We start from the raw sequence: 72,089 nt of genomic DNA on the forward strand, positions 1-72,089 counted from the left end.
ACTGTTAATTTTCTATTCGCACGTGTGTTGTGAAAGAGCCAACATGCAGCTACCAATATGCAGTGCAAGTGTAAAGTTTTCATGTGTTTCACGTAAGGCTGCTTTGTTCCTTAAAGGGCCCCTCACAGGCCCCATAGCAAATTTTGGTTATACGTGTCCTCTAGAGAGCGTTCTGCCGCAATAATTTTTCAGATCTGCTCATGGATAACCGAGATAGAAATAGTTCACTGCCGCGAACCCATGATTTCAGGAGGCAAGCTGCACTGCATAGCGAGACCCTCTCACCACTCGCCCCATCTAGCAAAATTCCTTCCCTGCATTCTCACATGCCGAACCTCGAGGATTGTGTGACACACACGTCACGGGCCCCGTCTTCATTTTTTTCTCCTCGTTTTTTTTTTGGCACTGTGCATTTCCGCTGGCGGCGTTGTGTGGGAGCTGTTATCGTTTTGTGCGCTGTGAATAACGACACATGACTAGCGGTATAATTCAGCGCTATACGAATACTGAGTCAGAACAAGCTGATAGCAGAGCATAATCATGCGCTGGAACACGATAGAAAATGGCATAGTTTTGGTACCTGCACATGTGACTGCACGATCATGGAAACAAGCAGACGAAGTCGAACTACATCTCTTGCTTTGGTGCGGAGTAAAACAAAAACACGCAGACATTCCGTTTGTGTGTTTTGTTATCTCTCAATTCACGCAAATCACACAGATAATAGATGTTGTCTTAATAATTCTCTAAATCGCGTAGTGACATGAGTGACGTCGTGCTGCCAACACCAGTACGTAGGTGCAGGCACACAGTACGTCACTGCCCGGGTTGGAGTGCAGTTGCCGCGAGGGAAAAGGAAAAAGGTGTTCGGATTGAAATTTCAGACCTTTGCGTGGCACATAGCGATGTAATTCTTTGTAAACACGATTCTTAACATGCATTTTATGCTCTGCTCTTAGCTCAATATGGCCAGACCTGGCGGGGCCCCTTTAAACTGAATCAGCAAGACAGCTGCCGCTATTTTCGCAAATCTTCGTCTATTTCCTAATCATTCCTTGATCAAAAGTTTATAAAATGAATCTGCGCCTGTTCTATTCTTTCACAGGTAGACATCGGGGATGGAGTTTGTGTGGTGGAAGGGCTGCTGAAGAGGCTGCGCCTAGATGCGAACAATTCAGGCTCGCGGTTCGCAAGGGGCCTCCTCAAAGCTATGTTTACAAAAGAAGAGCTCGAAGGGAGGTCCCTCTTTGGGCGGACCTCAAACGCACACAAGGAACTTCCTCAAAAGGAGCCATTGGACACCAAAAAAGTGAACGCGATACTGGGTACGTGTGTGAAAAAGAAGCATCTTAATATTTTTTGTGCAGTTTTCAACAAAACTCTTTTCATGACAATTTAAGCACTATGTTAGGGTAGTGATTCCTTTCATGGTAAAATAGCTATTAGCCTGATTATAACAGCATATATAATACAAGCTTTGCCAACATTACTAGAAAACTCATTTGTGATAGAGGCCTTGGTCATATGACTGCACTAAAGCTAAGCTGTTTAGTAGCAAGCTCATATTGACAATGTCTGCCTGCACAGCAAAAGCATTTTATAATCTTGCTGTAGAACATTCATAATGCCTGTTCAACTGCTCACATGTTGCTTGTATCATATCGTGGTCCTTAAGTGCTGTTCAATTAAGAGGAAGCTTTAGTTCGACCCCAACTCTGACACGGCCTATTCGAATACATGTAAAACTCCAAAACGTTTTTGTGAGATAACGCCTGTACCGATTCTGATGAAAGTTGTTGCTTTTGATAGAGAAAGTTCAATTCTAGTGATTGTGGGAAGTGGAACTTGGTTTAGGGCCAGAATTCTGTTCCAAAAATGTGAGTTTGAAAAAATTATAAGCACTAAGTTTGCAAATTTATAGCGTTGCATCAAGAACAGATATCGCAGTTTTGTAAACGGAATCCATTCTATTATTCAAAGCAGACAAATTTGATACATCAATATATACGTGAATTTCTTACATTGTGTACAAGGGTTCTACAAAAACTGTATTTCCACATTACTAAATTTTTGAGATTCATGTGTAACATCAATTTTGTCTGCTTTAGATGTACGAGTAGATGCAATTCACAGAATTGTGGTGTCATTTTTCATTGCTGAGTTAGAGTTGTGAACTTGAGTTTCGTTTTCTGAAAATTCGTGATTTTTTCCCATTTTGAATAAAATTTTGACAGCCTAAATTAAATATTCGAAACGAACAATCTCTAGATTTTAAGTTTTTCTTTTCAATGAAACAATGAAACAAACCTCGTCAAATTTGGTGTAGTGGATGCCGAGAAAAATGAATTCTCATTTTACATGTATTTAGATAAGGGCACCCGAGCTAAAGCTTTCTCTTAAGTCAACTCGTCTGTGTACCTGTGCCGAAGCAACGCTGCGACACAGTTGCGACTGGCACCTTGCCTTTCCTAAGATAATTCACACGCATGAAACTTCCATGTACTGGTCAGGATAATAATGTGGAAGTTCATTAAACTGAAGTTGATTTGCAGCTTTTGTTTGTATATGACAATTGGTATGATAGAACTTATGCGACTTGCATCTGTTAGTGTTGCGCACATATATCACGCTCCCAGTTCTAATGCACTAATTCAGCCATTTCGTGTACTTTCGAAGGACTTTGCACCAAACAGGTGGAGACGATTAGAGCTCACAGGGTTGAAAGCTTGCATCTTGTGCACTTACTTTCTCAGAAACAGATGTATGTATGGTCTGTTGCAATGTCACAGTAACAAAACCAATATACTGCCTTTTTTTCTCTTTTCTAGATTACACAACTCAACACTTCAGTGTGCTGCCAGGGCAGCTCAAGAATTCATTATCATCATTGTTAGCCAGGGGCTATTAAATGGCTGTGTTCAAGCACACATGTGAACATGTCTTCTTCTGTTGCATGCTACACCTAGCAATTATCAATGTGTGACACCTGCCTTTGTTTAGTGCCAGCTTCCATGAGGGAAATAATTCCTGTAAGTAGTCTAAGTCCCTATATACCTTGCAATGGCCAGCATTCTAAAGTTTCTTGGCAAATGTCAGGGTAAAGCATGCTGCATTATTAGGGACATTCAGTAGCTTGCATTAAAGCTTGGATGCTATATATATACTAAATAATTACTGCAGTCAGTTGAATGGTATGTATATATATTTAAAAAACGGCAACAAATGTGCGTTACTCAGAACATCATTACATGCTCATTGAAGTCTGGCAAGGAGCTCTTGGACAGTTGGAAACAGGTTTTTAGGAAGTACATAAAAATTTTATTTAGAGATAATAAAACGTTATTTTTGTAATATGTACTGCAAAAGTAATTATCTCTCAATAAAATTTTTATGAACTTCCTAAAAACTTTAAAGCGACTCTTTATTTACCACCTTTGTACATCCTAACAACTTGTTAGTAACATCCTGTTGACTATCTGTGGCGAATAGTCGACAGGATGTTACTAGCAAGTTGTTAGGATGTATAAAGACGGTTATTAAATAGTCGCTTCACAGTTGACATTCTACCGACATATGATAATAAGCAGTCGGTAAGAATTCTATCGACATTTTATATCTATACTTTCAATTCAATATCGGTGGCCAATAGTCGGTGGGATGTTAGTAGAAAGTTGTTACGGAGTCTAAAGACGGTTTATAGAATGTCGATAGGTTCTAGTAACATTTGTCTAAAGACGGTTTATAAAATGTTACTAAAAATTTTTGTATGGGTAGACCGTTCAAGCCATTCCATACTTCGGCCTCCTGCGTGTAAGAGTTTAGGCTTGAGATAAACCTCTCCCAGCTTGCCCTCTGTGTCTGTCTCCACACCCTAGTTTACTGTGACTTGACGTACTTAAAATCAGCAACATTTTCTGCAGTTAGAAATCGGCGCTATATGCTCGAAAGTTTGTTTTGTTTCTTTTGCGTCTCCTTGCAGTCATTGTTCAACCAGAGAACTCGTCTTTTAGAGGAGCTGCCCTTTGTTTGAGGGATGCATTTCTCTGCTGCTTCTACAACAAAAGCATTGAAATATGCTACGGCCTCGTCTATGTTAAATAACGTCTGCCGATACACATGTTGACTCTTTAGAACACCCAATCTGCTACTGGTAGCTTCCATCCAAGAGGATGTGGAGGACAGCTTTCTTGTTTTACGAAGTTTAGTGTCACACGGAAGTGGTCACTTGGCCAATTCTGGGTTGTCACAGTACAAAGTCTTCATAATGGTGTTTTCCTGATATGATCTTGCAAGTGAGTGTCTAGAAATGTGCTTCGTTTGTATGATGCATTGACGGACGACTGCAAAAAATATATGAAGCCTGGACGCTGCGCCAAATCCTGCAGCAAGCTCTTCAGTAGTATAATCTAGGCCTCTTGATTACAAGGCAGTTTCACCTCCTCAGCTGGGACATACAGTATATACCTTGAAAAGCATACAATGGATTTTTTTCTTGATTAGAAGGCAGTTTGATCTCCTCAGCTGGGACAGACAGTATATACCTTGAGAAGCATACAATGCATTTCTTACCTTGTTGCTGTCTATTGCAGACACATCCATTGGAGTGCCAGCTGTCACCAACCCCTGCAACAACCATGTCAACTGCTGCTTTCGCACACCCATGTTGTGCTTCAGGCTGTCTAAACAATAAAGTTTCGTAAGAAAGGACGTAGCTGACGAAACTTCAGTGGTTTCATTATCGTTATACATGTCGCAATACGGTGTATAGACAAAACTGCTTTCTAAATCACTACCATTTGCCACTGAGGATTAAAAGGATCTGTTCCACTACTGTTGCCAATTTCTGCGCTGTTAATGCTCTTAACTACAAGGCAAGTATACTCAACGTAGGACTTGTAGAGGTCCATCATGGGAAGGCATCTGTTGCACCTAGTACAATAACGGAATCTTTTTGTGTAAATTTAAAAAAATTAAATTATGGGGTTTTACGTGCCAAAACCACTTTCTGATTATGAGGCACGCCGTAGTGGAGGACTCCGGAAATTTCGACCACCTGGGGTTCTTTAACGTGCACGTAAATCTAAGTACACGGGTGTATTCGCATTTCGCCCCCATCGAAACGCGGCCGCCGTGGCCGGGATTCGATCCCGCGACCTCGTGTTTTTTTGTGTACATGTATACCATGCAACAGAAAGGCATATAAGTCTCTCCTTCTAAGTCTGCGTACTACGCAGGCGTTTATATTTATTTATTTATTTATTTATTTATTTATTTATTTATTTAAGATACTTTGAGGGCCCGAAGGCATTACAGAAAGGAGCGGGCGAACATAACAAAACATTTGTGCAATATACAAAGACAGATTCAACGTGTCGTTTCATGAATGTTGGTTTTGAAGGTGTCGGTATCCAGGATGGCTGCAACGGTGGCGGGAAGGTGGTTCCAATCTTTGCTTGTGCTAGGCATGAATGCATTACTGCAAAGTTTAGTACGTGAAGATGGCACACCAACTTTGAAACTATGGTCAGAGCGAGATATGTATGACGGTTGGGTGATGAGCTGTTCTTTCAACAAAGGGTTGTGGTGGTATATTTTATGGAATAGCGAAAGGCGGAAGCATCTACGACGGAAAGAAAGTTCTGGCAGGTTAAGTGTTGTCTTCATTGAGGCAACGCTAGCATGTCGGGAGTAGTTTGCTAAGATGAAACGCGCTGCACGATTTTGAATGGTTCTATGCTGTTTATGAGTGTAATGTTAGCTGGGTCCCAAATGGCGCATGCGTATTCTAGTTTGGAGTGAACTAATGTTTTGTACAGAGTTAGTTTCAGTGACGATGGTGCGGATGAGAAGTTTCGGCGCAAATAGCCCAACATGCGATTGGCATTGCTACATATAATGTCGACATGCATGTGCCAGGAAAGGTTGCTGGTGATGTTTAGTCCAAGGTATTTGTACGACGAGACAACTGAGAGAGGGCTATTATTCAGGAAATATGTATGCAGATTAGTAGTATTATTGATCTCCAATGGAGGGGGTCTTACAGAGACTTTACCTTCCGCTTCCATCTATACTCTTCTCTACTTATGACGGCGGGCACTATTTGAGAAAACCCTGCATATTTGCAAGATACTGGCGGTAGTCATGGATACATTGCAGATGTAATAAGTACAACATTATTTTTATAGTAAAATGTTTTAGACAAATTGAAATTCACCAGCCTCTTTCTTCGGCGCTCAAAGCTACTAAGAATGCCGGCTCTTGTATATGTCGCTGATGAGGCTGCACTCAAACTGGAGTAAATGCATTTCGTTTACCGCAAGATGAGCATTCAGCGTATTTGGAAATCGCTATTTAGACCCTACCCGAAAGTCTGCTTAAAAGCCCCGCTGCAGGAGGTCATTTACAGTTCATTAAGGTTGTCTCGAGCAAAAGTCACGTCGGTCAAGGTGCGGTAAGGAACACCTCCAGCCAACGTGATGTAGGACCACCGTAGTCGTCGGGCCATGGCGCACAGCACAGTCGCAGTGCATGCCGCGTACTCGAAGTCATAAATCGAGGCCCCGTGGAGTAAACGATCGCCGCTGTCCGTATCCCCCGCAGTGGTTCGCGCCCGCCGCATGAACGCACGAGGAGCTGACGGTGACGTTCCGGCCAAAACTGCTACGGGAGTTCGAGGGCGCGCTTCCGGAAACACCACGCCGTAGTAAGCTGTGGCTTGTGCCGGCCACGGCGTTGCGGCCGCAGCTCGGTTCCATTTAAAGAAGTCGCCAACATTAGGCCTCCACGCCACTGCATTCGCGTATTGTTATGTATAGGCGTCGCGTCGCACTGCCCGAGAAAGGAAAATATGGACAGAAAGTTTCATGAGCAGTACTTGTGTACTTTAATGTTTGCCCTAGGAAGCTTGGGAATAAAAAGCTACGAATACTGCACGAGCGTACACAGTGACAAGTTCTACTGATCGGTAACTTGTTGCCACTGTACACTCGAAATCAGTCCCAGGAACGCAGGAGGTTCTTTATAATATAACTATGGGAAAACGGCACAGAACGAGATGAAATATAGGGTTGGAGACGAATGTTTTTATACGTATCAGTACGATTCCCAAGAAAGAGGCATAAAAGCTGAAGAGAAAGAATGAGTCACCAGCGAAAATATTCAAGCACACAAGTTGCTCGTGGCATTTACGACGCCCTAGTAATTTTGCTGCTGTTGACGTCTGTCCCGGCTTCCGCCCCTCTTTCGTATTATTTTTTAATATTAGTCCATGAGTACAAAAGATAAGCCTGAGAGTTCGTGCCACTAACATCATGGTTTACCTGTGGTGCTAACTTTGAAGCCTTCCTTTAGTACCTGTACTCAAACATAAAAAAGAAAGCGGACGGATGGACAGCTGCTGACATAAGTAAAGCCTCGTTAACACCTCTCTGCTTAAAGCAAACTAAGAGTTAATACGAAGTTGCGACGCATTCCCAACCCAGTCATCATAAAGCATTACGTGTTGGCTGGCCGTTTATGTTGTGGTTGCTCGTCGTATGATTATCGAATGTGTACCACGATCACTTTTTCTCGCCTAAAAGCGCCACCTCTATTCGCGGAGTGGCTGCCGCTAGGACAAGTTGTCGAAGGGGTTACTGCTCCGTGCGAGTCCTGGGATGCCTATAGGGAAGCACAGCGGAAATGCAGGGAGACGTGGTGGCGGCGTCAGCACAGAATATATAATAAGCACCTACGGGTATACACCTGTATGATTTATCTCCGCCTACACTATCTCTAAATCTGGCTAAGCTTAGCTAAACTCTGGCTAAACATAGCTGAAACACCATGTATATTCCGATACATGGTACGCTCTAAAAGAAGTTTACACCCTCTGGGTTGCATTTTGTCCCCCAAAATAATCGTCATCTCTCTTGCCCGCATTTCCCCTCTTTAACGCTGCGAGCCCGGTACTTCCTAGTCAAGAACGGCTTGCGCTTGATCAGCCTATGTTGGACATATGCTGGACAGGAAAGTAGCGAGCGCCGAGTTTTCAAGAAAGGAAACGCAAGCAAGGTAGGTGACGATTATTTTTTGGGGACAAGATAAGCCCCAAAGGGGGTAAACTTTCTTTAGAGTGTAGCAATGCTCAGACCTTTCCTCATTTTACTCCTGACGCACCTGCGCAAGGATAAAAGCGACATGACAATATTTTTACTACGTCTTCACAATCTTGTTCGTTCATGGGAAAGCCGTAGAGGGAGTTTTAAAAGCAGTCCCCGAGATTGCGCACGCCATCGAGCGCGATCTCAAGCAGGAATCGCATGGCGCGTTTCTCGCGAGCGAAAAAAGTGACGCGCGGCAAGTAGTAGAAAACATTTATTCACAAAAGAGGAAAGAACTGCGGAGAAAAAAAGAAATGTACAGTGAGTGGAGTCTTCATTTCAAAACCCCAGTGGCCTTGGCTGCTGCTCTCGCCTGGATTACCAGTCCGCGCTGGGTCTCTAGGTCTGAGCTGGACAGGGTGGCCTCCCACTGCTCCTCCGGTTGTTGTGTTTGTATGTCTGGCGGTTTGGGGCCCGTACACCCCCACGTGACGTGGTAGGCAGTGGGCTGTTCGTTACACCAGGGGCATGCGTCTTTGTAGTGTTCTGAGAAGAAGCTGTATTTGTGTAAGTTGGGGAAAGTCTTGGTCTGGAGCTGTCTCCAGTCCCGCGCTTCCTGTGCGTTTAGCCCCTTGTGTGGTGGGGGGTAAAGCTGTCGTTGTTTACGCAGATATTGAAGTCTCGCGCCGTAAGCCGCGGGGACGGGGAGGGTGGTTGTGGAATCGAGGATTGTGGCCGCTCGGTTTGTGTGACCTCGAGCTAGCCTGTCCGCGACCTCGTTACCCTCCAGCCCCGAGTGCCCCGGGGCCCACGTAATCTGGTGTTTGAGTGAAGAATTTGTAGCCAATGGATTAGTCGTGAATCTAGCTAATTTTTGAGGTATTCTGCCTGCTAGAAGGAGCCGACATGCCGCTTGGGAGTCGGTTACTACTTGTAGTTCTCGGTTGGTCGCGTCCCCGTATTGAACAGCCAGCACGATCGCCGCCGCTTCCGCTTCCGTAACCGTACAGTGCGGAATGGAGATACTGGAGACTTCTGTGTAAGTAGAGTCCACCACCACGGCTGCTGCTGCGTTCGATGCACCCTGATAGAGGGAAGCGTCAACGTAGACCGTCTTCGGGCTTCGTCCCGCTGTGCGTTTGAGGTAGTCTACTCGGGCGTTTCTTCTGCCTTCATTGTGAGTTTGAGACATGTTTTTTGGGAGTGGGTCCACGTGTACTCTGGCCCGGTACCGTGGAGGAATGTTCGTGGTCGACTGGATGGTGTCAATGTCCGCCGGGTAGCCGATACGCTTGAGGATGTGTCGGCCTGTCGTTGTGGAGAGCAGGCGTTCTCTCTGTGACAGGAGGACCGCCTCTTGAATTTCCTCGAATGTGTTGTGTAGTCCCAGAGCTTCCAAGCTCACATTGGATGTATACGGTGGGAGACCAAGGGCATTCTTGTAGGCTACACGTATCATCGCATTGACTTTGTTTAGGTCTGCTCGGAGCAGGGTGAGGTATGGGAGCCCGTAGGAGAGGCGGCTGATGACCAGCGCTTGCACCAGACGGATCGTGTCCTCCTCCCGCATGCCTTTTCTGTTTCTGGCCACCCGGCGGATCATCTTAGAGATCTGCTGTGTTGTCGTTTTGAGCAGTTGGATTGTGTGGTTGGCCTTTCCGTCGCTCTGCAACCATAGACCCAGGATCCGTATGACTGGCACTTCCCGGATGGGAGCCCCGTGTAGGAGGATGCTCAGGTTGCCTGGTGATTTGTAGTTGTGTCCCTGTATGCGGATAACTTCGGATTTGTCGGGCGAGCAGCAGAGCCCGCATCGAATGGCCTCGGTTTCGACGCAGTTTGCTGCCGCTTGGAGCGTGTCTTCCTTCTCGGCTAGGGAGCCGGTGTTTGTCCAGATCGTAATGTCGTCCGCATACAGGGTGTATCCAATGTTCGGAACCTGTTGCAGAGCCCTTGCGACTCCTATCATGGCGATGTTAAATAGGAGCGGGGAGATGATCGATCCTTGTGGCGTGCCCTTGTTGGGCATGTCTTGAGGGTCCGATCTCGTGTCACCCATTCCTATTGTTGCCGTTCGGCTGGATAGAAAGTTCTTGATATATTGGAAGGTGCGCTTGCCGCAGTTGAGGTTGCTGAGCTCCGAGAGAATGGCCTCGTGAGACACGTTATCAAACGCACTTAACGCCCGCGTTGTCGCCGACGTGCGAGCACCCGCACGAAAAGAAGGAGCGGCGCTTTCGCGCCGCGTTTCCCGGGTTTCCAGACAACCTAACTCCCAACAACATGAATTGTCTTTCTTACTGCATATATTATATACCCTTAAACTTACGGAACATTACGATAAGAACAGTCCTTGGGTAACATCTTTTTCCGAAGTGTATTTATGAAGCTTAATTTCAAGCAGCAGGATTGTGTGCAAAACTGCGACTATGTACCTTCCGCGTGCTGAGAGGCCGCTGCTTGTTTACAACTTCATAACAACTTCACATAGAAATTGGAGTGTCGGCCGCTTACTACCGAGCAGAAGAGGCGATGGCTACTATTAAGGGGGATGCTGATACGGTAGCAAGAACAAATGCGGGTCAGGAGGTCTATGTGGGTGCGGCCTGCATGGTTGAGAAGAAAGGAAGAGGGTGAGTACCATACAATAGTAATATTATTTCAAATTGTCTTGCCTGCATTAGCGATGAGAAATGAGGCCCTGAAGCCTAGGTGTTTGTTATATGCAGTTTCAGGTTATGAGGGAACACGATCCGGCGCTCTTCTTCAAATATTATCGAATGACCCTGGAACACTTTGATCTAATTCATGGCCGTGTACGGATAAAGCTCACAAAGGTGCACGCCGTTCAGGAGCCCGCCTCATGTGGCGAACCTCTGGCTATGACATTAAGGTAACTTGGTGGCATGAATCAATGTATGGCCTACTGTACTGTTCACTCTGTATGTGTGCTTGATTATTTGACATCCACACATTTCTCACAGGGAAGTTGTCCAGCCAAATGCAGATGTATGTAATGTGCAGATATAACTCCGATATGCGCAACACCTTGGTGTGATATCGATTTATGGTCTTTCGTTTTTGAAAATGAATCGCATTGTCCTGCTGATACTGAACCTCATTAAAAGCACGGCTTAAGAATTGCATTTAAAATAATGCCTAAATTACCTATAAAACATGTGCTGCATGGTTTTGGGTGTTATTGTTGTTCTGAAAAGACATCTGGGGAAGAATGGACGTTTGTTTATACTTTCTGCAATGCTTGGCACGCGTCAGGTATCTATGTTCAGGTAATGACATTGTTGACATCGCCAAGGACTTCCGTGTCGGCCTGGAGACTGCACGAGAAGCGATCCACCTGGCTCTCCAAGTGCTGTGGGACGATCTCGCTCTTCAGTGTATGAATAAGCGTCATTTAGAATGAATACATGCTTTTGTGCAATGACAGTCCACCTCTTGCAAGACTCGGGCAATTTTTCCAAGATTCTGTGATGTTATCTAAACTTACTTAAAACCTGTGGTGGCCTTTCCCTGACGCACCACTTTTGTCAAAACTGTGCATTAACTATTTCATGTAATAGGCATAACTGCTGAGGCTTGTATCCTTGCAGCTTCCGAATGAGCAAATGTGGCGGAACATTGCTGATGGCTTCTGGAAGCGGTGGCAGTTTCCGAACTGCCTCGGATCAGTGGATGGCAAGCAAGTACAGATTGTGGCACCTGCAAACTCTGACAGCCTATACTACAATTACAAGGTAAATGACACATAAGTAATGAATATTCGAATGTTTTTATTTAGATGCGAAAATTGGGGTGTTGAACGTTGTACAAATAGGTGCATGATTGCACGCGCTCAAACACTGGCAGATCCACTTACGTGAACATGAACCATTTTTAGGCGTTCAAATTTTCTGCGTCTCAAAGGTGCCTCCTATCCAATTTCTGCTTTACTTTTTTCCTGTGGCCATGTCTATTGCTAAAGAGTGCATTTTTGAGCTTATTTCTTACAGGGCACATTTTCAATCGTGCTTATGGCTGTAGCAGCCAGCGGATATCTGTTTCGTCTCGTCGACGTTGGGGCTCCTGGCCGCATAAGTGATGGAGGCGTCTTCAAACGCCCTCGAATTGGCAGACAACTCCATGCTGGTCTGCTGCAGCTGCCTCGCTCCCACAAAACACTCCCGTTTGCCTTTATAGGGGACGAGGCTTTTCATCTGCGAAAAGACTTTATGAGACCATTCCCTGGATATAGGGAAGACCCAGCTGAGCGAATATTGAATTACCATCTGAGCCGTGCATGGTGTGTGTATTTTCCACATCCTCTTGAAAGGAAAACTACATCATTTTCAACTAGAGTTTATTTTCGCACAGTAATTATGCTCTCATGCAAAGCGAGTTCCTTGGTATGAGTGTAACAAAATTAAACCTTTGGTAAATTAGATAAATGGGCTAGTTGTGGATTCATCCCCACTAAATAAGAGGGGAGCAGTGGGCAAAAAACTTTTACAGGAAAATAGATCACACAGATGGAATGTTTGTGTTTGCTCTCCTTGTGCGTTTCCCTCTTTGTTCAGTTAAGAACACAGAATAGCTAAGCGGCAGCTTGAAAAGGCAAGTATTACTGCCAATAAGTTGAGACAGAAAAGAGTTGTGGTTTCAACATTATGCTATACCCTGACTTACTCGGTACAACGAATTACCTGCTATTGTTCTTTGTTTCTAATTAACGGTGAAAGACACTGTTTCCGCCTTTGTTATTGCCGCCACAAACTTCTAGTCTAATTCCGAGCTCGTATTTTCCCTACTGTGGCTCCTTAAATTTATTTGCTTTGTTGTTTACTCAGCACAACTAAAACTTATTTGCACATGAAAGCCCAATTTTGTCTTTTGTACGAATCGCCTTGCTGCAAATGCATTTTCCTTTATTTTTTGCAGATATGTAAAGAATGCCTTTGGCTTTCTGCGAGCACGGTAGAATCTTTCGTGGCCCCATCAACTTGAGTCCTGAAAATGCCAAACGGGCTGTGAAGGCAGCGTGCGTGTTGCACAATTTTTTGTGCATGGAGACCAATGGTCGCTCGTCATATAGCCCAGTTGGATTTGCCGACCATGAAGATGTATATGGCAATATGAGTGACGGTGCGTGGAGAGCAACAACTGACACAGATTCGCCAACATTTGGACTGCAGCCAACGCATGCACGGAAGTGTGCTCGCTTGGCATTGCTGGTGCGCAAGCAGTATGCAGCGTACTTTGCGAATGAAGGAAAAGTTCCCTGGCAGTATAAATTACTGGAAATTGATGAACCCAGTTGTGAAGTGCAAGAATAGTGTCTTAATATTGTGAAACTATTCTTCTGGAAAAAGATATCAGGCCTCAGAAGAAAAATTGTATTGTAATAAATGTTTCTTTAACTAATTTATTTTTTCACTGTTTGCCGAACTTCCTTTTTCAAAAGAGATTGACAACTCCCCGTTCTTCACTGACAGCTTTACTCATTGTCCGCATAACGAGCTGCAAATTGCAGAAGTTCCAACTCGAATTGTCCTCGCAGATGTTGTGGGCATCGTCTGTGTTTGTCCCCTATAAAAAGCCCGAATAGTTCAGAAGCGTCGGCTCGTTTGGAAGCCAATTGTCCTAGGAATTCTATTTATTTTTTAAAAGGCTTATCATAGCCCCTCTTCCTTTTTTGTGGACCAGATGATGCGCTGCTGGCTGGTGATGGCACTGATGTGGGGCTGGAAGATCCACTCCCATCTTCCTGTGTAAGGGTTGTGGGAAAGTTGGTAGCACCCAGATTGGCTTCAATGTCTACGATGCTAGTTCTTTCAATCTGGAGATATGCGGTGCTTGTTTCGTCGAATGAGTCTGTGTCTTGAATATCCGCGAGGTTCCCGCTCGCCCTTAATGGATAATACACATTGCAAAAGCACACTATATTTCAGCATTTGTGTCAGACTACCACGAATTGTGGCCCGAAAATTTAACAACTTGCCATAAGATGATTATGAATATAATCAAACATGCACATAAATGAACCGCAAGCTATTCCTAACACTTCGACACTATTATACGCTGGATTAATTTAACTGTACACAGTACATTTGAAAAGCATACCTTATACACATATGCCTTTGAGTAATGTTCTCGATTTTGTGGGGTCTGAAGTGGGATTCTCCCACCGTACTCTTGGGACAAAGGAACGACAACACACAGTAGTGCAAACAATCACAAGGGCATTTATTGCACCTTTCATACATCAATGCCTGCTAGCGGAGTTGCTATCCACAAAACATGCCGATGGGCGCGCGACAAATTTAGAAGTCCGACTCACCGCGTCCTCGCGAGCGAATATGTTCGCTCCATGCTGGATCCCAACGCCTGGTCGTTCGCGTGTATAGTCACGCGAATCGTGGCGCGTTCGAAGGCGGCCACGCGAGGCGGTCTCGCAGATGCATCGGTCGGCGCGCGCTCGCGGGAGACGTCCCCCGCCGCGCGCCGACCCGCCGGGAAAGAGGGGCGCTGCACGCGCGGCAGGTCCGTGCGGCCTGCTGCCTTGAACCCAAGAGAGCAAGCGCCTTCCTTTCGGCGCCCAAGTAACCTCGCGGCAGCACAACACTAGCGCCATCTCTCGCACTGCGCTTCAACCACATCGACCGCGCTGACGTCACGCAGGCCACGCGGCGAAGCGGGACCACAGGAGACGCGCTATGCGGGAAAAACATCAGGGGAGGCGCGAGGGTCGCGCATCCCCACATCCCCCCAACCTTAAATCACTTCTTATTCCGGCGAACCATGTGACACGGTCTAACATTAACCCGTGCTTCGCGAACAGGGTGGTACATGCAACAGTGGTCGCGCTGAGGAAATGTCCACACGCTGTCCATAGTATGCGAGCCGACATTGTCCTTGGGTACACCGCTGGCGTCCGCCGGTCACAGCAGCGGCTTTGCAGCCTCGACGGCACGATTCCAGTCCAGGACTCCGGAGACGACGACGCAGTAGTGGGTACGAGCAAGCGTCGCTCGCGCCGACTCGCCTTGCTGGCGGGAGCCGCAGTAGCTGTCGGTGACCGCCGGCTCTTTTGTCCGCCGCCGAGGGTTGTGAGCTGGATACAGGAGGCCGCGGAAGTCGCTGCGCCGAACTGGCCACAGCATCACCATCGCCCGGGGTGGCTCGATCGTAGTCCGGGGCAGCAGCGCAGGCGATGTGCAGGTGACAGCAAGCCAGGGGTGACGCCAATCACGCTGCGTAAACTCATCACACTCGGCAAACACTGAAGTAGTGCAAGGGAGAGGAATTATGCATGCGCATCGGTCACGTGGTACGATGTTCAACTCGGCTAGCAAAAGATCGGGCAGCTACTCAGATGCTAAGTTCACGTGAACGAAGCTCGCTTTCTTGAGTCGAACGAGTAATTTCAATTCGTGCGAGGCTAAATAGAATGAGGGAAGCAACTTGCAACACCTCAACACCACGGTCCACCAGGTTGTGTCTCTCCACGTGCGAAAGGCAGCTTCGTAAAGCCTTAGGCCTAAAGCGTCGCTACCCTGACAACAACCGGCATCCAAAAACAACACCCAAAATGAGCGCAAAACAGGCAGCCGCGAGGAGACGTGAGCTCTGTGAGGTGGTCCTACTCCGCTCGGTGCACACCGCATCCGAGTTGACGGCGCCCACCGTCCAAGACGGTGTCGGAGCGCCCGGTGCCAGGCCGCAATACCAGTCAGCCCGTCGTGGCACCCGTGGCCCGCGGCCACCCGGCTCCCAGAGCCGCGACTTCATCCGAGTCGTAGACATAGAAGAAGCTATTTACATAGGAAATTCGGACCACCCACGAGGCTTCCGTACTCACTCGCTTCAGGCTTGCCACTGCTCCGCGGGCGCTCAGCCTCGCTCTCCCAGGATGCAGACCACGTGGCTCTCGTACCAACGAATGCCATTAAAAAAACACTTGCAAAAAGGCTTAGTATGTTGACATGTTCAAACCCACTACAGCCACCGCCGCCTCGCTCAAGAAAGCACGCCGCTGACGCTAGCGATCAAAATCCACGCTAGGCCTACGCTTCGGTTCAAACAAAGGTCTCGAACGAAGCAACGCTTAAAATTATCGTCCGATGCCCCAAGAGGCCCCAGGTTGGGCGCCAGATGTGGGGTCTGAAGTGGGATTCTCCCACCGTACTCTTGGGACAAAGGAACGACAACACACAGTAGTGCAAACAATCACAAGGGCATTTATTGCACCTTTCATACATCAATGCCTGCTAGCCGAGTTGCTATGCACAAAACATGCCGATGGGCGCGCGACAAATCTAGAAGTCCGACTCACCGCGTCCTCGCGAGCGAATATGTTCGCTCCATGCTGGATCCCAACGCCTGGTCGTTCGCGTGTATAGTCACGCGAATCGTGGCGCGTTCGAAGGAGGCCACGCGAGGCGGTCTCGCAGATGCATCGGTCGGCGCGAGCTCGCGGGAGACGTCCCCCGCCGCGCGCCGACCCGCCGGGAAAGAGGGGCGCTACACGCGCGGCAGGTCCGTGCGGCCTGCTTTCTCGAACCCAAGAGAGCAAGCGCCTTCCTTTCGGCGCCCAAGTAACCTCGCGGCAGCACAACACTGGCGCCATCTCTCGCACTGAACTTCAACCACATCGACCGCGCTGACGTCACGCAGGCCACGCGGCGAAGCGGGACCACAGGAGACGCGCTATGCGGGAAAAACATCAGGGGAGGCGCGAGGGTCGCGCATCCCCACAATTTATTTGTTGAAGCTATCTTATAGGCCCCTTGACAGGGCATTGAGTAAAGGGGTTAATAAAAGTGCAAAATAACTCGACAGAGTACATACGGCTCAAATTTGCAATTGCACTCAAAGAAATAGAGGAGCCGATAATAAAGTTGTATGACGACAATACAAGGTTGGGCAGGAAAGAGGATAACACGAAGATATGTTGGCTGGCATTATACAATTGGCAAAACTGCACACAATAACTATAGAGTTTACCAATCACAATGACGACAGTATAAAGAAAAACTACAACCAAAGATAGACAGCCAAATATGCGGATTCTAGGCGCATAAGCAGTAGGCAGTGTTTCAAAGACGCACAATGATAGGGCATGATAAAAAACGCTGGGACTAATCACGTGCACAGTAATGAAAACATTTTCCTATATGAAAAATGCAATCGGCCACAAAGTGGTATACTGGTAAAACTATACTGGTAGGGGGACCACACAGATGCAGCGAATTCAAGCTGTGAACAAACGAAGGTGTGATAAACTAGTTGACGAACGTGAGTGGGACAGTTATGCAAATTTAGACGTAACTATCCTAAAGATTTTGAAGTTTTTGCGCATATGGTGGTAATATGGTGAGACCAGGAGAACATGGGTGTGAAATGAATACCAAGATATTTATAAGATGATGCCTGCGACAGTTGGTAATTGTCAATAGTGTAGCTGTAGGCGTAAATGTTTTGCTTGCGTGTGAAGGAGATTATTTCGATTTTTTTTCTGTATTCAGTGGCATGAGCCATTTCTTACACCAGTTGTTATTGTGGTAAAGGTCGCTTTGCAGCGTTAAGTGGTCGTCGGCACAGGTTATTGGACGATATATGATGCAATCGTCAGCGAAGATTCGCATGCTGGAAGAAATGTTTTCTGGCAAGTGATTTATGTTGATTAAAAATAATAGGGGGCCGAGGGCGCACCCCTATGGTACGCCCGAAGTAGCGTGAGAAATGGAGCATTGGAAATTGTTAATTACCGTGAACTGCTGGCGGAGTGAAAGCAAGGTATGGAGCCAAGATAAGGTTAGTGAGCCTAATCGAAGGGCAGATAATTTAGTAATCAGACGGCAATGGGCGACACGATCAAATGCTTTTGATAAATCAAGAAAAATACAGTCAATCTGGAGGTTTTTGTTGATGTTGTAATGTAGTTCTGAACTTAATTCTAGTAGATGGGTCTCACAAGAGAAACCTTTCCTGCAATCCGTGTTGGTTGTTAAAGAAGAAATTATATTATATGTTCGAGAAGTTTGCAGCAGATGTAAGTTAAGTAAATTGGATGGTAGCTTTCGGAACTATGTTAATCACCGATTTTAAACACAAGCACTATTTTACCAATTTTTCAATCGGAGGGAAGTTGACCTGTCGCTAAAGATTGCCTGAAAAGGCGGTATAAAATGTTAGCAGAAACGGAGACAGCGTTTGTAAGAATTTTAGTGTTCGTATTGTCAATGCCAGCTGAAGTGGATAATTTTAGGTTATTGATTAGTAGCATTATGCCCTCGGAAGGTATATGGGAAGTCAAGATCGGGTACCTATGGAACGTCAAAATGGTCTTCCCGGGTGAAAACAGATGAAAAGAATGTGTTAAATGCCGATGTTGAAGGGAAGGTAAATCACTAGAAAAATATTTTTGTTTAGCAGATTCTACTGTGGAGCAATATCTTCATCTTCATCAGCCTGGTTACGCCCACTGCAGGGCAAAGGCCTCTCCCATACTTGTCCAACAACCCCGGTCATGTACTAATTGTGGCCATCCCCTGCCTGCAAACTTCTTAATCTCATCCGCCCACCTAACTTTCTGCCGCCCCCTGCTACGCTTCCCTTCCCTTGGGATCCAGTCCGTAACCCTTAAGGACCATCGGTTATCTTCCCTCCTCATTACATGTCCTGCCCATGCCCATTTCTTTTTCTTGATTTCAACTAAGATGTCATTAACTCGCGTTTGTTCCCTCACCCAATCTGCTCTTTTCTTATCCCTTAACGTTACACCTATCATTCTTCTTTCCATAGCTCGTTGCGTCGTCCTCAATTTGAGTTGAACCCTTTTCGTAAGCCTCCAGGATTCTGCCCCGTACGTGAGTATTGGTAAGAGACAGCTGTTATACACTTTTCCCTTGAGGGATAATGACAACCTGCTCTTCATGATCTGAGAATGCCTGCCAAATGCACCCCAGCCCATTCTTATTCTTCTGATTATTTCCGTCTCATGATCCGGATCCGCCGTCACTACCTGCCCTAAGTAGATGTATTCCCTTACGACTTCCAGTGCCTCGCTGCCTATTGTAAATTGCTGTTCTCTTCCGAGACTGTTAAGCATTACTTTAGTTTTCTGCAGATTAATTTTTAGACCCACTCTTCTGCTTTGCCTCTCCAGGTCAGTGAGCATAAATTGCAATTGGTCCCCCTGAGTTACTAAGCAAGGCAATATCATCAGCGAATCGCAAGTTACTAAGGTATTCTCCATTAATTTTTATCCCCAATTCTTCCCAATCCAGGTCTCTGAATACCTGCTGTAAACACGCTGTGAATAGCATTGGAGATATCGTATCTCCCTGCCTGACGCCTTTCTTTATTGGGATTTTGTTGCTTGCTTTATGGAGGACTACGGTGGCTGTGGAGCCGCTATAGATATCTTTCAGTATTTTTAAATACGGCTCGTCTACACCCTGATTCCGTAATGCCTCCATGACTGCTGAGGTTTCGACAGAATCAAACGCTTTCTCGTAATCAATGAAAGCTATATATAAGGGTTGGTTATATTCCGCACATTTCTCTATCACCTGATTGATGATCATAAAATAGATGCCCTAGGTATTCGAAAGAAATACTCACTTGGAATATTCCAGTCTGTCAAGGAGAAACAGCAATTGGTTCTAATGGGGCCACCGCACACTGACTACACTGTCCGCGCGGGCGCCACTTTTCGTTGTAGTCACTTCTTTGCGTCTTTTTTTCATGCAAGTGTCTCGTAGCTATTTCCACCGCTTCATTACTTGCGTCACTGTAAAGCAGTAACAAAGTATTAGTGTGAGCAATTGCATATATGCGCTCGCAGGAAGGTGATGCAACTAATGAAAGGTGCTACATAAATTTATTTTCTGTAAGAAACGAAAAACAAAATCGAGAAGCTTGCACCAGTCCACGCTAGCTTCCTACTGCTAGTATTTTCTTACAGGCATATTCATGCCAATCAGATGTCAAGAAACAACACAGCTTGCAATGATCAACATTCTTTCTCTCGCAAATAAAAAAAGAAAGCGTGGCGGCACGCTCTCTGCCTGCGAGATAAGTACGAAAACGGCGGGTAAACATGCGAAGTTCACACGCTTATCGAGGCGAATGTACAGGGTCGTTCAAGATACGTGCAAACGCGCCGAAGCGTGGCCGCGCTCCGAGGAGCGTCTGCGCATCCGTCGCGGTTGCGCATCGAAACAATGTGGCGCAGGCGCCCAGGAGTCTGGAGGCGGTGCTTCGTGTCGTCTGCTACAGTGCTGAAGCGCACCATGCTTGCTTTGCTGGGAAGCGCAACTAACTCTATGCTGGCAGCGCCCAGACGTGCCGAGATGGCACTGTCGCACTTTACTGATTGCAGCGCGTTGTTCAGTCCTATGGAAGGGTATGAACAGGCAGAGGGAGCTAGCTTGGGCACGGCTGCAAATAAGTGCCAAGCCAAGGGACTGCTCTGTACTAGTGAATGATTCTCGAATGATTTGTCAAAGCGCGATCCACAGCACATTCTTTATGTTCATCCGCTTACGAACGTCAAGCTCTCAGTTTTGGAAGTAGTGATGTCACTTCTTTCTTTTCTTGCTTATTTCTTATGCTGCTTCAGTAATAAAAGCAGTGTAACAGTCGAGTAGTGATCATTTTTCGCCGAGCCTTGGTAGAGCAAGCGATGTCTCGTGTTCCGGAGTGCGAAAGATGGCGAATTGTAGCGCTAAGCCTCCGAGCGTACTCTCAGAGGAGGATATCAATGCTAACAAATCGGCCAGTTTCGCCGTTGAACCGGATCGTTCGGGCATACCGAAAGGAGCGAAGAATCAAGGATCATCCGCGGGCAGGCCATACGAAAGTCACCAATGAAGACGACGGCATGAACATCGTTGCGGCCGCTGTGGACAAGCCTAATGCCAGTGCGACTGAAATTAAGAACACTGTCGGGCTTCTGGGTGTGTCGAACGCAACAGTGAAGCGTCGCCTGCGCGCGGCTGGCCTCAGGTCAAGAATAGCTGCACATAAGCCACTTGTGAGCGTGAAGAACAAGGGGACGCGCTTGGCATTTGCCCGAGATCATGAGCAATGGACAGAGGAGCCCTGGGGAAAGGTCGTCTTTACTTACGAATCTGCTTTCACGACCAGATGGGACCAGCGTCAGCGAGTCTGGCGGCCTGAAAACTTCCGGTAAGTGTAATCATTTAAGCAATTGTATCCTAATATAAAGGATCATTTTAGGCACTAGTATTTAGTGTTATTAAGCTTTAAACGTTAAAATGCTTGTTCTAACAAGTATCTAGAATAATTTTTGCAGTGGCCTAACAACTGCAGTTTTGCAAAGCGCTTACATTAACCAAAATGTCGTTCTATACTTCGACAAAAATAAAGAAATTCTCTAAAATAACGGCAAAGCTACAATTAGTGACGAACGCTGCAACCATAATAACTGGAGTTTCAGAGTTTGTGTCAGTTACGGCTGAAATCTATTAATATGGAATGTTATAAGCTGGCGTGAACATTTAAATTGCGCAGAGCATATTGTTCAACAAGAAATATGGGAATGAGGAAAAAGTGACTGTAGCATCGATTAATATTAGGAATACGTTAGTGGGAAAGGAGGCTGCTATTGCCGTAGCGTGCTTCAGTACCAAAGTCAAGATCATCTTGTCCGACAGTAAGGCAGCTGTTCACAACTTTTGTAAGGGGGTGGTCTCCAGTCAAGCCGCCAAATTACTAAGAAGATACCCCTCAAGCAGGGAGGTCTCCCTCATATGCGTTCCTGCTCATGAGGGCATTCCAGGGGATGATGCTGCTCACAGCCTCGCTCGAAAATGATACATCCGAGCTGAACTGGAAGTGCCCCTGAGTGGGAATAAAGACCCTCTCATGACGTATGGAGAAAAAACCGAAACACCTAGATTGGATAGGAGAACACTCTCACTTCGTAATAGGTCACTCACTCCAAAGGAGTGCAGGGCCTGGAGGAGGCTTCAAGTCAGCAGATTCTTTCTGTACTCAACACTGCACGATGAAGACACTGGGAGCAACTGCAGAGCTCAGGCTCCCCACAGAATGACTTCGCAAAATCACTTAATTTTGGAGTGTCAGGATTTTCCTGGGGCTAAATCACAAAGCATCCAAAACCTTGCCACTTGGGAAGAGCTGATCTGGAGCCAGGACCCGGATCAGCAAAAACTCATCATCGGTCAGGCGGAGACAGCTTACTACAAGACTGTCTCCGCGGTCTCCGGTGCTGAGAGCCGGCTGTGAGGCACCCCCTTCTAATTGCTGCCCCCCGACCGTGAGGCCCCATTATGACGGAAATAAAGTTCATTCATTCATTCATTCATCCATCGAGAAATAGGTGCCGATAGAGAGCCAATTTTTACACTGTGGCATACGTAGGAATCATGCTTTACCTCAGTCTCGGAATATTTGATGATCCCTCAAAACAATTGAATTCATAAAAGAATGGCCTCGTTCGCAATTTTTTGTATGATTGTGTTAGGTTACCCGGTAATGACCTTTAGACGATCCTAAAAGATAGTAATTGATATTTTTGTTCCTTCTGGCTTGCCGGTTGCACTTGCATTTTTTACTAACGGTAACATTTTTTTTTTCGTTTTCTCCAGGTATATGCCTGAGTACATGGAGCAAGTCGCTGCCAGCGGCCGGTCAGCTGTGACCGCCGAAGGCCTAGGCCCCCTGGTTCGCCTTGAGAGCCGCTTCAATGGAGAGGCCTACTGCTCAATCCTGGACGATGCGCTCTTCCCGTACCTTCTAGGAGGACCATTTCCGGACGGCGACTTCATTCTGCAGCATGATAATTCCCCAATACACAAATCGAAAAGAGTTGCTGCATTTCTTGAGCTCCGCGATATCACAGTGCTGGAATGGCCTGCTCAGTCTCCTGACCTAAATGTTATTGAGAACACTTGGGGGATCATGAAGAGTGCTATGACCGGCCGACAGCTGCACGGCCTCTCAGCGGAGGCACTATGGATTGTTGCTGAAGGGGAGAGAGCGGTTGACGTCCAATGCGAGCCTTTGTAGGTCCCTATACAGGTCCGTCCAGCAGAACAGGATGAAAGCCGTCATAAACCCAGGAGGTGAACCAACCTACTACTCTGCTTGGTCATGGAACTCTTTGAAGAGCAGCACATACGAGAAAATAAAACACCACGCCTGAGCAAACCCTCTACGGACTGGTTGGATAATGACTTTTATTTCCTACAATCAGTTTTGCGTTCTCAATTAGATGCTTTATCGTGATGTCAAATTTTTTTTGCCCATGAACGGATACCTGGTGTGCGGGATAGTAGTTCTCCCGCCAGTTGTCGGTTCTGATAGATGGTTGCTTGTTTCGTCATGTTGGCGATTTTTAAATGCGTACTGTATTCCTAATATGTGTAAAATGTCCGATGAGGAGCACCGGCACCTTCGGCGTTTATAGCAGGATACAATCTAAACTTTTGACGCGCTATGAACGCAACTGTGTGCAAACTGAATGCGCACATTTTTCTGGGAGCGTGAGGCACGTAGGATGTTTTTCTGTCTTATGACGAAAGTAGTAAATAATATTTCCGGACACACTGCGTAGGGTTCAGGGTAAACTAAGTGAAAATGAAAGATGGCAGCAGAAAGTCAAAGGCAACCGCTGCAATGCTTGAGTGGGAGCATTAGTTCGCTATGCAGAGTAGGGTTGTGAGTAGGGTTTTTCATCGTTTACATTTTTATACAGCAATATTCAGCCAAGTAAGACAGCGCATCGCTTTTGTAATACGATGCGTAATGCGCCTCTTTGAAATTGCAATTCATTTCACTCTTTTTCGATTGTTTAGATAATAACTCATAGCATTTGGGAGTTCCATTTCTATGTGTTCTCGCATTTTGTACGTTTTCACATCCGCACAAAATATTAGCACCTGGTATTTTAATCCGCAAAACTAAGCAATCTCGTGATGGAGAAATAAAAAAATACTTCTTTTCGACGCGATGAACTTGACTGTGAAACGGTAAAAAAAAAAAAAACTGCTAACAGTGTATATCAGTGGGCCGTCTGCCATGAGCAATCACAACAGTAAATGAAATAAGCTTTTTATGTTTGACAACAACAATCACCGCAGAGGCATTGAAATTTTAAAGCTAATTATTTCGTCTCAGATTTTTCTGTTCTCAATGAATTCTGTGTGCCGATCTTGAATGCGATTCCAGCTAAAGCCCTTATTCAACCTAGGTGCAAACGCTTCATCTTGTCGCTTTCATTCCTTGAGCCATTTATTATGACTCTGGCCCTAGGTATCCTGCTGCAAGGAGCGTTTAACTGGCATATATCCCAAGCGCCGCGTTCTATTTATTGCCACCGTCACCACCTGAGACTTTTCGACTGGAAGCCTATAGCAAATGTGCTTCCTGCAATAAGTATTTGTTCTTGATTAGGCCCCTTCCTCGCGGTTACATACGGCTGTTCTCTTGGTGTTACGCTACGGCACACCACGTTCGAAGAAAGCGATGCTGGCAGAAAGCGTCAGCTAAGACAGGAAAAACACGTTAGTGGCGCGGCAACAGAGAAGAAATAATTCTAATAAGGCAATTCAGTGCTACGATCAGGGTCCTTTGACTTATGGCATGAGCTTCCAACCAAATACATTGTTGTTCAGCCTTCTTAATCGTGCAAGTAAAGATATCTGGAGTAAAGAAAAAGTCACACGATTGTACAAATTTACATTGATACCTTTTCAAAAAATCGTACAAGGTTCGCTGATTTCTTTCATTTCTAAAGTAAAATTCCAAGTAGTATCAAGCAATCTGCGGGCTCTGCCGCCCTAGGCTGATCATGGACCAAGAATAGCAAGGCTGAACCCAACTCTGCGCACACAGTTTAGCAGCTCTTGCTGTAAAACATCTAATTCGAATTAGGAAGAACGCAGAGAAAACAAAGCTGTGCTTCGTTACCTCACGCCGCCTGCAGAGTGCGGCCAAGTGCTGAGAATGTTTCGCTGCGCCAGCTCTGTGGGTAGCGCCTGACTTCAGAGCCGGGGGAACCAAGTTCGATCTCGGCCACTGCGGCCGTGGTTCGATGGAGGCGAAAATAAAGACGGTCATTTAATGTGCTATATCCGTGCATGGTAAGAATCACCGAGGGTCGAAATGATCCAGATCCCTCTACTACGTCGACATCTCCCATAGCGTGAGTCGCTTTCCAGCATTTAACAGCATAAACTAATCCACACTAGAGCTGAGAAATTTGAAACAACGCCTGCATTTAACCGAGAACGCTGCACTACAAACACACGCTGCTGAGTTGCCGTATGCGGAGCCAACAACAACGCGCTGCAGTCAGTAAAAGGCGACAATGCCATCTCGGCCCGTCAGCGCGCTGCCAGCACACAAGTGCGCTTCCCAGCAAAGCAAACATGGTGCGCTTCCGCGTTGTAGCAGGCGACACGAAGCACCGCCTCCAGACTCCTTTGCGCCTGCGCCTCATTGTTTCGATGCGCGACCGCTCCGGATGCGCTGACGCTCCGCGGAGCGCGGCCACGCTTCGCCGTGTTCGCACATATTTTGAACGACCCTGTACATAGAACAAGCAGGGCAACCACACCACATGTGCACAGATTTGGTACATACCGTCTAGGCTGAGAGCATCTGCTATTGCTCGCCAAGCCTGGTCACGTTTCGCATTATTCTTGTGATTCCGGTCGCGTACGTCCCACAGGACGCGACGCTTCTCAAACTAATGAGGGCCTCGTTGAAGGTTGCCTTGTCTATGGTTGCATTAAAGTTTTTCTTCCTTCCTCCGCCGGGTTCTCCCTTCGTGTTTTAGTTCGCTCTCGGCTCTTCCTGAGCCGATGCACTGTTCTCTGCTTCGATATCCCGGCACTAACGATGCTGGATGTCAATAATTCGAACTTAATTTATTTACAGGCAGATAGTAACGTCTATGGTAGAGTGTATAAGTGCGACTGGACGAGGACGAACAAAGAAACAGATAGACAGACAAAGCGCTGTATCTCTGTATCTGTTTCTTTCTTCGTCCTCGTCCAGTCGCGCTTATACACTCTACCATGGATTCTAACCAAATAGCCCGCCAACGTGTTTTAACCAGATAGGAACGGTTACAATGGGTGTATAGCAAACAAAGAAAGCGAGTTCACTATAACAAATGCGGCTGAGCAAGGCCTCGGAGCAGTCCATTGCACCGATCGGGCACCTGACGAGAGCGGTCCGTCGTCTCCATGGACTGAGCTCACACTCCCGCTCAGCCGCGCACATTATCCCCCCCCCTCCCCCTCCAGCCGCGGGGCGATGTCTCCGGGCTGCGTAACTCGCCCCGGCGGTGGCCACCGCTCGAGCCCCCCCCCCCCCCCTCCCGCCGCGCCTCGGCCCGACGCAAACACTCCCCAAAGACACCCTTCTCCAGATGCCGCTACAGTGGCTCGCTGCGCGATTTACGGCATGCGCCGGACACAGTGCGCGAGAACCGCTGCCTCTCCCTTTTTCGCCGAACAGCGTCCGGCCACCGCCTTCCCAAAGCAGGCGCTCCCTGGAAGCGGCCAGCGTGCGAGCCAACAGCACAACATTGCCATGCAACACATACACAAAAACAGAGTGGGCCCCAGAGAAGTTGAGGAAGAGCACTCTTAAGCAAAGAAAAAGCATGCACACATGAGCTTCACCAAGCCGAACATTCACAACGGCCTTAGAGTTGCCTTGTCCATGTCACGATGCGCGAACGAAATCACGATAGCACGTGTTTTGTTTGACGCACGCGCCAGTTCTGCCGAGAAAAAAAAATTGCGCCAAAGACGTTCCGTCGTGGTGCGCAGAGAGCAGGGTCATCTGGTGGCAAAACCAAAAAGCCGAATGCCACGTTACAACATGCCATGTGATTTACCTGAACTCTGATTGGCGGACGCGCCGCGCGACGAGGTTTTTTCTTCTTTTTTAACTCCGAGCAGCAGCACGCGGCGGCGCAATTTCGTGACCGATCATGCTGGGCACGCGTCAAAATGACGCGCGCGTCCCACCATCCGCGCATCAATCGCGCCTGAAATCGCGCCATGCGGTTCCGCCAGTTCCGCCTTCAGAGGTTCATGCCTGTCCAAACAGGCTCGTCACGTCGGCACTTCCAATGAGACATTGCGCGGTGGCAGCGGTTGTCGGCGACGGCCGTCGCCGTGGTTAATAATAATAATATATGGGGTTTTACGTGCCAAAACCACTTTCTGATTATGAGGCACGCCGTAGTGGGGGACTTCGGAAATTTTGACCGCCTGGGGTTCTTTAACGTGCACCTAAATCTAAGTACACGGGTGTTTTCGCATTTCGCCGTCGCCGTGGTTGCCATGGCTCATGACTGATGGCTTGTGTGAAATGGGATGTGCTTTGCGAGTCAGCGTTTCGTCTTTTTTTTTTTGTTGTTGTTGCGATAGCAATTATATGGACGACGCACGCGCATTGGCACCGTCGCCCATGTTCCGTATGAAGTCCGAGGGCGACAACATCGTCGCCGCGCCCCGTATGCTGTGTGTTCCAGTGAAAACGTGCGACGGTGTGCCGACGATGGCGGCTTAAACTCGCGCGCCAAGGGATGGAAGCGGGGAGGAAGTGAGCCACCTTCCGTCACGCGCAAGGTACAGAAGGGAGGGGGAGGGTAGGGGCGTCCAAGTCCGGTGGCTGCTGCGTACGGTGCGGCCGCGCGGGCAATATATATTGAAATCAATATGCGATGGTAAACAGACCGACAACAGCTGATAGCTTCGTGTGCGCTGTCTTTTCGCCGCTTAGTTCCCGTTGAAGCGAGAAGCAGCACGAAGGTCAATTCGCTCGCTGCTACTATACTCACATACATACATATTTATTCCCCATTTTGCAACACAGGAATCCAAAATGTGACAGTGACACACCTATTATGGACGTGCCCAGGGCTTCATCTAAGCCGTCTACGCCATCTCCGGGCAACAGGCCTTCGGCCTGGCCGCCCACCCGACCTTGAACGTTGGATTCATGGACCCCATCATCGTTCACTCCTAGATTTCTTGCACGAGTCGAATCTGTTCGTGTATTTCTAACATCTTTTGTATTATGCCTAAGGGCATGCTTTCGAATTAAAAAAAAATACATCTTTATTTCAGCAGCTCACAACTTATTACACATATCGTGCCCGCATAAGCGCAAGTCGCTTGTGGGCGGGTCACGGCAGACATGAGGTGCTAGCTCACTGCTAGCAAAAGAAGTACATCGTAGATGCTACATATCGCAGCAGCGCAACACTGAACAGGAATATTTTACTGTGTTAGTAGCGTGAGAAAAAAAACGAATTTGAAAAATAAAATTTCCCGCTAGCTCTTTGGTAAAAGGTAAAGAAATACATATATAAAAAATTACAATCTTTTTGTATACAAGACAATAGCGCAAATAATGATAGGAACTGTTTAAAAAACCATAAGCAGACAATACCTGTCCAGTATATTGAGGATGAAGCAACCAGGCTTTAATTTGTTGTTTGGCTTCTTTTTGGGAATGCTGTTGAATTATTTCTATCGGCAACTAGTGAAAATGAAAAGGAACGTAATATTCTCGACACTTTTTACCATAGTTCCTATATATACGCGGTAACTGATAAAGGCATGTTTTTCTTAGCGTTTTAGGTTTACTGTACTATTTTGTGGCGATTCGAGGAAATCTTATGAACACGTATTACTTGTACAAACAGATCCGAAAAGGACTCAACACCTGCAATATTACTTTTTACGTCATTGTCTGAACAATCATAAGCTGTACCATACACTATGCTCGCAGCTATCCTATGCAATAGATTATCCACTCGATCTACTTTCGTTTGTGAGCAGGAACCAAAAACTGAAATACCATATCCTAGCACAGACTGGCCTAGAGCTTTAAAAGCTAACCTTCGCAGCTTAACAGGCGTGTTAAATTTAAGCGTGTATAACTGAGCTGCTACCGTTCGTAAATGCTTCGTTATGTAGTCAATGTGGACATCCCACAACATACGGTCGTCAAAATGAAGACCAAGGTACTTAACAGAAGAGGATAGCGGTAGAAACATGCAAGAGCATTTTAAACACTGAGAACCATGCAATCAAATGGACAGGTGTAGGCGTACAGTCTTATGAGGATTTCTGAAACATATTATGGTGGTTTTGTCTTTGTTTAAATGTTTGATTAGCCTTTAACCAATCAATCGCACGTATTGCGTCTTATTGAAGCAGTCTTACGGCTTCAGAATACGATTCGTGCGATATAGGTAGTGCAGTGTCATCAGCGTATTGAAATATGGCAGCATTCAGTTGTATGTTGGCAATGCCATTTACGTGAATGTTAAATAAAGGAGGTCCCCGGACCGATCCTTGAGGTACACCATATCTAACTGATCTAAAATCACTATATGTATTTTTATAGAGACGACATGCAAACGGTTTGAAAAATAATTGGAAAAGAATTTCGAATAAGGACGTCGAAAACCAATATTTTCTAGTTTGTATATCATGATGTTGTGTTCTATGGTTTGAGAAGCTCTTGTCAGATCTAAGAAAAGGCCAAGCACAATATTATTTTGATCAATATTTTTACACACATAATCGTTACATTCTTCAAGCAGATCGACTGCACTTAATCTACGTCTAAAACCGTATTGGGAGGTACTTATAATATCAAATTTATCGCAAAAGGATACCTTGCAAGTGTAAATAAATTTCTCCATTACATGCGCTAACACGTTCATTATTGCAATTGGTCTATAGTTATTTTTATCGGATTTACTACCTTTCCTATAAATTGGTCTAATTACTGAGGTCTTTAAACCCTGCGGGATCATACCTGTTTCGAAATATCCGGTTAAGATAAACAAGAGTACGTTATACAGATGATAGAACTTGCACTTTATATCTCGCACTCTTATTCGGTCATAACCTGCTGGGTTGGTGAGAGGAATTGCGTTAACCAAGTTCCACAGGTCACTTGCATCAATGGATGGTAGAGAAGCAGAGTTTGGAATCGTCTGACCTAGGTTATTTAAACTGAGAGTTCTAGAAGACTGCTGTTTAGTTTTGCTAGTGATAGTTCAAAGGCATCTTTAAAGGAGCTCGCAATGCCCAGTGACTCTGCGGGCGAAAATGTTTTCAGCAATCCATCATCTAGATTTCTAGGTTCAGGTTTTCCCGCCAAGTCATGCAGCAATGTCTTTCTTACGTTACTGCGACAATTTGAGAATTTTTCAGCGTAGTATTCCCATTTACTTATTCGTAACGGAGCAGTAAGCTTCTTACGTGCGGTTCGATATTCTTTTTGCAGATCTATATTTGTCGGGTAACTTTTACAAAGTCTCCATAATCTATCTTTTTGGTAAGATAGTTCTACAATTCATGCCGTTATTCATTTTTTCCTCGGATTTCTGCGTTTCAATTTTATTTTTTTCCTGACCAGTAAAAAGAACGTACTAAACTGATTTGCCAATTCATTATACGTTGCTACATGGTGGGATGTGTCTAATGTCACCCAGTCAAAGTTTCTGCCTGGACGACATTCTTCAGGAGCGATAGTATCTGTACCACGCAAGGCCGTGAAATAATGATCTGCCACTTTTATTTTACGTATAACTACCGCCTCGGTTTCAAAGTGTGGGCATTTCGACGCTATATGATCAATGCATGTTCTCGTGAGGCGAGAAGCTACAAGTTATTCACGGGCGAAATCGTGTACGATATGTACCAAACCGTGGGCTGAAAGTAAATCTACATAGTCAGCGACTCCCTATTTTCTTGGTTTGGTGATATCAATGTCTATATCTCCCGCTATAATTATGTTATGACGAGCATGTTTAATGAGGAATGTAGACAATTCAGATAAAAACACTTTCAGATCAGAATTAGGTGGTCTGTATACTGCTAATACCAGGAAAGTAGCTTTAGGCTTGCATAATGTAAAGGGAACGACTTCCGCTGCGGTAAAGTCAGCCGAAATTACTTCCAATATCCATTCGGTCCTAACAAAAACATATACGCCACCACCCTTGCTCAGGTCACGGCACATTGAATGTGACTGAAAACCTTTGAGAACAAATGCTGCAGATTCGGACTGCGTTATATTTATCTCTGTTAATGTGAGGATGTCTAAGTATTGCAATACTTCGATCAGGTACACATTTAGTGAATCCCAGCGCTTTTTAATGCTTCTCATATTTGCGTGTACAAGCTATAGAAATGGTCCAGTGCAGCCATCACTAGAGCGTAACCTTCTTTGTACACTTTCCGCGAATGAATTGAGTGCTGTGGACATGACTAATTCAGCCCTAATAGATCAGCTTCGCTGACAATATTCTTCGCGCCAGATCCTTCAGTTTTTCTCATGAAAACCATTCCATTCTTAGTCCACACAAGCTTGAATGCCTTAGCCTTTGCAACTTGCTTTGCCTGCCAAAGCAGTCTCCTTGTTTCAGCTGCTAAGTTCTCATTGATGAAAATGTTTTCCTTTACCAAGATACTACGTTTGCTATACCATATGTCTCTTGGTATTCTTGAAGTAAATTTGACGATTATGGGCGGTATCGTTCCTTCCCTAGCTGGCAGCCTATGAGCTGCATGAATACAATCAGCAGTCAATGATGCTATATCGAGTTTTTTCTGCTTATGATTACAAAACAATATTAGGGTCTTGATTGCCACCAGGTTTCACGCCATTAATTTTGATATTTTTCCTTCTTGAATAAATCTCCAAAATTTGTGACCGCTGTCTGCAGCTGCGCGATTTGTTCGTCTTTCGCCGCAAGACGTATCTATTTCATCAGAGTGTTTCCTGAGAGCAGCAACCTGTCTACTCTGAGAAACAATATATGTGGTTATTTCATCATATTTCTTTACAGCATTTCCATCGAGCTTTCAACTTTTTCGATTAGCTTACTCTGCGTTTCAGCTAATCCCAGCACTGAGTCATTCTTAGTAGACTGTAACTGCATGGCCTTATCAAGTCTGCCTACTCTCAAGTGGAATTCATCTAGCCTGCTTTGAACAGAGAGGATGGCTGTCAAAACCTTCCCCAGAGTGGGCTGCGGCTCTTCACAATTGATCATTGCCCCAGATGTATTTTTCATGGCGCACTCAGAACACACCCAGCTGGCTTTTACGTTCTCTTTTGCAACGCCTGAGCACTTCCCAGTGTGATATAAGCTGCTACATTCACAACAGCACACGCTTAGCGCATCTTGTGGCACCGGTTCGCGACAAGCAGCACAGTTTGCAATTTTGTATGCAAGGGACATGACAAAATACACAGCACAACGCAAAAAGCCCTGTCGCAGCCAGACGGGGGGGGGGGGGGGGGGGTAGGTATCAAAGCAAGAAACAGCGGCTATAGCTAAAATTACAGCTTACCTACAAAACAGAAGGCATGTTAGCTTGCGCGGCCACACCCCGTCAGACTGCGACAGGATGGCTGTCCACTGGCGCTTTTTTATGCGGTCCGGCCCCTGATAGCGTCCCTCGTGTCGCTGCCGGGCAGACAATGACCGGCAGAACGTTGACGCATGCGCAGCTTAGTCAGCCACACTAGTCGCCGTACGGTGTCTACCACGGCAGCAGGCAAATCTTCTTTGCCGTTGATCAGCCAGGGATGCGATTGCTACAAAACAGAAGGCATGTTAGCTTGCGATTCCACACTCCGTCAGACTGCCAACTAGCACTCCCTCACTCCAGTGTTCTGACAGCGAGCTGCCGCGGTCACCGAGTGAGATGTGTTCATGCTTGCTTGTGTGTGCGTGACACCATGCTTCTTAATTTAGTTAGTAAGGGAACGTTAACAAATTTATATGGCCAATAAAACCACTATGCTCACTTCGTATAGCTCCCTACTAATTTTCTATTACAATCGATGCTTCGCCTTTTCGACAAACAGACTTTCTTATGCTTACAGCCTTCTAGGAAGCGTTATAAGCATGCCATAAGTACACTGTATCTCACCCTTGTGTGCGTTAGTTGTCATAACTCTGATGCCAATGATGTGCGCAAGAGCAGCGCTTGCAAGTGGGGTTAGAAGCTTAGGTCTGACGCCGAAGCTGCCGGACGACTTATGATGTCGGTACAGGTTTCTGGTTGTGTTTTGTGTTGCCATTGTTGCGCGACATTGACTTGCGTGATATGTACCTGAAATGCCTCGCTTGCAACCGTGTTAGCATGCTGACAACGTCCGGTGTGGTGTTTCAATGTGCCACGTACACAATGGGAGCAGTCACGACTGTCACAAGTGACGGCGTTCGTGCTATAGTCGCACACGAATTCCATGTTTACACTACGTTAAGTTGTTTTGTTGCCAATGAAAAAAGACTGGAGTACACGCAAATCTTTTATGTAAGTAAATACTTTTCATTTGGTGATGAAACTTTCCCGAAAGTTTCATATAGGGACAAAAGGTGGTGCCAGAGGCGCTGGCGTAAGTAGAAGGTGAACAAGCTTACAGACTGGAATACATAGCGCAAGAAATGACACAGGGACAAGCATAATGCTATGTTCAGACTACGTTCGTAAGGCGCCGATTTTTCGTAACATGCGTAAGCGGAAGCGCAACAAGCGTATGCGTCTAGTTCAGACTGCGAACGTAAATGTACCAACGTGCGCAATTCTCGCAAAAATCGTGGGTGAGAGTGTTAAAGGGTCGGCAACATTTACGACTGTTATGTTACGACCGTTGCGACACAGCCAATGACCGATAAGCTTTCGGCTTTCAACAACCGGTGACGACACTTCCGTCCTCCCGTCTGCAGACAGCTCGATCCGGGCGCGGGAAGTGCCATTCCGACATTCCGTGCGCACGATTGCCTGTGTTCGTGAAAATTTTTGCAGTGCGCCTTGCGAGACTGTTTTCAGTTCATCTGGTTTATCGGCCGAGGAAATCGATGGCCGCAGATGCGTGCTCCGAACTTCGATGAGTGGTCTCATTAGGTTTTCAAGGAAGCGGAACTGCTGGGGCGACATGCGCATGATGTTATGAAACATCGCAGCGTCACCAACTCGGAGCTTGGCGAAAAGGTTGTGAAAATCGCCGTCCGCGGCCCTGTCGAGAAATACCTGCCGCACCCAAACCCTTCTGCGTCGCCTTCGTCGTCTTTGGGCGATTGAATACATGACTATAAGTTTGTTTTGAGCGTGAATTTCTTCGATCTCGGCCAGCGCTCGCACGTTGGCAGGAGCCATATCGGACCGCTGGTGACGTCGATTCTGCAGCTCCAAATTTGATTGGCCTGTTGTAAAAGCCGTAATTTAAGCAGCAGTAAATGTGAACAAAGGTGCCGGCTTAACTGCCGTAACGTTTTTTGCAGCCGTTACGTTCGATACGCCAAAAAAGCTGTTACGCGCGTTACGACCGTAGTGTGAACATAGCATAACACAGGACGAGCGCTAACTTTCAACAATTGCTTTATTACAGCTGGTGAGTATATAGGTACTCACTGGGACGCCACTGCAGTAGAACACACTGAAGGGAGGGAGGAAAAGAGAGTCATGTGACTACTATGCCCAAAAATTCAAGCTCTTTCCTTGATAAAAGTATAGACGGCGTGCTAACGCACATAACTGTCATGTGACTAGTAGTCACATTACTGTCTTTTCCTCCTTCCCTTCAGTGTGTTCTATTGCAGTGGCGTCCCATTGAGTATATATATACTCACCAGCTGCAATAAATCAATTGTTGAAAGTTCACGCTCGTCCTGTGTTCTGCTTGTCCCTGTGTCATTTTTTGCGCTATGTATCCCAGTCTGTATGTATCCTACCAACACGCCCAAACTTCTTCCCTGCTCAGGGGAACAAGCTGCCTCGCCAGATAGCTGGGCTGCGCGATCACGCAAATCTTTCACGAGCAAAGGCGCTTCTCTCGCATTTATTTCAGCATGTTTGTAGAATGAACGTGCAACGGCAATTTTTGGCAAAATAATTTTATGTGCAATGCGTTTGTGTTTATTAATTACACATGGCACCGTTTTATGATTGACGTCTACCCTCTCCCACTAGTAGCCTTCCTTACACAAACTGTTTCGTTCGGCAGTCTGTATTTCCACTTTGTCTAGTTAGTTTGTTGGATAAGTACGTCAAATTTTGTTAGCTAGTTTAGTGTGTTGGTTATTGCATTGTTTGTAAGTGAACTATATTTCTTTAGTTATTATAGATAGGTAGGTAATTCATGAATAATGTTATTTCAGTTAGATAACTGAGTTAATGAATTGACTAGTTTCGGAAGTTGCATAACTTATTTACATTATTTATTTAGCTATGCTAGTTGATATATTACTTCGTTATTATTATGTAATTAGTTTATTGGTTGAGTTGGTCTTGTTAGAGTAGTTACCTACGTTACTTATAACGGAGTTTAGTTAATGTAGTTGTTTGATTAGTGATTAGTATGATAATTAGTTTAGTAATTATCTATTTGTACGGATAGTTGTTTGGTTGGATTATTGGTTGAGTAATTAGTTGGTGAGTAGTTTCGTAATGATTATTTATAATTTAGAACTTCTTTAGTAATTTAGTGACAATTTAGTCATATTTAGTCATAACTTTGGTTATGTGGTAGTTAGCTTAGCAGTTAGTTTAGCAATTAGTAATCAGTTAGCTTTGTTTGTTTGAAACGGGCGTTCTTTTTATGCTCAAGTTCATAGATGTGCGATAAGATCTTGCTTTCTAGTGGCAAGAACTTGACTCACCGTGGTTGCTTAGTGGTTATCGTCTTTGGCTGCTAATCACGAGGTGGCGGGATCGAATCCAGGCCACGCGTGGCGGCCGCATTTCGATGGGGGCGAAATGCGAAAACGTCCATGTACTTAAATTTAGGTGAACGTTAAAGAACCCCAGCTGGCCCAAATTTCCGGAGTCCCCCACTACGGCGTGCCTCATAATCAGATGGTGGTTTTGGCACGTTAAAACCCCATAAAAAATGGCAGCAACTCGATTTGTGCGAGCTGGTGCATCTTGGGTAAGTCAAACAGTACTCGTCCTGTTGTATTTGTTTTCGATTACTGTTCTCGTGTTCTTCGCGCTGCTTCAAGCTTTACGCAAGTTTTGCTGTGTAGACGGTTTCTAACGAAGTAACAGTCCTAGTATACAATTTGAATTAAGAATTATGCCGCAGTTGCGAACGTAGTTGAACCTAGAAATGATGCGGGGTGTTCTAATTGTTTCGAAATCGTTCGCGGTAAGTTTGTGAACACTGAACAGAAATATGGCGGTGATTTGCATGTTGTTTCGACAATTCACACGCCGATACAGGCAGTCCACCCTTGCGCAGTAGCGACGGTACGCACAAAACGCCTGTTGCGGCCGTTTGGCGTTTGCTCCAGTCAACCTTCTAGTTACACCAGCGCCGCGGTGGGTCCGCTGAGGGCACTATTGACTCTTTTCGCAGAGCAGTTTGTTCTAAAGAAACGAGATGGCGCTTCCGGTGGCGCGCCGCCCGTCGCCACAGCGGAAGCGTACGAATACGACGCCATTATCGCTTCCACCTTGCTTTTCTTCGACCAGCTGTCGGAAATTGAACTGAGTTTTCGCTAACCCACTGTGCTCCAGTCATGCCGGATTTATTCATGTGGATTGAAGACGTGTGCAGAAGTTGGCGGCAAAAATATTGACTGGCGTATTAAGAAATGGAATGAATCTGTGTAGCCAAGTTCGTGGACCGTTGCTGCGACTGTCCGTACGTCTTACCGGCACTTCCAGTTGTACAGCTTCCTTCGGGAATACAGGAATTTCCTCATATTCCAGCGTACTGTTGCTAACCTTTAAAGAATACGCTTCAGCCACGGAACGTCCACAGGAGTAAGTACTGCTCAATTAAACAAAGAGATGTCACTTACAAAAATGCCTATTAGCATTATTTACAATTTCTGCCAACTTTCTATTTACTTTACTGACAGTCTATCTACATTTGCATTCTGGTAACATTTCTTCATACACTGTCAAAATACTTCGTGCTTGCTTTTGTTTAAAGAATGTTTGAAGTACACCGTTAAAAGACTTCCTCCTTACTTCTGTATACAGAATATTTTAATTACACCGTTAAAATGCTTCCTTCTTACTTTTGTTTAAAGCATATTTTAAATACACCGTTAAAAGACTTCCTTCTTACTTTTGTATACAGAATATTTTATGTGCCCCTTTAACACATCTTGTTCTCCCTTTTGTCTTTAGCACTCCGTCAAAAGGCTCGTTACTTTTGTGTAAATAACGTTTTACTGTACATCATCAAAATATTTTTGTTCTGAAAGACATGTATCCTGAGTACGTCCACAGTTCGTACCGTTGGCCGAAAGATGTTTAGAATGGGAAGTAACTTAAGAGTGTTTAATAAATTTTAAAACAAATTAATGCCGATATGTGACATGCTCAGAAATCAACTCTTTGTTTTAAATCGCAGTTCCAATCAAAGTCGGTAGCAAATTGTTCACGGAGTGCTACTAAAATGTTTAAAGAAATAACTTCGTGAACTGTTAGAACCAATTTTTTGAAGCTTCTACTGGACTACCTGAACATTCGGCGACGTCAGCACACTTCGAGAAAATTTTCTTGTGCTACACCACCTGACCGGTGTGATAGCGGAGTACTGTGCACGCGCGCCAGTTACACAGCTTTATCCCGGCCTTAGGGCTGGTTAAATAAAGGCCAATTTACGCTTGAGCCGTGACACCGCCCGCTTGCCGCGCGCGTGCGGTCGTGCGGAAAACTGCCCATTTCGCACACCGGCCCAAAAATTTTGGTATACACTGGTCTCGCACATGCAGTGTAAGCTGCAATATGTGTACAGTCTGCGAAATCTTCAAGTTTTCCTCCGACCACATGCGTGCGGGCAGGCAGGTGGTGTGGCGTGTGGCTGGAGCGTAAACAGGCCCATACCAAGCAATGCTATTGCAGGCCACCAATTAGCTTTTCAACGAGATAATCAGGTCAGTGCACTCAACGATATAAATGACACGCCCTAAGCTGGAACGTGGCAGCACAGTAGCGTCATGATATTTCTTGAAAAGAAGAAAAAGAGCCGAAGCTCAGTGTAACAGGGCGCAGGAACGTTGCCGCTCGAAGGCTGCGAAATACAGCTGCTGCTGAGTGAGAGCAAGTGTTGACTTTAAAAAGAGCACAGGTCGAATACAAAAAAAAGTTGAATTCCTTGCAAGTTACACCATTCTGTGAAAAAAGTATCACATTATCCTTACTGTATAAAAAAAATTGTAGCTTTGTTCGCGTCCCTATTCGCACGCTTTCGTCCCTGCCTCCTACCGATGGCTTGTGCACATTAAAGGCAACTAATAGGACGCTGCATCAAAGTGAAGGCAAAGTAACTATGTCAACTGATCTGCTTTACGGCGCTGGTAGCTTACTGTGTGAGAAAACAGATCGAAAAGGGATAGTTATGCACTCCTAATATTGAGTGCTTTCACTTCATAACACGGCGGCGAAATTCTGAGCTTCGACAGGTGTTGCGGTGCCCTTACGTCATCCGTGATAATATCGAAGGCCATGCTTTTGCCGTGGTTCGGGCGCCTGAAAACCGGTAACATCACAGCCGCCACACTTTTGGCATCTATTTAACTATAAAATTACTACTACAATAGACCAGACCTGCAGTGGTTCCTCAGTGGCTATGGTGTTGGGCTGCTGAGCGGGATCGAATCCCGGCCGCGGCAGTCGCATTTCGATGGAGGCGAAATGCGAAAACACCCGTGTACTTAGATTTAGGTGCGCGGTAAAGAAAACCCCAGGCGCTCCAAATTTCCGGAGTCTTCCACAGCGGCGTGCCTCATAATCAGAAAGTGGGTTTGGTGCGTAAAACCCTATAATTTAATTTAATTTTTGCAATAGACCAGCATTTTCCTGCGCTGGGCGCCATGAAGCAAATTTTTGTCTTTGAAAGCGGCAAGTGCTAAATGATTATATTGCGCAATATAGAATAAGCGCATAATTTACGTTATATGATTTAATGTTTCTATATTTATTACATTTGGTGAAAAAAGTCGGTTTTCAGAACAATAATTGTCTTGAAAAATAAAACGATACAGCCCCTAAATGCACAACAAAATTGAGCCGGCGGTCTTATTAGGTTCTTTTTCAAGCTCGGCCATGAGGAACATTCCCACCTCTAAATACAATTTCCAGAAAGGGGTGCGCACGCAAAGACTCGCCACATCTGTCACTGAGAAGCGATGAATGTCTAGGTGTCAGTCAACCCTCGAAACGTAGGAGAGGGAGGGGGGGGGGAGGCCTTGCTCGACATAAACAAGGGCTTAGTTCCGCGGGGGTCAAGGCGAAGCGGGTGGACGGAAAGAATGTCACATGCCTCTCTCGCGCATGCGCACAAATTTCACTGTAGTCCGCGTCGAGGCAAAGAGGGAGGCCACCGTAATCGCCATCAGTTACCTTGTGACGCCGGCGTGGTACTAAAAAGTTTAAATAGTGGTACGGTCGGAGCGTGGAGGTGTTTATTCGCGTATAGTAGCAGCAATCTAGCTATTTTTGCTGATGTTTATGCTTATACTGTGTTGTGGCGGATTCATCGACTCAAGCCAACCGGCAACGTGCTTGTGAAGCCCATGTTGTATATCCTCCATTCTGAGCCAAAGCCCCCCCCCCCCCCCCCCCCCAAGAGGCGCCGGACATTTCATAAACCCCCGCGCTGCGGGCCGCCGACGGGGTGGTAAGGAGGACTCCCTCACATATGCGCCAGACACTTGATACCCCTTAAACTACGTGCCTTACTGGCGGGCGCGAACTACGAACAGCAACCGGCGGTGCGGTGGTGCCTTCCAAGTGTGCACCGGCTTCTTGTACGTGCGTGGTGCAAGAATGCCTCTTTGGCACGGTGTATTATGACTTTCTCCTTCTCGCTTCTCTCTCCCATTTCCCATAACTTCTAGAGAAAAATAAAGGAGTCTTCTTGATGCGCTCGAAGCGAAAGGACGTCTGTCGTTTTTCTACAAGTTCAAAGTTCTCCGTCTCTTATTCCACAAAAGCCGACGGCGCTTTCATCGTTCCGTGATATCAACATTTCTGTAACTTCTCAGCCAGCTGCGATGCAGGGCCGTGAGAAGTGATAGTGATTTAATATTGGCACTGTCTGTGTTTTAAACTGCACAAGTAGCGAACAGCTGTTCCTCAAGACAGCACAGCGCCGAAGTATTGTATGTCTCCAAATTATAATAAAAGGTATGTTCATTTCCATCATTTTTCATAAACAAATTATTTTGTTATTTTCATTTCAGTTTCTTATGGCGCATTATGGCAGGTTACTATAGCGCGAACTGTAAGACGTGAAATGTTTTAAGAACGGCTTTCTTACATTTTTGAGCTACACCGCGTCATGCGGTTCGCTTGAAGTTCTTATAAACACGAAGCGTACGAACACTACGTTTCCACAGTGGTCGCAATGACTTTAATGTGTGGTAAATATTCTCTTATCATGAACTCATTCTGTGCTCTTTCCTACTCTGGCTGTTCAGGATGAGGGGTAGTGAAGTATTGAGCGTATAGTTTCAGGGTTCACAACGACATCGGTTGCAATGGATAGACGAGTGCGAATGTGAAAGAAAATCATTGGAACTTGTCTAACCACGGCAACATATGTTTGTTAGCCGGCATTTTTTGACAGAGATATTTTGTTTTCGAGTAAAAATAAACGAACACGTGGAATTACAGAAGCGTTCCATATAATAAGGCACACGTAAAGGATGTTGACAAACGGCATGGGCGCTGAGAAGTAATTTCGTCGAGAGAAAAACCAGCTGGGCGCTTGGTTAAGGAGACAGGAGGCGCTCTTTCGCGGCAAAGGGCCCGCGTCGCCACCTCGGGGCATCGTCGCGTGTGCTGTCTGGAAACGTGGGAAAGGGTGTGACGTTGGGGGCTCTTCGGCCCGGGAGCACGGACGGAGGCGCCTTGCCTGGGACGGACCACAGGCAAAGCGTCATTAGGGCGTCAATGGGCATGCCTGGGGGGACAAAGGGGCAGCTTCAAAGCCAGAGGGATCGGTGACCCGATGCGCGGTCTCTTGAAAGACAAGCTGGCACCGGAGACACAATCCATCTCTGCACTTACAGTTTTATGGGCCCGCTGGAGGAGACGAAGCACGCGCAAGATTGCATGGTGAATCCGTGTGTGCGCTTCGGCAGACGTGCCCTTTGCAGCACGCAGTGCGCGATGGTTTTAATTAAGGTACGAGGACGGCGCGACGCAGATGTTCGTTCCCAGTAAGTGTTCTTCAAAATGTCGAGAGACTTTCCCATGCATGTCGCAGAGCAGGATGGTTGGGATGTTATTTGTTGTTTGGCGGTTCCTTTGTCCCCCTATATCTCTCTGAATGTCCTGAGGAACGCAGGGAGATGATGAGAGAGAGAGAGAGTGACCAGTAAGTGACAGCCCAGTTGACCCAGTCAGGTCACTGGGGTGTCGTGATTTGCCGTAAGGGGATTGGGGGGAGCAATTGTAGGGTTAAAGCCTGGCTCTCGACCTCTCACGGCGGTGCCGGGTGCAGTAAAGGTGCTCTGCACTTTCGGCTATGCCGAGTTAAGGCGCCAGTCCCAGTGTAACCGAAGGGTCTTGACGTGCGAACGGTGTTATGCACTATCGGCTATGTCGAGTTGATACGTCAGACTCACTGTAAATACCTGTCGATGTAAATATTGTGTACATAAAGTCTTTTCCCTAAGGTCAAACCACTATGGCGTCCGATCTCTGATGGAGCAGGAGAAGCGACGACGACGGCAGCTGAAGTGAAGTTTCTCTACCACGTAAGCTTGTTACGCCAGCTTGGAGCACTCTGTGCTACGAGCGTAAGAGGATACAAAATTTAGTGCGTGCTTAAAAATGCACCAGTTAGCCATCGATTGCTATCACTTGCAAATAATTTGTATTCTTGAATAATGCTTCAAGCTTTGTAATCTGTTTATCGAAATATATAGGCTCGTTTTGCACATGCTCGGTGCAGCTAGCTGGCGCTTTTACGTTCTGTCTTTCCAAAAATAAACAGTTGTGAGTTTGCGTTCGCGTGTCTACCTTCGCTGCGTCCATGTCTGTTGTGCACGCTACAAATTTCACCATGAATAAACCATGTAATTGACTTTTCGAGTGAGTAAATTATTCATGCAGATGATTGGTTGAAAACGTTTTGGAAAACAAATTATTCTGGCCACAACTTTCGGGGCGATAACAATAGTTTTAGGCTGTTCCCTACTTTGCGGAAACGACCTTGCGCACTTTCCTAACTTTAATGACATGTAGTAAACACAACGCAGCAAAGGATATGCATTGCAAAATGTGCCCCATCCTTGTCATTATCTCTGCAAATGAACAGGGATGACGGCTACAATTTTAGCAGTTATGTGAACTTGCATGACAACCTTGTTAAGAAGCTGTTCTGTTCATCATTATATGTGATGTGATAACCTGAACTTGACCATCTTGTTTCTGTGCAGGGTTCACACGGCAAACGTTCTCAGAGACATAAGCTCTTAATGTAAAAAAAAAAAAATTATCATCGGTGCTTGCTGGATATTATGCCACAGCTGGTATGCCGTAATCAACCCTGTCATTATTTATTGATCATTTTTTATTAATGTCTCTATTACCTTTCTCATAATTTTGTGTAAATAGTTTGTTTGAATAAACTTCTTTTAGTGCAAACTTGCATCGGTTTTCCATCTATATGCACCTTCTAGGTTGCATACTGCCTTTGACCAACATGTTCACACATACTGAAAAATGTTACTAGGAGGCTGGTAAAACGTCAGTAGCAAGTACATAAGCACATGTAAGTAAAACGGTGCAGCGGTGGCGCAGAGGTATAACATCCGCCTCGCGTGCAAGATGACCATGGTTCGAATCCCGGTGCCGCGCAATTTCCGAGCGGATTAAAAAAAAATATATCCGTGTTGATAAAATTGCATAAACAGAATAAAAACAGGAGCAGTGCAACAAAGGACGAGCGAGTAAACAGGGCAGTGCGCTGACTAGCAACCAAACGCTTTATTTGCAGAAGCAGCATATAAATCTAGCCTAGATCTAGGCTTGCCGTCATTCCTTATGTACAGTCGACCAAAAAAGTTTACGGACCATGACATCTGACAAAAAGCTGAATATCCCCTCAGCCTCAAAACGCAGCCTGGTGTTCCCATTTCCAGCCTTTAGTGGTATGTGCGAACAACATTCGGATGCCCGGTTTTACTGGCTGCTTCTAAAGGCTACGTGTATATTTAGAATTTTCTGAGATCTCGTGGTCCGTAAACTTTTTTGGTCGACTGTACATCGCGTTTCCCAGAACATTATGAAAATTGCGGCCAAGGCAGGAGTGAGAGTGGTGTGCAAATGCCCCTAATAAACTGAACGGGTCGTCCAAGATAGTCAATAGGGAGGATACTGTCGCGCGCAAAAGCTGCTATAAGAATCATGTTCAGGGCTTTATTAACTGTACAATGCAGCTCGTCTACAAAATCCCGCTTGATTGTAGTCGTTGCTATATCGGGCAAACGGGGAGGTGCATTAATGATCGCCTACGCGAGCATGCCGCTTCACCAAAAGGGAACCCGTAGTCATCTAGCTGCGCTCTGTAAGACGCGTGGTTGCACCCCGATCTTTAACAAGTGCGAAATAATCGGCAGGTGTAGTGAAAAGCGTGCACGAGAAATCTTTGAAGCATTATGCACATTCAGAAGTGGTGACGCGTGCGTCAGCTCTGCGTACCTCTCGCTCTCAACAAAAGAAATTGATTATCTTCGTGTCTGACGCTTATCCTTCTTTTTATATTCTTTATGTCACCTTCATCATGTATTTATCTGCTGCTTCTGCAAATAAAGCATTTGGTTGCTAGTCAGCGCTCTGTCCTGTTTACTCGCTCGTCCTGTGTTGCGCTGTTGCTGTTTTTATTCTAAAGATGAACCAGCCAGCCCCATTGAACACACGGCATAAACAGGCGTGGAGTGTGGCCTGATCCGGGTGACCAGAACCGGTACAGCACTCCCTCACCAGAGCAGGATTGGCCACCCTGGTGCAGTACGTGGCCACAACCTCCTATATGAACACAACATTCAAACCGCGGCCCTTAGACCCCAGCAGCTGCGAAGCAACTGACCACGGCGGCGGTCAGACCTGCGACACAGCAAAGGGTGCTAAGAATCCCTGGTTCCGGACAGGCCGCCATAGGAACTTGAGCCTGGCAACGCTTAACGCTAGAACGTTACCTAGTGAGGCGAGTCTGGAAGTGCTATTGGAGGAATTAGAGGGCAGTAAATGGCATATCATAGGGCTCACAGAATTTAGGAGCACGAAAGAATCATATACAGGGCAGAAAAGCGGGCCTGCCCTGTGCTACCGGAGCTTAGCGGACAGACGAGAACTAGGAGTCGGATTCCTGATTAATAAGAAAATAGCTGGTAACATACAGGAATTCTACAGCATTAACGAGAGGGTAGCAGGTCCTGTTGTGATACTTAATAAAATGTACAAATTGAAGCTCGTACAGGTATACGCCCTACATCCAGTCATGATGACCAGGAAGTCGAAAGCTTCTATGAAGACGTGGAATCTGCGATGGGTAAAGTCAAAACAAAATAGACTGTACTTATGGGCGACTTCAATGCCAGGGTAAGCAAGACGCAGCTGGAGACAACTCAGTGGAGGAATATGGCCTAGGCTCTAGGAATAGCGGGGGAGAATTATTAGTAGAGTTTGCATAAGAGAATAATATGCAGATAATGAATACCTTCTTCCGCAAGCGGGATAGCCGAAAGTGGACGGTGTGGGAGCCCGAATTGCGAGACTAGAAATTAAATAAACCTTATACTCTGCGCTAACCCTGGCATCATACAAGATGTGGACGTGCTCGGCAAGGTGCGCTGCAGTGAACATACGATGGTAAGAACTCGAATTAGCCTAGACTTGAGGAGGGAACGGAAGAAACTGGTACATAAGAAGCCAATCAATGAGTTAGTGGTAAGAGGGAAAATAGAGGAATTCCAGATCAAACTACAGAACAGGTATTCGGCTATAACTCAGGAAGAGGACCTTAGTGTTGAAGCAATGAAGGACAGTCTTGTGGGCATAATTAAGGAGTGCGCAATAGAAGTCGGTGGTAACTCCGTTAGAAAGGATACCAGTAAGCTATCGCAGGAGACGAAAGATCTGATCAAGAATGTATGAAAGCCTCTAACCCTACGGCTAGAATAGAACTGGCAGAACTTTCAAAGTTAATCAACAGCCGTAAGACAGCTGACATAGGAAGTATAATATGGATAGAATTCAACATACTCTCAGGAAAGGAGGAAGCCTAAAAGCAGTGAAGAAGAAACTAGGAATAGGCAAGAATCAGATGCATGCGTTAAGAGATAAAGCCGGCAATATCGTTACTATATGGATGAGATAGTTCTAGTGGCTGAGGAGTTCTATAGAGATTTATACAGTACCAGTGGCGCCGACGACGATAATGTGAGAAACAATAATCTATAGGAATGTGAAATCACACAAGTAACGCCGGAAGAAGTAAATAAATTCTTGGAAGCTATGCAAAGGGGAAAGACAGCTGGGGAGGATCAGGTAACAGCAGATTTTTTGAAGGATGGTGAGCAGATTGTTCTAGAAAAACTGGCCACCCTGTATACGCAATGCCTCATGACTTCGAGTATACGGGAATCTTGGAAGAACGCAAACATAATCCTAATCCATAAGAAAGGGCACGCCAACGACTTGAAAATTTATAGACCGATCAGCTTACTGTCCGTTGCCTACAAAGTATTTACTAAGCTAATTGCAAATAGAATCAGGAACACCTTAGACTTCCGTCAACCAAAGGACCAGGCAGGATTCCGTAAACGCTACTCAAGAATAGACCATATTCACACTATCAATCAGGTGATAGAGAAATGTGCGGAATATAACCAACCCTTATATATATCTTTCATTGATTACGAGAAAGCGTTTGATTCAGTCGAAACCTCATCATTCATGGATGCATTACGGAATCAGGATGGAGGCCAATCGTATGTAAAAATACTGAAAGATATCTATAGCGGCTCCACAGCCACTTAGTCCTCCATAAAGAAAGCAACAAAATCCCAATAAAGAAGGGCATCAGGCAGGGAGATACGATTCCTCCAATGCTATCCATAGCGTGTTTACAGGAGGCATTCAGAGTTCAGGAGGTATTCAGGAGGTAGTCAGGAGGTATTCAGAATGATAGGATAGGGATGAATTGGAGGAAAGAGTTAATGGAGAATACCTTAGTAACTTGCGATTCGCTAGTGATATTGCCTTGCTTAGTAACTCAGGGGACCAACTGCAATGCATGCTCACTGACCCGGAGAGGCAAAGCAGAAGGGTGGGTCTAAAAATTAATCTGCAGAAAACTAAAGTAATGTGTAACAGTCTCGGTAGAGAGCAGCAGTTTATGAAAGGTAGCGAGGCACTGGAAGCGGTAAGGGAATACATCTACTTAGGGCAGGTAGTGACCACGGATCCGGATCATGAGACTGAAATAATGAGAAGAATAAGAATTCCCTGGAGTGCGCTTGGCAGGCATTCTCAGATCATGAACAGCAGGTTGTCATTATCCCTCAAGAGAAAAGTGTATAACAGCTGTGTCTTACCAGTACTCACGTACGGAGCAGAAACCTCGAGGCTTACGAAAAGGGTTCCGCTTAAATTGAAGACGACGCAACGAGCTACGGAAAGAAGAATGATAGGTGTAACGTTAATGGATAAGAAAAGAGCAGATTGGGTGAGGGAACAAACGCGAAATAATGACATCTTAGTTGAAATCAAGAAAAAGCAATGGGCATGGACAGGACATGTAATGAAGAGGGAAGATAACCAATGGTCATTAAGGGTTACGGACTGGATGCCAAGGGAAGAGAAGCGTAGCAGGGGGCGGCAGAAAGTTAGGCGGGCGGATGAGATTAAGAAGTTTGCAGGGAGAACATGGCCACAATTAGTACATGGCCGGGGTAGTTGGAGAAGTATGGGAGAGGTCTTTGCCCTGCAGTTGGCGTAACGAGGCTGATTACCATTATGTTACGGTAGAACCTGAAGGCTTGCGTTGGTTGGCGGTTACTATAATGCTTACAGGTCATCTATAAACGTGCTTCAATTGAAGTACGGTGGCAAATTGTTGACCGGACGTCACTAGGGTGTATAAAGACAAATTTTAATAGGTGATCGGTAGGAAGTTCGCATAACGTTTACAAACATTCTTCAATTGCAAGAATGTTAATGCGGTGTATAAAGAAGGCCTGTTAATAGGGGATTGGTAGGGAGTTGGCAGAATATGAACATTCTTCTTTTGAAAGAATGTTACTAGGGTGTATAAGAAAAATGTTCATATGAAATTGGTAGCAAGCTTAAAGACATCATATGAACACGTTTCTATTGGGAGTTGGTGGCCGATTGTTTCTAGGGTGTTACGAGAGCGTTGTTGGGATGTATAAAGCCAGTTGGTAGGACTTCAATTGGCTGTTGGTAGGTTCTAGTAACAATAGTCTAAATACGGTCTAAAAAATGTTGCTAGAAATTTTGATAAGGGATAGTAGCGCCGCTTCCTGTCATAGTACGGTTCGCGCACCGTATCTACACACACCCACCCCAAGTGGCGCGGAATCTTACGCGCACTCTATTGCGAACGAGTAAATAGCTGAATGGGCGCACACTTGATTATATGTGCTCCATACACGCACAATAAATGACGGGATACACCAATAGCGCACGAATGGTCGAAGCTGAATGTTTCGTGACAGTCCACAAGAGCAAACGAGTTACTAGCGATAATACATCTTTGCTACAAGGTATTACAATGTACAAAACGGCGACGTTTCAAGCCTTGTGTGCAGGAAGAACAAATCTCTTGGAACTGAGCACACCCGCGTGCGATTAAGCAGGAATAATGAGATCGTGACCGCATCAAGGAAATGTATACTGAGTCAGAAATTTGACAAGACGCCACATAAAACATTCGTGAAATAAAGAACGAACAGCAAAACACGCTGATCCTGATTAAATAGATCAGGGGCATGTTTGGATAGCTTGGAAGCACATATTTAGCCCCGCTTATAAGGTAACCACTATATACGCTGCTCGCGCCGCTTGGACGTAGCTTAATGAGCTTCCAAAGCGCTTTTTGCATGTTCTTTGAAGCTGTGGCCAACGCTTTGTGTCATCTACCCAGTCAACGTCTACAATATCTCCCGAAACAGAGGTTTGCTTAGCCGCACCGGCGTCATGTGCACCCATTGTAAATGCGGGGGCAACGGAGGCAGTTGAGTCATGCAATAGGCGCGTCACCACATGATCAAACATGGCAGCGCCCACGGGACCGTAGCGAAAACGGTCGATATGAAGTTATATGAACGTATATATTTTTATGTATCATGAAACCGGGGGCATCAGTTCATCGCCGAACAATTCAGGAGCTGCTAAATGATTTACAACTACTTTCGATTATCTTTGGAATCACAGCAATTGCAGTAATGAAAGAAGGGAAAAGTACGTTACCTTATGCACTATACAGTGCTGTATTCACTTAACGAAAAAAGTGTGATAAATAAACCACCTCATATTCCTTTCAAGAGAGGCAAACATGTTAAGAATGGCCAAATAATAAATAAAACATTCGTACATAGCCTGTCTAAATGGGCCGATTCTTATTCATAGACTGAAAAGCAGGGCTTGTGAATGAAATTTTTCCCGCTCTGGTTTTGGTTTCGGTCTGCTGAAAAAAAGATCCGTTTCGATTCTGCTCCGGAAGGACAAAATAAATGATCCGTAACGATTCATAACGGTTTTTGTTTGCATGCAAGGATTTTCGAAGCAGAGTAACGACAAGAACGTAGTATTTAGTTTTCTCAATAACTGATTTATGAATTCTGAGGTCATGCTCACTGCCCCGAGTCAAGGCACTGAGCATGATCTCAGAACTCATAAATCGGAGTCAAAGCACCGAGTACGATCTCAAAAGTAGCAGAGCAGCACGTGCGTCATTGAGTGTACTCGCCGATATGCGAGACCGCTTATACGGTAACTTAAACGAACGATAAAACTTCGGTAACAAAGCGCTGTACGCATAGAAAAGCAAACGATAAGCTCTTCAGCGCGAAATCCCTGGACTTTGCTGCGATCCCGATCTGCAGGTTGTAATATTTGCCGGACGATCTCGCCGCTGCCACCATATGTAAGATTTGGAGTCGGGCTTGTAGGACGATCGGAGGAACTTGGGGCGACAGGCCTAGGCGAACAGGATTTATTTACAGTAATTACATTTGAACATGGGATACATTTACGCAGTCTAGCGTGACTCCCAAATGGAGCCCGCAAGACGAAGCATAAAGCAAACGGGCACACAGCTCATGAGTACAGAGCACGACGACGAGCACACCTGGTTATATCCACTTCGTGTTCCCTAGGTCCCTAGGTGAGGCAAAACGTTCGACGCCATCGTAAACAAGCCGTCTCTCTGCGGGACGGTTTACAAACACACACACGCCCACGCAGGTTTCAGTGCCCCCTCCGCGGGCAGACGACCTTTGCAGCGTAGTCATCGTAGTGCTTATTGTGCCGCGTCCCCGTAGCCAGGTGGTCACGCCCGACCCTAGCCGGCGCCTCTGAATTCCAGAGCGGACCTCGCACAGTGGCCTCCGCCGCGGTCCATTGTCTGGTGTCTCGAAAAGCACATGGGGTGGTTCCGCCAATTACCTCACCTCGAGAACTCCCCTGAGCTGACCCCCACCGCATGGCTGCCGGTTGTCTGCAGTTCTCTGAAGTAAGTTGATGGTTGGTTAGCGCTGTCCTCGCTGGTTACCACCCCGAATGGATCGACGCACCTGCAGCGGGCTGAAATAGCTTTGAGAGCAGTACCCCTGCAGGCCGATCCTAACAAGGTGCAACGAGCGGCTGGCTTAGATTACTATTTTTTTATTTTTTATTTATTTCATACTGCAGACCTAGTTCAGGTCCAAGCAGGGTGGGTTAACAGAGAAATAATACAATACATTAATTAAGCAAGCAGGGTGGTAAGACACAGAAGTATTACAATGAATCAATCAATTGAAACAGGCAACAACGAGTTATACCAGTCTGCTATAGTTCGGGGAAAAAAGAAAACTTGAATGCATCCGTTCGTGCAAAATAAGGTGTTAGTGAATTCGGATGATGGTGTCGAGTAAGCCTAGACGTTGAAGTAGACGGACAGGATGCAGGATTATTTGATGAATCTCCATTAAAAAGCATGGAAAGAAATCGACTTCTTAAGAGTTCCCTTCGCTGCTCAAGGATTTCGATGCCATTATCACGCATTATTCGTAAAGGTAATTATATTGAGAGAATTTCGGATGTATGAATCGCACGGCTTTTTTCTGTACCCTTTCGAAACATTTAATATTTTGTTTAGCAAACAGGCCCCAAACAACACATGCATATTCATGTTTCGGTCAAATTAATGAATTATACGCAAGCAGTTTTACGTTAGGTGGGGAATTTTTAAGGTTATGTCGCAAAAATATAAGTTACGCAATGCCGAAGAACAGATATTGTCAATGTGTAAATTCCATGATAAATTGTTACTAATTGTGACACCCAAATGCTTATATTTTGTTTCTTCCTGCAAAGGCAACGTACCTAACGTGTAACTGAAGAAAGACCGTCTTTTCAGCGTTAAACCGCATTCCCCACATTTTACACCAATAAATAATGCCGGCTAAGAAGTATTTAAATCAGTTTGATCATTTGTTGAAGTGGTTTCTCTAAAAAGCACGCAGTAGTCCGCAAACAACCTAATCTGCACACTGGAATGGATTGAAGTAGTAATATCATTTATGTAAAGTTAAAAGAGCAATGGTCCTAGGACACTTCCTTGAGGAGCTCCCGAGTTGACCGGAAGACAGCCAGAATGTTGCTTATTAATTTCCACGAACTGGCGGCGATTTGTTATATAGTTTGTTATCCATGTGATCAATATTTCTGGGAGCTCAAGATGCCTAAGTTTTAGTATTAATTTGTCATGTGGAACTATATCGAAGACTTTGCTAAAATCAAGAAATACATCATCAATCCGACCATTTTTATCAAGGCATAAGGCGAGTGAATGAATTACGATGACAAGCTGTCTAACTGTTGAATAGCATTTTCTAAATCCGTGTTAAAAATTAGACAGTATTGAATGTTTACGTATAAATTCGTTAATCTGATTGGCAACAATATGTTGAATTAGTTTACAGCATGAGCATGTCAGTGATATTGGACATTAATTTTCTAACAATAGACGGTCGCCCTTCTTGAATGCACGTACAACTCTGGCTATCTTCCAGTCATCCCGTAATTTTCCAGCAAGTAACGAAGCACGAAATATAATTAGAAGGAACCTTGCAATAGTTTCAGCATAACGTTTCAAAAGAATGTTTGGAAGGTTGTCAGGACCACATGAAGGTTTAGTTTTTAACTAGCATGGAAACTAAGCCAGCGTATCAAATAAAGTTAGCTTCTGATGGGTGAAACGTTTTGTCCTTGGAACAACTAATGCCAGAATTAGAAAATACACTATGGAAATGAAAATTGAAACAACTCGCAATATTCCTGTGATCGGTAATGATTGATCCATCGATGCAGTTTTGTGCTCCTGGCTTCTTTTTTTCGCTCTAGTAATTCCAGAACTTTTCAGGCTGTTCGACAATAAAGTTTGGTAGTGCTGTATTGAAGTAGCGTTCCTTCGAGGTGCGTACTGCACGCGCAAGGTTTCCTTTCATTTCTTTTAACTCGATCATATTGTAATGGTGTTTCCTTTCCCCTTGTTATTTTGCGAGTCATGTTGATAATTTCACGTGTCATCCACGGTGTTTGTTAGCGGACTAGCTTATATTTATCATGCACAAATTTATTATTACAGAACTGACACATGTGTTTAAAACGGTGCCAGAGTGCTGTCACATCACTGTCATTAGAGTCGGTGAGACATGTTTCCATATGTTCTATTATAACTGCATCATTTGCGCGTGAGTAGTTCTTGAAGGACCGCTGCAGAGATTTTTCACATGGGGTGAAAGAGACTATGGATACATCGATACTGACAAGTAGGTGATCAGGCATACGTTCTACAACTGCAACGTGCGGTATAATCAGGTAACATTCTGGGCAAAAATACCAGATCAAGCACAGATTGGCAAGGTCCTTGCACACGTGTTGGCTCCTGAACAACTTGAATTAGGTCATGCGTTAGCATTATGTTAAGCATGCTGCTTAAACGTTTACTGTTCCGTGAAAGTGCTTGCAAACGTTCCCAAATGACGTCAGGTAAGTTTAGGTCACCTACAAGGAACAATTTATCTGACTGGAATTGGGACATGCTCTCTTGTAGCTTGACTAGATACTGAGGTGGTGCATCGGGATGTGTATAAACTGTGCACAAAAGAAATTTGTGGCCCCAACACGTGATTTTGATACATAAGCATTCGAGACTTGCATCGTCTTCCAGGAGAACAGCCTCTATATGCTGTTTAATAAAGACTGCAACACTGCCTCCCCTAGAATTCCGATCCTTGCGCAATACTTCATACCAGGGCGGGAACACATCCTCGTCACCTATTTCGGGCCGCAGCCACGTCTCCGTTATAACTGCGACGTGTGGGCTGTGCTCTAATTAAGTAATTTCAAGATATTCTGTTTTGTTTAGGACGCTGCGAGCGTTTAGGTTAATAATACGCAAGTGTTTGTCGCATTTTTGGGAAGAGCATCAGGTTTCTTGCTGCGAGGAGGGTTTATTCATTATTTTCACGCACATGTTCTTTGCATCATCGAAGAAAAAAAGTTCTTTATCACTCTTAAGTTTATCGTGGATCAGGTATTTTTTTTTTACCCCCAAGTTTCTCAGCTTGCGCGCTGTCCCTACAGTGGATCGCTCGACCGGCTATCGCTGGCAGTATCCCTGCCTGAGTGAGATGCGCACTAATGCTGACGTTACCTGACGTCGGTGGTTTCGGATTGTTGACTTTTCCGTTGAACCGAAAACCGGTAAAAATTATTTCCTTTCACTCCGAAAAAAAATCATAATAACGTTTTGGTTACGTTATCGTCCGGGCCAGAAATAGCGTTCTTTTTTTTTCGTTTTCGTTCCATTCCGACACACTGCTGAAAAGCGTTGAGTAAATGTTTCCGCCTGCTTTGGCATAGGAAATGGTCCCCCTGTGCACCCACGGCTATTCTGCACCATAGTCCGGAAAAATCGTTATATTGATTGTTCTGTCTCCCTAGAAGCTGCGATAAGTGATATATGTTACCCATCATACACCAGAAAAAGAAACAGTATTTGGAAATTTGAAATAGTGAAATCTCAAGTCGACAGGGGGGAACAGGGGGAGAATATACGAGTTGTTGTGAGAAACTTTAGCACAGATGCGAAAGAATCCGAATTAGAGACCAAGTGCTCCTTGTTCCACCTTTTCTCTCGCAGTGACTCTCAGCGCGCCTTTATTTATTTATTTTTTCATACAATTCATCCGCTCCCCCCCTTAATGTTGTTGAACTTGGCGTGGCGGGAGGATTAAAGAACAACTATCTCTCTCCCCTGATAAATTAAAACCTACTAGGAATAGCCACAAACCGTATGTTGCACCCATTTCAACCGCGTACTAACCTATTCAAGCGTAAGTTCTGTTCACGTACAATTGCAAAACGGTACTTACTACGAAGTGAAACTAGGTCACTGCTATTGAAGGAATTTTTCTGTAAGATAACTTGATTCATACTGTGTGTATTATTACTCATTGTGTCTTTTATTTTGAAATTATCATGATTCCTACGGTGTTCAAGTTGACTTGTGCAGAAAAATGTTTTGTTGTTAAATGCACTGTACAAACCCACTCCTGCGATAGCTTGGTTGGGCTGCAGCATGTATGTATAAATAAATAAATAAATAAATAAATAAATAAATATTGTTATTCTATCTTGTCTAGGGAAGACTTATACAGGTTGCGCCAGTGGCGAAATACTTCTAGATATGTTAGGCTCACCCCTACATGGGCGCAAATGGAGTGCACGCCACTCGAGGAAGTGTTTTCTCTTCCACAGAATGTACAGGTGGTCGGCAAGCAGTTGGCGGCATCTCACCTTCTTGCTGAGTTAACGCTGCGTAGCCTCAGCTTTCTTATTGAAAGCTCGTTTTTTTTTTTTTTTTTGCGACGTAGACGAGTGGTCGGTGCCAAGCTATTTTGCGTCTGTCCTGCCTTTACACTCCTTTTCCTTCCTGTCGTTTCTTTATTAGTTACTCTTTTCTTCTTCCTAGGGAAATCAGTGGCACTTGTCGTGGGTTATTCTTTATTGTCGCGTTCGCGAACCGTCAGTTCCTTTCCCACGACTACGAAGCACATACATTGGCCTTGTCGCAGCTGACAGTAAGTTAGAGTGAGTGAGTGAGTGAGTGAGTGAGTGAGCGCGTGAGTTTGTGTAGGTGCGCGCGCGTGTCAGTGGTGTATGACGCCACGATACTCCGCCCCATGAGATTTCGTGACGTAAGTGTGGTCTGCTTATTGAAGTCCGAAGTCGCGCTGTACTTGGCGCTTTCTTGCGTCAGCAGCACTTGAGATACATTGCCCTGCGTCGCCTGAAACGCTGCTGAAACCAAGGCGCCACGCCAACACGTCCGGATGTCCATCTCGCTTCTCTCCCAGCTTCGCGCCAGAGCAGTCGGCCAACGAGCGGCGCATCCTCCGCCACCTGCCAGCCACCGAGACCCGCCTGGCGTCGCCGAGAGGAGACCGCCGCCCGAGGGATCGGGTTTCGGTGCCGCATCCCAGGAATCCCCTTCCCGACTCCGCACGAGAAGCTAACACGGAGGAGAGACGAGGACAGAGACTCGAAAGGCGTGCGTTAAGCGGGGCTGTGTTTTTCATCCTGTACTGCGATCATTCTCTTTGACCAAGTTCTAGCATTAGAGTAGCTAGCACCTTGTATTGCGAGTGCTGTCACTTGCAACTTATCGCATTAAAGCGTAATGTAATTACTAATTTGTCGCATTTTGTCATTGAGGCTCCGTGGTGCAAATACTGCGTCGACAGCTATCCTGTCAAAAAATAAAAACGAGGCAAAAAGTTTCCGCCCGTATTCCTCTAGCCTAATATTTCAGCCCCTGCAAAAATCTGCTAAAAACGAACAAGAGTCAGAAATAAAGAGGAAGAAAACGTACCATACAAGCCTTTCTGCTTTCTCTAGCATGTTTTCTTCTCCATATTTCTTGCGCTGTAAAATGCTTGACAATCTGAACGCGTATACTGCTTGTTTTTTGTGTTTTTTTGCTTTCGTTGTACAGAATGCCTAAATATACGCAGGTGAACGTCATATACCTACACCTGTACAATACGCCTTTCATGACCATTCTTCACTCGACAAGCTTCACATATATAATCTTGTATGTACACTTGATTCATACTCATGACATCACTGCGTAACATCTCACATTGCTTGCGCCTCATTTGGTGTTTGCATTTCGGCACAGGTTATGCACGGTGAAGTGCACAAATATAGAAGAAGATGCATTCGATTATAGTTGCGACATCTGCGGATAAACAAAAACATAGCATGAGTTCGCGCGCATCATAGGATAAAGTAAAGAGAATTGCGGGCATCGAATTTATTTGTGTAAGCATTTAATAAACCGCTTAACTAAAGGAACGGTTCACATTAATTCCCAACACACCCGTTTAATCTGTGCACTTCTTTTTGTCCCGTGTTAGCAGCAGCGCCTGTACAATTAGCGGCATGATAGCACAGAACACACGCACGGGAGTCGGAAGGCTAAATTTTTTTTTCGCCCTTGCCAGAGAGCCGGAGCATTCGTTCGTGGCTTTCGACGCAGCCCGAGACACATGCTGCGATTTCGCGTGCGATCCGTCGTAAAACTATTCGCATCCGCAGTCGCACTCAACAGGCTCTCAACCAACACCGCCGCACATGTGATCAACTTGCTGAATATTGGTGTAATATTGTCGTGCGACTGCCGCATCGGGCGGACGACCGCAGACAATGACAGCGCCGGTAGCGTGAACGTCATGCCCACGTGGTATACCCGGTTGGGCGGGGCCGGCCAGCGGACGCCTCGTCGCTCCGATCATGCCTATATTTACCTTTTTTTTTTCTCTCTCTGGTCGAAACGCGGGCCTCTTTCTCCGCTGACAGCGGCACTTCAATCGGCTACAATTTGTTTCTGACACTTAATAACTAATGGAATAAAGTGACTTCGAAAGGGCGCGTGTAATAAAACGCTGTGCGAAATAGTAACTCGTTGGCGTGATTTCTACTCGGAAGCGGTCTGCGCAGAAGCGCAGCAATCGTCTATACGAAGCGGCTCGCCTGACTGGCGTGTTTACTCATCGCTAATAACGGTATCGGGAAAGCTAATAATAATTTCGCTTAACAGCAACATAAATGTTCAGACATTGACTGTGGGGAAGAATTTAGGCGCTTTATTACAAGCTGAGGACACTACGCAAGCGCTCTCTTCCCGGATAGACGGCCGGCGAGCTAGGTCTTCACCGTCCCCCAGAGATCGCCTGGCATGCTCGTTCGCTTCCGTCGGCGCCGATGAAATCAAATGCGCTGCAATTTAAGCGTGACGTTGCTGTGTACACGTTGTGCTGACTAATATAGGCGCTTTCTTAAACGAGCTGCAAGCGATCGTGTCGCAAGCGCCACCGGCGTCGGATTCGATGGCCGAGCGAGCTATGCCTGCCGGCTCCGAGCCATCGGCGGCTGTCAACGGAGCCGACACTGCGAAAGCGGCCTTGCGAAAACACATCTACGGTGTCCGCATAGACGTCTTTAAATTGTCATCGTTTGTTCCAAACAAGAAAGCTGTGCAAATACGTTTGCTTTCCCTTTCCGTTCTAAGTTGACGCAGCATTCCAAGTTTCCGCGCAGGGGCGCCGGTTCTGGGCGGAGCTACCCGCCGCTCGGTCACTCGTACCATGTGTCCCGAATCGCCGCATGCGGCAAGTCGCACACGACGCGCCGTACGACCGATCGCGCGGAAAAATCACTGTAAGCACTGAGCAAGTGGATGCCGGGCTTGAACGAAGCGACCTCGGGCGGTAAGGGCATTGGGAATGTTTACGTCTCTCTTTTCTGGCTACCAGCATTGCCTCCTCCTCTAACAAATGCTGAGAGAGAGCGAGAGAGAGAGAGAGCAGGGGCAGTTGGGGTGTATCTCCTCCCCTTGTGAACTCTCCGCCTCACGTATTCACCGCGCCCGCCGGCACGAGAGACGTGCTTGCTGGCGCACCGCTTTCTTTTCATCCCTTTCCACTGCCGTAGAGGCTCGCCGCCCCCGCCTCAGCACAGCAGTCATGCTGGCTCCGGGAACGGTCGGTGGAGTCGTGTTGCACACTTGCAGCGAGCACGGTGCGAGTACTGGAGGCGTCGTAGTGTGTGTCGTCTTTGTGGTGCGTGCTTCTCCGCTGCCAGAACCTGCGGAGTGGTGGTGCGTGCCGGAGCTCCGTTTTGTCCTCGCGCCGAACTTGATCAGGCGTCGCTGTGCAACGAAGGCCCTGCTTCCTGCCTCACGTGAGTAGACACAACCACGCATTCTGGGAACATTGTTTCGGGGCCGTTTATCTGTTATGAAAAGAATAATGCACCAGAACCTGAAACCCTGTGCGCGTCAAGGTTATTTTAATGCATCGCGATACTAGCAGACAACTTTCTCTGGCTATTAAGGGAAAACTACGGAGGCAAAGCACGCACAAGTGAGAGCGCTTCTGAAAAGAGTCGCGCGTTCTAATGCAGGGCAGTTTAGGCTGGGGAAGACAAGGCATAAACACCTTCATAACAACAGTTAAACCAGACAGAATACACCACTGAGTGTAACGGTTAACTTACTTTGCGGCTTTCCGCGTCTGGGAAAACGCGCAATCATCGCACGTGGAAGCTACGTCGATTCAGCGTTTGTTCCGAGCATGCAAGATGAAAAGCGTAGGAGATGCCCCGGCCAGCACGGCCGTCTTGAAGAAAGTGTGGCCGATGTCACGTGCTGTTTTTCTGAAAGGCTCACTGGAACTGGTACACGGAGCGTCAACGTTGCCATAGCCACCACGCTCCTGAAGCTTTGCACGCTGCTGCTCTAAGCCTCCGAAAAGTGAGACAAGTTTTTTTCGGTCCGTGTCTTTCTCGCAGCACATTCTGTTCGCAAAACAAGCTAACTTTGGAGCGTGGCGTGTAAGCTTGACAGTTGTGTTCTGGGTATGTGTGTGCATCAACCAGCGACAGAGGCACTCAAGCAGTCACAGCGCGGGTCTTCATCTTTTTCAACGTGCCACGGAAAAAACACAGGAGCACGGCTGCTTCAGTAAAACTGTTAGTACAAACTTCTGTAAACTTATTTTTCGTCTACAAACTTAAATGAGATGCTCACGAAAGACATAAGTGCGGTGGATTTTTTTTACTAACCCGATGGAAGGTTCCATGACGCAAAATGGTGTGTGTATTGTACTGCTTTTCTTATTGTATTTTTCGTCTGTGCCGTGCCGCCCATATGGGTTCGGGAGTAGGGGACGAAACGGTTTCCCGTTCGCGGCGCCCGAAGCTGTTTCTTTTTTTTTTTTCGCTGTCGGCACGCGTGCTTGCAATGGTTTTGTGCTTGTTCGGTCAGAAATCACCGCTGCTCTACTACAACCACAAGTCCTTTGTGGTCGAGTGCCTCGAGGGAAAAGAGGGACGACAAGGTTATTAGAAGCCGACCATGCCCGGTCTTGTGGCTGTTTGCATTAAAGCCCCTCCATCCGCGCGCCACCGCCGCTCTCGTCGGCGGTGGCGCGTGGATGTAGGGGCTTTAGTTTGCATCTGTGTGGGCTCGGGCGGCGCACGGAATGCCTCGGGCACCGAGAACGAGAGCCGCTGGCAGACCCATTTCACGCCAAATACCGATAATTCTATCCTCTCCGGCTGCAGTTGTAAACGCTTGTTGTTTGACGAGGCTTGAAAACAGTAACTGAAACTGAAGTCAACATGAAAAACCACAGTCTTCTTTTACACAAAAACAGTTCGAGAAGCGCAAAACCTTTCGCAACGCCTGCGCTCCGTGGTGCCACCGCTCAATGTAGCCAGACGGTGCAAAGCTAGCCCGCCGAAACGCTTACAGATCAATGAAATGTGCGGAAATCGTCTGTAAGCGCCTCTATGAAACTATTTTTCCATGTTGTTTAGTCATTAAACAACTTGGAAAAGTGGAAACGTCATTAACAACAAATAATACAATAAAAACCCTATTTAGTGTTTATTTTCTTATCCAAAAACACATTCCAAGGGCCTGGCAACACTGACAAACAGGCGGCGAGCGCGCGGCGGCGTCCGCCTGTCTGCCTGACTGAATGTAAAAAAGCTATGCCAGCGAACCATCGGCGTCGTCCCTCTGCGTCTATTTGTTCCAGGCGATGTTTGCCGTGAAAGTTCGCCCCATCTATCCCGGGCTTAAGGGCGTTTCACATCGCTTGTCTGTGGTTGCTTGCATGGCGTAAAGGTTTCAATATCGGGCTTCTGTGCTAGAGGTCCTGTGTTTACAAAGTCACGAAGCCGTTTGAAGTAGGAAGGACGCAATTTGGGCGAATCTATGCACTTCCCATAATTCGCGTGCTGGCTCAATCAGTCCCATTGCAGCTCCCGTAGACACTAGCGCCAGCCAGAGTTCCCTCTAGTAATTATTGTATGAAACCCTGTAACCAAAAGCACTGTCAAATGCTGCCAGACTACTTGGCGCAGTAACACGTCTGCACCAGCCACGCGCCCCTAGCTTTCCTTCCATAGCCCCAAGAAGTGCGCTAGTTCCTAGCACACATTCCTTCTGTTTCCCCCCTATTTTTCGCACTCAAATGCCTTGGCGTGTGAGACTGTTGAATCGCACGAGACTTACGTTTCGATCGCTAACACTGGTTTTGGACGAAAATTGGATGGCACCGACCAAAAAATGAAAGATGGAATGACGTTTCAGCTCCCCTATGGGAGCCTTGTTCACAATGAGGCAGAGCAATTTTGCGTCGTTCTTTAAGCGTGAGCGGACCCAGGCATCTTGGATAGATTGGGGACAAGTCTCCGTCATTGCGATTAAGCGTATGCACTGTCGTCTGGAAGATAAATTCGAGATAGAGCCGTGACTTTCTGTCCTATTGCAATCACACGTGCCTCTGCGCAGGTTATGTTGTGTGCGGTAGATATCGAGTGCTCAGCAAGTGCATTTTGATCGCTGTGCCAGTTTTTGACGTCTCTTTGGTGATCGCGTGTAGAGCCGTGGTAAACGAGACGGACACCCGTCTTTTCGGTAACAAGGTCTAGTTTATTCTGTCAAAAGAGAGAATTGAGCAGGCGCGCGCAGCGCGCCGGAAGTAGCGAGGGCTTTAGAGAGCGAGAGGAGAAAAGAGGGAAAAGGAGCATAGAGAAGTGCGGTGCACGGACCTAGTGCGAAAGGAAGGCAGTAAACACAGTAACAAGAAAAGGGAGCTCGCGCACGACGTTCGGCACAATGAGTCGGATCATGTGTCCGTGTGCCTGGTGTCCAACACTCGCGAAGGTCCGCTTACGGGAGGCCCGCGGGACGCCCCGCGGAGTTGTTTATGGCTGCGGGGGTGGTGCGCAGCTCCATCGCCGCGCCGCTACAGATTGCTCCCCCCTTTTAGAGAGGAAGCTGAAGCGACGAACGATGCTCACAATGCACAAGTGGCAGCCCAGTGAACGCGACGAGGAGGTGACGAACCGCGCACTTGCAAGGAGGAGTCCGCATGTTCCGGGGAGGCGAGATAATTAAGCGCGGGTGCCTCGCTGAATGCTGGCTTGAGTCGCTCAAGCGCGATTGTATCTCGTGTCCCATTTACGTCGACGACGAAGTTAGAAGGAAAACGTTCTAAAACGGGGAATGGCCCGAGGTAGTGGGGCTGCAGCGAGCCGCGCACAGGGCCGTAACGCACAAAAACATGTGTGGCTGTCTGCAAGTCCGAAGTGATGTACACTGCACGGGGTTTGTTAAAACGCGTAGGCTGCGGACGGAGGTTTCGGAACACATCGCGAAGCTGGTCGACGTACTCGCTTGCTGTTAGTGATGAGGTGAGGGTGTTTTCTTCGAAGAAGTCGGCTGGCAGGCGAAGCGAGGTGCCGTAAACAAGCTCCGCAGTAGCGCAGGAGAGGTCCTCTTTGAAGGCAGATCGAATTCCGAGAAGCGTGAGCGGAAGTCTGTCAACCCACTTGTTTGGGCAGCCGTGCGCTGTGAGTGCTGCCTTGAGATGGCGATGAAATCTCTCGACGAGGCCATTTGTTTGAGGGTGGTAGGAGGCAGTTCGCAAGCGTGCTGTTCCGAGAAGTTGAAGTAGCTCCGTGAAAAGGGACGATTCGAATTGCCGGCCTCGATCAGTGACAACTTTCGTTGGACAGCCAAATCGGGATACTCAAACGGAAACAAAAGCTGCGGCGACAGTAGCTGCAGACATGTCGGGGATAGGTGTCGCTTCGGGCCAGCGTGTAAAGCGGTCGACACATGTCAGAAGATAGCGATAGCCTTGGCATGGGGGTAGCGGGCCGACAATGTCGACGTGCACAACGGAGAAACGTTCGTCGGGTTGCAAGAAAGGCTTTGTGGGGGGGACAGGGTACCGCTGAACTTTCGCGCGCTGACAAGGTGCGCACGAGCGGACCCAGTCTCTGATATTTGCGTTCATGCCCGGCCAGACGAAGCGTGATGAGATAAGCTTTTGCTCTGCGGCAAACAATCGTCAACTGCACTGCCCTGGGACAGCACAACAGATGAAGCTTTCAATTCTGTCAAGCACGCTTTGGCCGATGCCACACTTCTAGCTCATCCCAACCCCAACTATCCATTGCCGCTCATGACGGATGCCTCCAGCTCTGCGGTCGGAGCGGTACTGCAACAAAAAGTAAACGGTGGGTGGCAGCCCCTTGCCTTTTTCTCAAAACGCATGACCCCCGCACAAACACGCTACAGTGTTTTCGGCCGTGAGTTGCTCGCCATGTTTCTCGCCGTGAGGCATTTCCGACACCTACTTGAAGGCCGCTCTTTCACAATCTTCACTGACCACAAGCCTCTCACCTACTCAATCGGCCGCTCTGAATCATTATACACTCCACGTGAGGTGCGCCAGCTCGCTTTCATCTCAGAGTTTTCAACTGACATACGCCACGTCAGCGGCGTTGACAACTCACCAGCTGACGGGAAGAGGGCGGATGCCGTTGTTATCCAAGCGATGGCCGAGAAAATCAAGTGATGGTACTCCGAACTCGCTCTTGGCAGTGTTGACGACGATACCATTTGCTGATAGGCGCTCAAAAAGCTGATGGAGATGTTGGAGGTGCTCTTCGTGGGATGAGCTTGCCACAAGCAAGTCGTCAACGTAGGCGAAAACGAACGGCAGACCACGTGTGACTGTGTCGATGAACCGCTGTGATGTCTGTGCGGCATTTCGGAGACCGAAAGGCATTCTCAAAAATTCAAAGAGGCCAAATGGGGTAGTAATTGCTGTTTTTGGAATGTCTTCTTGTGCGACAGGAATTTGGTGAAAGGCTCGCACCAGGTCAATTTTGGAAAACACTGTAGTGCCATCCAGTGCCGACGTGAAATCTTGGATGTTAGGCAGTGGGTACCGATCCGGGATGGTTTTTGCGTTCAGGGATCGGTAGTCCCCACACGGCCTCCAGTCACCTGATTTCTTGGGGACCAAATGGAGCGGGGACGCCCAGCTGCTGGACGATGGTCGTACGATTCCAAGTTCTAACATGTGTTCGAACTCTGCTTTGGCAATTTTGAGTTTGTCCGGGGCGAGTCGTCGTGGGCGAGCAAATACAGGTGGACCAGTTGTTATGATGTGATGACGTACATCATGTTGTACGGGCTTTGTCCAGTCTGGTGGTCGCGTGAGGTTGGGGAACTGTTGAAGGAGGCAAGCAAAAGGATCACCAGCAATTGTTGTTGGGGCGACTATAGGCGAGTCACAGGAAACGACGCCATGAACAGACAGCAACGTAGCAGTGTCCAGCAGGCGTTGGCGTTTCACATCGACGAGCAGTCCATGGTGGTCCAGGAAATCAGCGCCAATAAGAGCACGGCGAACATCAGCGACGAGGAAAACCCAACGGAACACGCGGCGCAGGCCAAGATTCAGGGTGAGGGACCGCGACTTGTAAACAGGTATCCTGCTACCGTTGACAGCTTGAAGATAGGAGGTCGGCGGTGTAGTTCGGTCGGAACGTTGCGCGGGAATAATGCTGACCTCCGCCCCGGTGTCCACCAGGTATTGCTGGCCTGTGGTTCTGTCCATGACATGAAATAGGCGACTTTTGCTTTGGCCCTGACCGGTTGTCGCCATTAAAGGTCGGCCGGCTCTTGGACGCCGTGATCTACTCGAGCTGCGGTACCTTCCGTGACGGGGTGAAGTGCGATGACGCTCCGCAGCACAAACTAATTGATCAAGGCGATTGCAGAGCACGTCGATGGGAGAATCGGCGGAGGATGATGTTTGCGGGGCTGAACTCGCAGTGGTGCTTGATGATGTTACGTTGCACATCGCTGGCGTCACCACCTCCATGACTTTGTCCGCCAAGCTGGCCAGGCTGTTGAGGTCCATCACCGTGGCTGTAGCGAGTACCATCTGAACGTTTACTGGAAGGCGCTGCATGAACAGTTCCCGCAGGAGGCGGTCATCGCTTACTGTTGTGTTGTCGCTCATGAGCTGTCGCATACGGCGAAGGAGCTGGCTTGGCCGACGGTCTCCCAAGTCCTCTGCGGAGAGCAACTGTTGCATGCGAGCTCGCTGCGATGTTGTTGTGCGCTCGAGAAGTGCGGCCTTAAGATCGCTGTATGGAGTGGCGGGAGGCGGTACAGAAAGCAGGTCGGCAACTTCTTCTGCAGCAGTAGGCGACAGTGCCGAAACAACTAGGTGGTACTTGCGTTGTTCCGTGCGAACGCCAGAGAGAATAAATTGCGATTCCGCTTGCAGAAACCAAACTGCAGAGCTGCGGTCCCAGTATGGTGGGAGTCGGATGGAAACTGCAGAGACGTCTTGTTGCTCGGTCGTGCCCGTAAGTTCAGTGTCTGGTTGCATCTCGTTGCTGTGCATGGCTCCACAATAACTTCGGCAGTGCCGCGAAGAAAACTACGGGTCATCACTTTGTAGAGCCGTGGTAAACGAGACGGACACACGTCTTTTCGGTAACAAGGTCTAGTTTATTCTGTCAAAAGAGAGAATTGAGCAGGCGCGCGCAGCGCGCCGGAAGTAGCGAGGGCTTTAGAGAGCGAGAGGAGAAAAGAGGGAAAAGGAGCATAGAGAAGTGCGGTGCACGGACCTAGTGCGAAAGGAAGGCAGTAAACACAGTAACAAGAAAAGGGAGCTCGCGCACGACGTTCGGCACAATGAGTCGGATCATGTGTACGTGTGCCTGGTGTCCAACACTCGCGAAGGTCCGCTTACGGGAGGCCCGCGGGACGCCCCGCGGAGTTGTTTATGGCTGCGGGGGTGGTGCGCAGCTCCATCGCCGCGCCGCTACACGCGTAAGCTTCGTTCATAGTCACCTGATTGGCCGATGTACACAGATAGCCAGTCGGCGCGCGGAATTGAGTACACCACACCAGGAAATTTATTTCTTGAGTTTATCCTTGACTTGGACTAGCTGATTCTTCAGATTTCGAGCTGGCACATGCGCGGTCTGTACGTCATGCGAACGAAATACACGCACCAGGGTTTCACTGATGACTGGCGCATATGGAATGGCAGCTCGCTTTCGGATACCCAGTGTTGGTTGCAATTTTAGACGGTAAAGTTGCTGTTTCATATATTCAATTACATGACGAAGATAGCCGCAGCTGGGCAGATCACGGCGTACGTGCTCAGCTTCAGCCACGTGATCTTCCCGCGTGGAACAGGCATTTTTTCGACGGAGTAGTCATTTAACCTGAGGTGCCCCTTGAATGCAGCCGTTCGGCTTGACAACGACACAAACTTTCGTGTCTCAGCGATGATGGGTTGGCCGTACGCCTGGCGGATATGTTTCAAGTCAAGGGCCATTTCATGTTTCTCTTTTTGGCTGGTCCCATCTAATTTTCGTCATGTACCATCCCGACCAGACGGGACTCCGTCAGACCCTTGACTTCTAAAATTGGTTTTCCTAATCACTTCGGCCTTGTAAGCGAACGCTGAGGGATTACATTTTTCTTGAACCCGGCCAAAATGGTAGTGAACACAGTGAGATCATTGTTTGGGCATGCAAAAGCCGAGAATCTAGCTTTTTTTTTGTCACTGCACTACGACTTCTACCATTGTGCGCTTCATATGTAATGTAGCCAGCTGTAACCAACCCTTCGTTAGCTTATTTCCCGCCCCCATCCGTCAGAAACATTTGCCAGTTTTTCACTTCCGTGCAAACAGCGTGTAATCGTCTGACGGACTATGTTGCTGCAGGATTCTTGATTAATCTTTACAGCATGGCATCTAAGCATGACCTAAACGAAATCTGCTGTTATTTACGCGCGAGTTGAAACTGAACGGTACATTTAGCGGGGTTTCTTTACTTCATAAAAAAAAAGAGAAAGAATGAACACCTTTGAGAAGGGGTATAAGTATGTGTGAGCATTGTGCCACTTGCTCATCTCCATGCAACCCGGTGTCCTTATCAGTGTTATGAAACTAGCTCCGACCAGCATAAACAACAGCGCTGCAGCGACACCAACTGGTGCAGGTGGCGGTGCAAGGTGATTGGCCGACGCAGGCTAAATGCTGCAGGTGGCGGTGCCATGTGCGCCGATGATAGTCCCATCATTATAAGCCGCTATTGCTCTTTAGCGTCTTCTCCATCCGCGTCGAACCGTAACGGGCTAAATTATTCCGGCGTAGCGTGAGCGCGCGCACCCGCTGCGTCACGTTGCCGAGAACAACAGCGTGCACACTTCGACGCACTGGCGCAGCCAACGTTACCGGATCTGGTCAACGTGCTCCGATGTGCCCGCACATTGGAGTCAAGATGGCTCGTGCTCCATCCACGCGTTGGTCGTCCTGACTGCGCCGACCCACGGTTCATTGCGCGAAGAAAAAAAGCCGGCAGATCTCACGCCTTGTGGGAATTGATGTTATGTGACGCAGTGTGCGGGGAGCTTACCAAGTTGAAGAAATGATGAGGAGGAGCACCAAGACGTAGGCGACTCTTTCATGACCTACACGACACGCATGTCATGACATTCATGTCCCGGCCTATCATTCATCTTCGTCACGCACTCTTGTACTATGCCAATTTTGGTATATACCAAGACGTACGTGGCTGTTTCACGACGTACATGGCACGCATGTCATCACCTATCATTTGTTCTTCGTGCACTCTTGTCATACTATGCCAGTTGTGGTACGTACAAAGTTTACAAAATGACTGTGAGAGAACCAAGACGTAGGCGGCTGTTTCATGACCTACATGACGCATATGCCATGATATCCATGTCACCACCGATCATTTATCTTCGTCATACAGTCCTGTCCTGTGAATTTTGGTAGATACATGATACACATGTATGACCTATCATTTATGTTCGTCATTCATTCTTGTACTATGCCACTATGGTACATACCAAGTTAATGAAACGACCATGAGAGCACCAAGACCTCGGCGGCTGTTTATGACCTACATGACACGCACGTCATCATTTATGTTCGCCATACACTTGTCATACTGTGCCACTTTGCTACATACCAAGACGTAGGCGGCTGTTCTATGAACTACATGACACAGGCACGTACCCAGGATTTTTTTTCGGGGGGGGGCCCACCACCACCACCACCATAATCATCACAATCATCATCATCATCATCATCATCATCCTGTTTTATGTCCACTGCAGGACGAAGGCCTCTCCCTGCGATCTCCAATTACCCCTGTCCTGCGCCAACCGATTCCAACTAGCGCCCGCGAATTTCCTAATTTCATCGCTCCACCTAGTGTTTTGTCGTCCTCGATTGCGTTTCCCTTCTCTTGGTACCCATTCTGTAACCTTAATGGTCCAACGGTTATCTAACCGGCGCATTACATGATCTGCCCAGCTACATTGTTTCCTCTTGATGTCAATTAGAATATCGTCTATACTCGTACGCTCTCTGATCAAAACCACTCTGTTTCTCTCTTAACGTTATGCCTAGCAATCTTCGTTCGATCGCGCTTTGCGTGGTCCTTAACTTGCTCTCAAGTATCTGCCCCATATGCACTGGCAAAATGCAGTGGGAAATGCACTGGCAAATGCATTGGCACTGGACATATTGCACTGGCAAAATGCACTGATTGCACACCTTACTTTTCAATAATAATGGTAAGCTAACAGTCAGGAGCTGGCAATGCCTGCCGTATGTGATCCAACCTATTTTTATTATTCTGTGAATTTCCTTCTCATGATCAGGGTCCCCTCTGATTAATTGACCTAGATAAACGTACTCTTTCACAGTCTCTAGTGGCCGACTGGCCATCCTGATCTCTTGTTCCTTTGCCCGGCTATTTATGATTATCTTCATCTTCTGCATAATAATATTCAACCCCGCTCTTACACTGTCTCTGTTAAGGTCTCCAATCATTTGTTGTAAATCGTCTGCATTGTTGTTGAATACAACAATGTCATAGGCAAACCGAAGGTTGCTGAGATATGGGCCGTCGATCATTACTCCTAAGCCTTCCCAGTTTAATAGCTTGAATTCTTCTAAGCACGCAGAAAACAGCTTTGGAGAAATTGTCTCCCTGTCTGGCCCCTTTCTCTATAGGTATCTCCCTGCTTTTCTTGTGTAGAATTAAGGTAGCTGTAGAACCTCTGTAGATATTCTAACGCGAAAGACGAGTCAGTAAGACGAGAAACTATTTACAGATTATATTTACAACAAGGGTTGCAGCGCTGACCGGTTACATTCACAGCGCGAGCCCAATTCGTTCTTCCTCCTCTTTTCTGGAGTGATGGCGCCTACGCGCCTCGTTCAAACAAATACCTCACGCATGTAGCAATATTTTCCAAGCTTTTTACGTAAGCGTTCTGTACTCGTTGATTACGTAGTGCCTCTACGATTGCTGGTATCTCTACTGAATCAAATGCCTTTTCGTAATCTATATAAGCCACATAGAGAGGCTTATTGTACTCTGCACATTTCGCGATAACCTGATTGATGACATGGATGTGATCCATTGTAAAGTATCTCTTCCTGAAGCCAGCATGTTGCCTTGGTTGACAGAATCCAGTGTTAACCTTATTCTATTGGAGATTATTTTGGTAAATATTTTATATAATACTGGGAGCAAGCTAATAGTCCCATAATTGTTCAATTCTTTAACGTCTCCTTTTTTGTGGATTAGTATAATGTCTGCATTCTTCCAGTTTTCTGGGACCCTTGCAGTCGATAGACACTTCGTATAAAGAGCCGCCAGTTTTTCAAGCATTATGTCTCCTCCATCTTTGATTAAATCGACTGTTATTCCACCTTATCCTCCCTCTCTTCATCGTTTCATGTCTTGCAGGGGGCCCTTCTGACCTGATCGCTAGTTATAGGAGAGTTTCTGTATCCTGTTCATTACTGTTTCTAAGTGAACAATCGTGACTCCTCTGTGTACTGTATACAGGTCAGCTTAGAATTTTTGCGCTGCTTTTTCCGCATCATCAGCAATCTCGATCTTCGAGATTGCTGATGATGTTATCCTTCTTGACTTTTAGTGCATACAACATGGTTTGTCCTATGCCAGGTTTCTTTTTACTGATTTCAGGCTGCGTTCATTTTTTACGGCTTTTTCAGTCTTTCTCATGTTATAGTTTCGAATATCAGTTATTTTCGCCTTGTTGATCAGTTTTGACAGTTCCGCGAATTGCGTAACTCTGTGCGGCCGCTAGTCCCATACAACCACGTAGAGCGCAGGACTCTGCGATTCTAGACGTACTGCGCTCACTGCAAAAGGTTAGAAAAACGCCCACATAAGCACAGCAGAGAAGTGGCTACGTGAGGCGGTTCGACCGATAACTGTAGAAGCGTCATTCAAAACACGTAATTGTTCTCCGCTTCCGGCGGCGTTTTCTCTAATTCCTTTTTAAATAAAAAGATGTTGATCCATAAATACTCTCATTAACAACGGTTAACTTTTTTATTATTCGCTTTTGCTTGCAGTTTGGTTGTTGCCTTGGCTCTCTCCCTTAGTAGATCGCTTAATTTCTCAACCCCTTGCGATTTTCGTTTCCAATTGCCAATTTTGCACGAAAAGTGCTATGCAGTTAGGGAAAAACAGATGAGGTAACGGGCGACAGTCATCTTGCTTATGGGTTTAAGGGTTATTGCAGGGTTCCATGATGGACGCTCTTTCACATTATTCCTCACCTTATCCAACCCATATCACGTGTATATGGTTCCGGGCATCTGCCAGCGTTGCGGCGAGCCGTAACTCAAGGAAACAATGAAGCAAAGGGATAAGTTAAACGCAATTGGTGTTTTCTTCGGCCGCAACTCGTTCCATGAGAGTACAGACCAGCTGAGTAACAGCCGCATCCCTCTCCTGGTCCCAGGATCAGCCTAAACAAAGAAGGTTGAACTAACATAAGCAACATGCAGCTATGCGCGTGATGGTTGAATGGATGGTGACAACTGAACGCACCTCGACTTAATCGCGTGGGTGTGGAAATCTACGAGAAAATGGTCCTTCACAATACAAGAGATGCCGATAACTACCGCCATCTAAAAGGAGTGAAAAAGGCAGCATAATGTTGACCGATGAACCGCTGCGAAGTCTCAACATTGATCTGGCGGCGCTTTAGGAATGTGTGAGGAGTGGTGGCGTGGGTGGGGAGGGGGGGGGGGGGGGTATGCCACTTGATTTCGGGGGGGGCCCGGGCCCCCCCGGGCCCCCCCTTGGGTACGTGCCTGACATGACATACGTGCGATCATATCCTTGTGATGACCTATCATTTATGCTCCTCATGTACTCTTGTCATACTGTGCCAGTATTGTACATACCATTGATAGCATCCTAATGAAATGACCGTGCGAGCACAAAGACCTAGGCGGTTGTTTCATGACCTTAGTAACACGCATGCCATATCATTTCTGTTCGTAGTACACTTATACTGTGGCAATTTTGGTGCATACCAAGACGTAGGTGGCTGTTTCATGATCTACATGACACATGTGCCATCATATTCATGTGATGACCGATCATTTATGTCCTTCATGCACTCTTGTCATACTATGCCGGTATTGCACACGCCAACATGCCTTACATGCCTGAAAGATACAAAATACAAAATATACAAAGATATACAAGATATACAAGATATACAAAATATAGTATCATTCTTTAAATGGTTCCAACATCGAGGTTCCGGAATCTCACGTACGCATGCGGCCATGAACGCGGCTATGAGCAAGATTTATTTTCGGCGAAATTCAACGGCTCTTAAAACGTGTGTGAAAAAAATGGAAGAAAAGAAAAAAAAAGGTTTCAGCGCTTACCGGGAAGCCGCGAGTCGCGTATTCGCGGTGAGACACCCGTCCGCTTATTGTCGCGTCTGCCTGCCACTGGCCGTCTTTTTTGTGGCCGTTTTCTGGCCGTCGTTTGCATATACACCGAAACTCGTTCCCGGGACAGTGGCGAGACGGGCCGCCAGTACAAAAGGGTTTGAGCCGCGCGTAGAACAGGCGACCTGAACAGCGCCTCGGTGCCTTCCACCTTTTTAGAGGTATGGACAGCGCTTATACCAGGGCTACTGAGAAGAAAGAAATGGTGGAACGGGCCCCTTAGCTTTCCGGGAACGCTTCAGACCCAGACGCTAGCAAGTCAGGAATGCTGTTCCTCCTTTAAGCTACAGCGAGGCCGTCTGCGATCAGTCAGACATATATTGTACACTTCGCACGTGGAAGAAATTGACGACCCTGTTACCGCCGCGCTCCCAATACAATTAGCGGAAACCCAAACGGAAACATACAAGAACGAATAAGGGCAAATGTAGAATTAAGGAATGGACGCAAATACAACCGTTCTGACGTGATGAAAATCTGCGTGTTAACTTTAAAAGTGGTGTGGCTACGTGCTTTTTCTTCATTCTTTGCGTGAATACTGTAAAACCTCCTCGTAACTTTTCTCTGTTCCTTTTGTGAGGAAATTTTGCATTATCTAATGAAACACGTTTCAGCAGCGCACTTCGTAAGTTGCTGCGGATAAATTCTTTAACTTTTGTAGTGTTATGGGGAGTGCACAGTGGTAACATTTATCCACGCATTAAGTTCCCCGATCACGTTTGCGAGTACTTTAATGATTCCAAATGTAGGTGGCATTGTGTATTTGCATGTGGTGTCTCGTGTCCATTCTCTTCGCGTAGCGCACCCGCATGCGTGAATCCTAAAGTTACTTATAGGGATAATTTTTATGTTCTTAAATCAAGAAAGGGGTCGAGAGATGGAATAACACACTGTGGTATAAAGTTTGTAAACAGGGATAAGGTGCCTCATAAAGGCTGGCCAACGTTTCCATAGGAGGAGCTAACTTCGTCAATGACGGCCCCGTCATCCTCGGCATGTTAACTTTAAAGGGTCAGCGCAGTGACGTCACGAGCGGTTGTTTTCGGTGGCGGTTGGTTATAAATGGAGAGATTTCAAAGATAATGAGCGCTGTCGCCTTACGTCTGTGAGCGTGGTTCCCAGACGAGAGGACAAGAGTGGGGGAGAGTGGTGGGGAGGCGGGGAGAAAAGAAAAAGAAAAGGAGAGAGAAAAAAAAGGAGGGCGGACGCCAAGCGAAAGAAAAAGGCAAAGAAAAAGAAAGAGAGAAGGGGGCATGGGAGGGCGTTGGGGAAGCGAGAGGTTAGGGAGCATTCAGGGGTCTCGTTGGCGGCATGGTTTTGTGGCTTTAAAAGAGCCGATCAGGCGGTCAGTGCGCGAGTAACAAAAACGACAAAAAAAAAATGAGTTGAAAGAGGGATTTCGGTAGCATGGCAGCAATGCGTCGAGTAATTGTGAAGGAATTAAGATGGCGACC

General features: G+C 46.6%; 1 protein-coding gene, 1 long non-coding RNA gene and 1 pseudogene across 2 annotated transcripts; 1 reads left to right on the plus strand and 2 right to left on the minus strand.

Annotated features, from left to right (window-relative positions):
- Positions 1-8,415: 8,415 nt before the first annotated feature.
- On the minus strand, positions 8,416-10,140 carry LOC139055701 (uncharacterized). Its single transcript, XM_070533233.1, has one exon. The coding sequence runs from the start codon at positions 10,138-10,140 to the stop codon at positions 8,416-8,418; it is 1,725 nt and encodes a 574-aa protein (XP_070389334.1).
- A 1,972-nt stretch (positions 10,141-12,112) lies between these two features.
- LOC135904299 (uncharacterized) lies at positions 12,113-13,411 on the plus strand (annotated as a pseudogene).
- Positions 13,412-13,778: 367 nt separating this feature from the next.
- On the minus strand, positions 13,779-32,518 carry LOC135904327 (uncharacterized). The gene is made up of 3 exons (XR_010565097.1): positions 32,477-32,518; positions 19,704-19,872; positions 13,779-13,984 (listed from the first exon to the last, which is right to left on the minus strand). It is a non-coding gene; the product is annotated as an uncharacterized lncRNA (long non-coding RNA).
- Positions 32,519-72,089: the final 39,571 nt, after the last annotated feature.

This window comes from Dermacentor albipictus, chromosome 2 (genome assembly GCF_038994185.2).
Source record: "Dermacentor albipictus isolate Rhodes 1998 colony chromosome 2, USDA_Dalb.pri_finalv2, whole genome shotgun sequence".
Classification (NCBI taxonomy): Eukaryota; Metazoa; Arthropoda; class Arachnida; order Ixodida; family Ixodidae; genus Dermacentor; species Dermacentor albipictus.

Excerpts from the sequence above, each read along its gene's own strand:
- LOC139055701 (XM_070533233.1), bottom strand. The coding sequence starts at position 10,140 with ATGGGTGACACGAGATCGGACCCTCAAGACATGCCCAACAAGGGCACG.